The following is a 60948-nucleotide window of genomic DNA, read 5'->3' on the forward strand; positions in this document are numbered from 1 at the left end:
CTCAGTCATTCTTTGTCTTCCATGATCTCAACATTTTTGAAGAGTACAAGCCGGTTATTTTGTATAAATACCCTTCAATTTGGGTTCATGAATCAGTTAAGCATATCTGGCAGAAATACCACTGAAGGGATGCTGTGTCCTTCTCAGGAGGAACATGATGTCAATTTGCCCCATTAATGGTGATGCTCCCTTTGACCAGTTGGTTGATGTGTCTGCTGTGTTTCTTCACTATAAAGTTACCATTTTACCTTTTGTAAGTAATAACTATCTTGTGAGGAGAACTCTAAAACTATGCAAATATCCTGTTTCTTCTCAAAGTTTAATCTCCTACTGATTGAAGCATCTATGAATGAGTCTCTCCTGAAACAATTATTACTATGGTGGCTGCCAAATGGTGAATTTCTAATTCTTACTCTTCTAGATTTATTAGGTGACTTTCTGCTCTTAAAAAGAGATTTCCTTTTCCTTTCTGTCTTTCTGTATTTAAATCCTCTACTCTCTCTTAACCCCACTCCAATCAGGCTTTTGCTCCCACCATTCTCCTTAAACTCTTTCCTATCAAAGCAACAATGCCCTCCACTTTGCTAATTCAGATCCTGATTCTCATCTTCTTCTTTTTTATTTTTAATCCTCACCCGAGGATATTTTTCCTTTGATTTTTAGAAAAGGTGGAAGAGAGAGGGAAAGACAGAGAGAAACACAGATTGATTGCCTCCTGCATGCGCCCCGACCATGGCCCGGGCCGGGGAGAAGCCTGCAACTGAGGTATGTGCCCTTGACCGGAATCAAACTTGGGATCCTTCCACCTGCAGGCCAATGCTCTATCCACTGAGCCAAACTAGCTGGGGCAAGATTCTCATCTTCTTGACCTCTCAGCAGCATTTGACACAGATCACCAGCTCTCCCCCTTTGAGCTGTTTTCCTTACTGGTCCCCAGGACACACCCCTAGCTGCTCTTCCTTGGATTCCTTTGTTTGTTTCTTATCTCTTAATGATGGAGTCTCAGTCCTTGGTCCACTTCGTTTCTCTGTCTATGCTCACTCCCTTGGAGATCTTACCCAGTTGCATGGCTTTAAAAACCATTTCTACAACAAGGACTCCTGTGTTAATCTACTTGGGCTGCCAGAGCAAGATATCACAGACTGGATGGCTTAAAAACAGAAATTTAGCCCTAGCCAGTTTGCTCATTGGTTAGAGCATCAGCCCAAGGACCGAAGGGTCACGGGTTTGATTCCTATTCAAGGGCACATACCTGCGTTGCAGGTTTGATCCCCATCCCCAATCGGGGGGGGGGGGGGGGGAGGTTGGAGGCAACCAATGGATATATCTCTCTCACATAGATGTTTCTCTCTCTCTCCTCTCCCCCGTCCTCCACTTTCTCTGAAAAAAAAAAATCAATGAAAAAAATATCCTCACTCCTTGAGTGAAGACTAAAAAGCCTATCTAATAAAAGAGTAATATGCAAATTAACCATCACTCCGCTACACCCACAAGCCATGCCCACCAGCCAATTAGGAGCGGGTATGCAAAATAACCCAACCAAGATGGCTGCAGCCACGTAGCGAGCAGGAGGCTTGGGTTTCCCTGGCAATGGAGGAAGCCAAGCTTTTTGCACACCCTGGCAGGCCCAGGCCTCCACTCAAGGCTACAAAGTTTCAATTATAGAAGATAAATAAATCCCAACAAAAATGGCAGCAGCCACAGAGCTGGAGAGAGCAGGAGGCTTGAGTTGCCCTTGGCAATGGAGGAAGCCAAGCTCCTGCAGCCCTGGCCTGCCTAGGCCTCCACTCAAGGCTACAAAGTTTCAATTATAGAAGATAAATAAATCCCAGATACCAGGGCCTCCGCTTGGGTCGCTGGGGGGCGTGGCCGGCCTGCAAACCACCACAGGCCCCTCGCCCAGGCTGCCCCACACCCCAAGGGAACCCCCACTTTGATCTAGCACACTCTTCAGGGCAAACCAGCCGGCCCCCACCTGTGCAGCAGGCCTCTATCTTATCTAATAAAAGAGTAATGTGCAAATTGACCGTCACTCCAACACACAAGATGACTGCCCCCATGTGGTCAAAGATGGCTGCCCCCATGTAGACACAAGATGGCCGCCACAAGATGGCCAGCAGGGGAGGGCAGTTGGGAGGGATCAGGCCTGCAAGGGAGGGCAGTTGTGGGCAATCAGGCCAGCAGGGGAAGGCAGTTAGGGGTGACCAGGCCGGCAGAGGAGGGAAGCTGGGGGCGACCGGCCCTGCAGGGAAGGGCAGTTGGGGGGGACCCAGGCCTTCAGGGGAGAGCAGTTGGGGGGGGGACCAGGCCTGCAGGGGAGGGCAGTTAGGGGAAAACAGGCTGGCAGGGGAGCAGTTAGGCATCAATCAAGCTGGCAGGGGAGTGGTTAGGGGGTGATCAGGCTGGCAGGCAGAAGCGGTTAGGGGAAATCAGGAAGGCAGGCAGGCAAGCAGTTGGTAGCCAGCAGCCCTGGATTGTGAGAGGGGTCCCAGATTGGAGAGGGTGAAGGCTGGGCTGAGGGACACACACCCCCGTGCACGAATTTCGTGCACCGGGCCTCTAGTAGTAATAATAATAAAACAAAAAATAATAAATACATTTTAAAAATGCAGTAAAATTGATCCTATGGCACTTCTGAGCCTAGGCCTCAAAAGAGGCCTTGCAGCTTTTCTTCTCTTCCTTTTGGAGGTCATCCTGTAAGGAAGCCTGAGCTAGGTTGCTGAAGAAGCCACATGAAGAAACAAGGCACTCCAGCCACAGACCAGTCAGTGGCCAGATCTTTGAATGAGGCCATATAGGACCAGCCAGCCTGTCAACTTGCTGACCGCAAGGGCAGAAGTAAGCCAAGAGAAGACCATGTGCACCAGAAAAGAGCTATCCTAGTTGAGACATGTCCAAACTGCTAATCCATACAAATAAGCAAATAATGATTGTTGGGTTAAGCCACTCTGTTTTGGGATGCTTGTTAAGCAGCAATAGAAAGCTGATACATCTAGGTTCTCAGTGCAGTGACCCAGGTTGAAATGCAAGTTCCATCTCTGGCATATGATCTTGGGCACGTCCTGTAATCTCACCAAATCTGTTTCCTCATCTGTACAATGGGATACTTTTAGTTTCTACCTCCTCCAGCTAATGTGAGGATTAAATTAGATGATGTACATTCAGTGTATGGCATAGGGCAAGCACTGTCAACATCTTAACTGTGGTTGTTGCTGTTGTTGTTTGAAGGAAGTCTAGCTTGAGACTTGCTATGTAAGGGGTCAGAAAGAGTAAATGTGAAAGATAACTGAGCTTGTCTTTGAATGCTCCATAACTAGTGGACGTTGGAGACTGGGAGCTTCTTGGGACCAGAGACCTATATCAGGCTAGCCTGGGAGATGGCAGGGGTTGGGTCTCAACTGTGTCCTACATAGTACAAAGGGGCTGTATGTGTGTGCCTGGTGAGCCCTATGCATGAGGTCACGGGAAGGCTGGAACTGGGTGGAAGAATGAATAATGCTGTAGGAGGGGCTGAAATCATAGGAAAGGTGTGAGGGCTAAGTCTTGGGAAATACCCGCATTCTGTGAAATTATTTTTTTTTAATATATTTTTTTATTGATTTCAGAGAGGAAGGGAGAAAGAGAGATAGAAATATCAATGATGAGAGAGAATCATTGATCAGCTGCCTCCTGTACACCTCCCACTGGGGACCAAGCCTACAACGCCGGCATGTGCCCTGACCTGGAATTGAACCGTGACACTCAACCACTGAGCCACATTGGCCGGGCTGAAATTACTTTTTTTATTCTTTTGTTTACCTGTGCATAATCTGTTTCTCACTTTAGAAGGTGTTCTCCATAAGGAACTGGTATCGGTCTTGCTCATGCACCTCACACAATGTCTGGTTCATAGCAAGTGATTAATAACTATAAACTGAATAAATGTGAACAAAGGTGGGGAAAAAGGGAGCCACGAGAGCCAAAAAGACATGGTCTGAGAGCTAAGTGGAAGGCTAGTCATTTCCTGAAAGAGGGCTTCACAGAAACATTGGGATCATCTTCTCTAACTTCCTCAGTCCACGGGTGGGGAAGCAGAGGCCCAGAGAGGAGGAATGACCAGCCTGAGGACACCCAGGACTGCAGATTCCCCGCCTATGAGATCAAATGCCACAGACCTGCTGGACAACGAGGCACAGAAAAGTCACGGCCACCTCCCTGTGGCCATCAGCAGCCACCACCACCCCCATCCCATCCCACGGGGAGAAAATTGTCTCTTTGGGAGCAGAGGTGCCAGTAAGCTAAACTGCCAACGGAGGGCTGGAGCGGGCAGGCAGCTCTGGGATAACAGCTGGTAATACCAAAATAACCCGGCCTCCTCACCTTGTTCCAGCCCTCACACCTCTGCCCCCTCAGAGGTGAGAGGAACACGAATTCCTCAGTAACACTTCCACACACCAGCTTTTAGCAGGGCCTGCAGGAGGCGGGGTGGTCATTAGACCCAGCCCTGTCCACTGGGGGCTCACAGTCTGATGATGGAGGAGGCAGGCTGGGCACCAGTCAGGCTGCTAAATTATGGTGCCTACGTCTTTTTAAAAAATATATATTTTATTGATTTTTTACAGAGAGGAAGAGAGAGGGATAGAGAGTTAGAAACATCGATCAGCTGCCTCCTGCACACCTCCTATTGGGGATGTGCCCACAACCAAGGTACATGCCCCAGACCAGAATCGAACCTGGGACCTTTCAGTCCTTTCAGTCCGCAGGCTGACGCTCTATCCACTGAGCCAAACCAGTTAGGGCAGATGGTGCCTAGGTCTTGGGGAGCTCAAGAGAGGGAAGATCCTCTGAGAAAAGGACCCCTGAATTATTTTAATGTATGTTAGCCAGTCCAGGAGGTAACAGTAACCGAAGGAACTGCCAGTGCGAAGGGAGGGGGGCAAAACAGATCAATTTCAGGAAAATTTGCAGTGGGAGGGAGCATCAGGAATTGGGTAGAGGGGCAGAAATGGAGGTAAAAAGGAGGCTGGATGGGTTGTCCAAATGATGTAGGAACATGGATGTCAAGAGGAGAGATTTGCTATTTTTGGTGTACAAAGGAGAGCCTTGGGAGATTTTTAACCCAGAAGACGCCACGATCAGGTCTGCACTGCCGAAAGCGCCCTGTGGCTGCTTTGGGGAGGTTCCCCGGGCAAGAACAGGGGTGGGGTGGGGTGGGGGCGGGGGGTGCAGACCGACCAGAGAAAACACTATTCTGGATGGGCAGCTCCAGATAGGACTCCTATAGGAAGCAGGCATTAGGTCCCAGTCCCTAGAAGGCTAGTATCGCCCCCTCCTCGACTCCTGTGCCACACCACTCCCGGGGTCCAACTTTCGTCCGCTAGTTCCGGACTCGAAGTTTGAGCAGACAAAAATGTACTGCTGGAACCTTAATCCTAGACGAGGGGCCCGAGCAGGAGACTTCAACTTCCAAAATGCTCCGCTCCTCGGCTCCGCAGGTCGCGCATGCTTCTTTTCAAGAAAGGCGGGTCGGCTTGCAGATTGACGGGACCCGTCAGCGGGTGAAGTGCGGGAAACCTAGGGACCGCCATCTTAGCTTGGGTCAAACCAATTGGGTACTTGGGGGGGGGAGGTTCATGTTGTCTCTCTCGTCAGCTCTTAGAGGTACTGAAATCAAACGCGCTGAATTATTGCAAGTCTCTTCATTACGCTTCACCTGGAGAACTTCTTACGTTTTGCACCCTACTCCGGAAATGAACCCCAGGGTACAATAGCACATCCCAGCATGGCGGCACTCGGCGCGATCCCGCTGGGGGCGGGGTCTGAAGCCGTCCCGCCCCATCTCCTGGTAGAGAGGGTTTCCGCTTCCGGCAGTGGCGGGAGCAGCCTCGCTCTGGTCCCTGCGGCTGGCGGCCGAGCCGTGTGTCTCCTCCTCCGCCGCCGCCATATTGTCTGTGTGAGGAGAGGGGAGCGCGGCCGCTAGCGCTGCCGCTTCCACCACAGGTACAGTGGGAGCCGCCAGGCGAGGCTGTTGAGGGGTGGAGGTTGGCCCGGAATAGGGCAGCCGGGCGCGGCCGCCCCTAGTGCTTCCAGCGGACTCCGGAGTGCCCTTCGCCTTCCCCTGCCCCCCCCCTCTACACACACACCGGCCGAGGCGCCTGCAACCCACCGGGGAGGCCCGGGGCCACCCCCCAACCCGGGGCGGGGGGCGGGGGGCGAGACGTGGGAGCCGAGGCTGGTGTGAAGGTGGGAGCTAGCTTTCGGGAGTCCAGCTCGTTCGGGGAAAGAGGACTTCACTGAGGCGGGGACTAGGGGGTAACTTGGGAGGAGGGGGTCACCCAGGGGGAGGGAGCTTGAGGGGTGGGGCCGCAGGGGGATGCTGGGGCCGGTGCCTAGGGGAGTGGTGCCTACTGGGAAGGGCGGGGTGAACCCGCGGCGGAGCAGAGCAGCTGGGGTGGGGGGGCCTTCGCAGGGTCCCTGTGGGCGAGGCTGGGCTTCGCACCTGCAGGCTGGGCTGCAAGGTGGGGGGAACCCCGGGCGCGGTCGCCGAGGAGGAAGCCGGAGAGGACCTCAAAGTGGGGCAGACCGGGTTGGAGCCGGAGTGAAGGGATAGTTGGGAGCCTGGGTGGAAGAGGAGGCAGAAGGAGAGTTAAAGGCTGGCTCAGACTATACCTCTTCGCTGGTGACCTTTTGAAAGAGTAGGACTTTTATTTCGTCCCCGTCTCTCCGCCCCTCTCCTCCCCCGGCGTTGGAACATTTTTAGCCGAGGCAGGTGATGGGTGGAGCTTCTGTAGTTTGTTTTTGGGAAGCAAAGTCAGGGTCAGAAGTTGCTTCTTGGCTATGGCTATTGTGGGAAGGGAAGAGTTCTGAAAAGGAGGTGGCAGATTAAGTTGAGAAGACTTGATTGCCTTTCAGCTGCCGAGTTCTATGAGGAGGGTGTGTGGGAAGAGAGGAGAGGAAAAGAAGGCTAGCAAGGGAAGATTCTTCTTCCTAGTTGGGAGACCTCCTCCCATCCAAGGGGTTGCAGTACAGCCCGTGGTAAGGAACCAGACTGCCTGGGTGCCTGAATCAGTGTGACTGCTGTTTACAGTGCCGCCACCGTTTAGTCGTGTGACCTCACCTCTGTAAACCTCGGCTTTTCTGTCTTTAAATTGGGGTGATAATATTCTCTAGCTCATAAGTTTATGGTGAAGAGTAAACAAGATAATTTGTGTCAAGTGCTTACCACAGTGCCAGTAAGTGCTGGGTAGATCTTACTGTAACTATTATTAAAAGGGACCAGCTGGTATATTTGGTTCCAAGTAAAATTTATAGTCAAGAATCTTAACAGGAGGGAAGGCTTCAGAATATTACCTTTGTAGTTGCTGCAGTGTTTTTGTTTCATTGTCAGTCTTCTGGGTTAACTGGCTGGTTGGACCTTGGGGATGAAAGATCAGGACCAATACTAGTTCTCCCGCAGATCATTTTAAAAAGTTCACCTGCAGCCCAGCCTGCGTGGCTCAGTGGTTGAGCGGCAACCAATGAACCAGGAGGTCACGGTTCGATTCCCCGTCAGGGCACACGCCCGTGTTGCGGGCTCAATCCCCAGTTTGGGGCGTGCATGAGGCAGGCGATCAATGATTCTCTCATCATTGATGTTTCTATCTCTCCCTCTCCCTTCCTCTCTGAAATCAATAATACACACACACACACACACACACACACATATTTCTAAAGTTTACCTGCAGTTTACCACAGAAGGTTTGTCCTTCTGTGACTTTGAAATAGATGAATTTTCATTTCTGTTGGAGGAGGGTGTATGACCTGAAAAAGGAACACAAGGATTGTAAGTTTCCTTAGATTGATTTATTAACCGATTACAAAGTTAGGTCACCCTAGGGCAGTGGTCGGCAAACTCATTAGTCAACAGTACAGCGGTTGAAATTTCTTTTGAGAGCCAAATTTTTTAAACTTCTAACGTCACTTCTTCAAAATAGACTCGCCCAGGCCGTGGTATTTTGTGGAAGAGCCACACTCAAGGGGCCAAAGAGCCGCATGTGGCTCGCGAGCCGCAGTTTGCCGACCACGGCCCTAGGGCAACGTATGCCTGGTTATGTCCTTTTGTACTGAATACAGTAGAGAAGAGAAGCACACATTGGGGAGTGGGGCACACTGTGTTATTTTCTGCATAATGGGTTCATTAATTGCCTTTTATTGGGGATGAAACAGGTGGCACTTTCTTTGGCACAGTGTATTTTTAAGCTTTCCTGTCATCTAGCCACCCTCTTCAGGGTGAGGCTTTGAATTTACTGTTGTCTCTGTCTCTGAACATACACCTTTACATACTCCTTTGGAGAAAGGAGAAATTTTCTTTAGGAACTGAGTTTAAAGCCTTACATAGGGTTTGGGTTTGTAATAGACAGAATGGCCCCTCCCCAAATAAGATGTTCATTCTCTAATCCCCAGCATCTTTACATATGTAACATGGTAAAGGGGACTTTGCAGATGTAATTAGGGCTAAAATAGATTGTCCTGGATTTTGTGGGTAAGCCCAATCTAAAAGCAGAAAACTTTCTGTAGCTGGGAGTTAAAAAAGAGATGGGTCAGAAGCAAAATTGGGAGATCTGAATCATGAGAGGGATTCCCATTTGCTGTTGCTAGAGGGGGCTATTGGTAACCCATGAGAAGGGATGTGGGTGGCCTCTAGTAGCAAAGACCAGCTCTGGCTGACAGCCAGCAAGGAATAGGAAACCTCAGTTGTACAGCCACAAGGAACTGAATTTAACAGTTCTACATGAGCTTTGAAATAGATTCTTCCCCAGAGTTTCGGGCAAGGAATACACCTTGATTTTGGCCTTGTGAGACCCTAACAGGAGACAGCCAAGTTCACTCAACTTCTGACCTACAGAAACTGAGATAATACATTTCTGTTGTTTTAAGCCACTACATTTGTGGTAATTTGTTATGGCAGCAATCGCACACTAGTATAGATTTTGATACCAGGAGTTGGGGTACTGTTACCTAAAAATGTGGAAGGGGCAGTGGAGGCCAGAAATTTTTTTCTTTTTCTTTTTTTGTTTTTGAGAGAGAGGAAGGGAGAGGGAGAGATAGAAACATCAACGATGAGAGAGAATCATTGATTGGCTGCCTCTTGCAGGCCCCCCATTGGGATCGAACCCGCATCCCAGGCATGTGCCCTTGACCAGAATCAAACTTGGGACCCTTCAGTGCGCAGGCTGATGCTCTATCCACTAAGCCAAGCCAGCCAGGGCCAGAACATTTTTGAGGAATATGATAGAAAAGACTTAGAAGAATAGACTGTTGCTAGAAATATGGATGTAATGCCTTTGTTAGTGAGGGCTCGGGTGGAAGTGGGATATGCATTCATTGGAGACTGGAGGAAAAAGGATCCTTGTTACAAAGTGGCAAATATGCTTAAGAATTGTGTCCTGTGGTTATGTGGAAAAGACACCTTAATGTGATAAACATGGATATTTGGTTGAGGAGATTTCCACGGAAAAAAGTCTTGAAAGTGTAGCCTGGTTTGTTTTGTGGATCTGAGTCTGACTAGTGGAGTGAACCTTTGTGAGATTCATGTAAAGCCTTCTAGGTTCTTGAGGATTTATACTAGCAGAAACAGCTTGGCTTGAAAGAGAGAGTAGGAAATTAAAGAGGGCTGTGAACCCCCTAAATGCTACTAGCAGAAAGCAGGCTGGTAAAACTAATCAGGTATAAATGTACTGGTTTTCACACACAAAAAAAAGGGTGGAACCAAGGGCGCAGAGAGCTGAATGCCACTGAGGATTTTTCTCTGGTTTGGGAATGGAATGAATGGAGTTAGCTCAGATTTTAAAACTGCTTTGGACCAATGGATCTGTTTTATATTTTCCCTGTTCGGACTAGAATGTCTAACTGGTGCCCTGTCCCTGACCCCCATTGCATGTTGGGAGCAAATAACTGTTTTTAAGGAATTGTACGCCAGGGATTGTAGTTAATGTATTATACCCAGAGCCTCGTTATACCTAATTTAGATGATAAGTTTTGAGACTTATGAGCTTTAGTTGGGAGGCAAGAGAGTGGGTGTAGTAAATATACTGACACTCCCCTACCCCCAAAGATGTTCGTAACCTCATCCTTGGAATCTGAATTACAGTCACAGTCACATGTGGCAAAGGGACTTTGCAGATAGGAAATTATTCTATTGCAGATTACCCTGGTTTTTCTGGGTGGGGATTATTTTCTAGATAACAAAGGCAGCAATGATAATTATGTAAAGTGATTTGGTCCTGGAAGACTTCACAAAATGATGGGTTGAGTGGAACCTATGCCTGCCTGCCTTCCTTCCTGCCTTCCTTCCTTCCTTTCCTTTTTTCTTTCTTTCTTAATCCTCACCAGAGGATATTTTTCCATTGATTTTTTTTTTTTTTAGAGAGCAGGAAAGACAGAAATTTCAATGTGAGGGAAACACATCAATTGGTTGCCTCCTGCATGTGCCTTGACCAGGGCCCAGGCCAGGGAGGAGTCTGCAACCGAGGTAGTTGTCCTTGACCGAAATCAAACCCAGGACCCTTTGGTCCTCAGGCCAACGGTCTATCCACTGAGCCAAACCGGCTAGGGCTTTATGCTTTTTTCTTAATGTTTAAGTGTCTTGTTACTGGCTTTATATGCAATTTGAAGGGACTACATGACCAGCTTGGTTAAATGTAGATTCTAGAGCTACAGGCCATTTTAGTAGGATTTCTATAAATTGATGATTCTTCCATGCCTATAATAAACTTCTTGGGTAAAGGACACAATTTCTTCATTAATTTTTATTGGCTGAATAAAGCAATGAGTTTATGTGACAACCTTTTAAAGACTTAATTTCCTATTTTTTAGAGGAGATAGAAATGGGTGATTGTTTTTATGAATTGATAGCCACCTATACGTACAGTGGTCTGTCCTTTCACTCCTCCCATCCTAATCCAAAGATGTTGTAAGGTCGTTTCTCCCTGTCATTGTTATTTGAGGTGAAGAGTCAGATTTGGGGATCAATACTTGCAGAATGAACTTCTAGCTTTTAAGAAAAAGTACTGTTTTTTGTTCTTCCAACAGTATCCTAGTGATTAGATTCATAAAATGACTCCTGAAGGAGACTTCAGAGGATGGAGGAATTTTGTTTTCTTTTTTTGAGTTAGTTACCTAATTACAGAGATGATTACAAAATCAGAACATTTCGGGGTATGAGTAACTTTTGAGATTATTTGTTGGACTTTTGACTTTAGAAGAAAGGAAATTGGGCCACATGAAGGTTAAATGGTTCAACCAAGTATCTTAGCCCTCGAGCTGGCCTAGGATCCTGGTCCAGGCAGTGGAGATTCATGGCTTTTGAACTACACCACATCCTTGAATAATGTGTGTGTTTTTTTTTGTTAGAAGCTTGATGCGATGCCATAGGAACTTAACTCTTGTTTATGTTGATTAGCCTGCGGTAAAATTGGTTTCCTTATAGCTATAGACAACATTAAGTGAAGACTTACTATATATCCCTGTGCACCCCTCCCTGCATTGTCCTTTTTCTAGATTTTACCTTGGAAAGGTTATCTTTGTGCCTCAGTTTCCTCGCGTGGTCATTGTGAGTATTGAGATTATGCATGTAACACATCTATATATATATATATATACATATATATAATATATATATATAAAAGCCTAAGCGACCGGTCGACCCATAGCTATGACACACACTGACCACCAGGGGGCGGATGCTAACACACAGGTATGGAAACGTGGAACAGACTGATGAATCTCAGTGGGGAGGGTGGGAAGAGATTAACCAAAGATCTTATATGCATACTAGAGGCCCGGTGCTCGGATTTGTGCACCGGTGGGGTCTCTCGGCGTGGCCTGCAGGGATCGGGCCAAATCCGTGCACCAGGCCTCCGACATCCCCCAAGGGGTCCCAGATTGTGAGAGGGCGCAGGCCAGGCCAAGGGACCCCACCGGTGCCTCTAGTTTAGCATAATACTTAACACAATAAGTGCCAAAAAGATGTTAACTGTTACATTTATGATTATTATTTTGACAACTATATGACATTTGCATAAATTAAAGTACAAGGTGTATAAGTTCAAAAATTGAGAACTGATATGATTTGGCATTGGATTAGGTAAGGGCTTAGAATTTTAAGGTAATAATGCTTATGATACTTGATTTAAAGTGACAAACTGAATTTGATCCTTGGTCTAACATAATTCATTGGGTGACCTGGACCAAGCTCATTTCACAAGAGTATTAGTGTGTTTATACACCTAAATTACTTTGAACTCTTAAGGTGGATAATTTCAAAAGTAGAATATCATTTAATTGTTTCTTAATAGAAATCTAGGCCACCTGGCTTTTCAAATGAAGAAATTCCTCTAGGACAGTGGTCGGCAAACTCATTAGTCAACAGAGCCAAATATCAACAGTACAACGATTGAAATTTCTTTTGAGAGCAAAATTTTTTAAACGTAAACTTCTTCTAACGCCACTTCTTCAAAATAGACTCGCCCAGGCCGTGGTATTTTGTGGAAGAGCCACACTCAAGGGGCCAAAGAGCCGCATGTGGCTTGCGAGCCGCAGTTTGCCGACCACGGCTCTAGGATTATTAAGGAACTGCTGTCATTGTAACAAAGCATATATTTACATTGGGTTATAAGTCATTGGCAGTTTTTCTTAAATATTTGGTGTGCTCCAGGGTAGAGAATCAGCAGACTTAGTTGTTGACCAAACTTTTTTTTTTTCATATTGTAGAAATCAAGGATTAAGTCTTTAAAAGTTTTAGGTAAATGAATTCACAGTGTCATGCTAGGAGTGGCATTTCACTGGTTTCTACAAATTCTGTGTCATAGACATAAGAAACCTACTTAGCAACAGTTACTATGGTGGGCAAGCTTTTTTTACATTAGCAATAATAGTGTTTTCTTGCATAGAAAATAATTGTGTTATCTGAAATGAGTGTTTTAGGGTTCAATACCAGGGTATACTTAGAAATATCTTTAAATACCTTTATATTGGCCACTGTTTTTTCTTTTCACACTTTTTGATTTTGTGGATTTTTCTGACAGGTTTTTATTAGCTGAAACATTTTAATCTGCTTGAAAAAGTGAACACTAAAATTTTTTCTGAATTTATGACTGATACAGTAACAGGCATTTCTGTTTTATTTTTTTTATTTTTATTTTTTTAAAAATATATTTTATTGACTTTTTACAGAGAGGAAGAGAGAGGGATAGAGAGTTAGAAACATCGATGAGAGAGAAACATCGATCAGCTGCCTCTTGCACACCCCCTACTGGGGATGTGCCGGCAACCAAGGTACATGCCCTTGACCGGAATCGAACCCGGGACCTTTCAGTCCGCAGGCCGATGCTCTATCCACTGAGCCAAACCGGTTTCGGCATTTCTCAGTTTTAGTTATTTCATTAATGTTCTACAAAATTTAGGAAAGCAACCCTGTTAAAAATGAATAGTAAATTATTTTTCTAAAGAAATGAACCATAGCATATTATAAAGTACAAAATAGTCATTTTGGGCTATTGAATTTATAACCAGTCAAAAGATGTTACTCATTCAATAGACCCTCAGTGTCTACTACATTTCAGATAGATGCTGTGCTAAGGATCTCTAGATTGTCTCTATCCTCAAGCTTACAACTGAGGACATTTTGTAATGATACATGTATCATTCTACAATTTAGTAGCTTTCTGAGATGTTTTCTTATGAAAATTTCTATTGGCTTTCCTCAGACTTGGGGAAAATTCAATTGTATAGTTTCTGAAACAGCTACAGAAATTTGGGGGTGGGGAGTTCAGACTTTCTCACTCTTTAACATTGCTTGTCGGTGGGGCGGGGGGGGGGGGCGGGGGGGCAAGGGGCAGGGGCAACAGGATTGTTGGAATGAGACAGACCAAGTCTGGGAACCGTTACTTAACATCTCTCAAGCCTAGATTTTTGTCTAAACAATTTAGATAACTACCTTGAACAACTTAATTATTAACCTGTAAAAGGGGGTTAGTAGTACTTGTGAGGATTAATAACTAAAGCAGCAGATAAATTTATCTCAGGGTTACTGTGAGGATTAAAGGAGATAATTTATGAAATTCTGGGCACCTGACTAATATGAGTTCTTTCCCTTTTCTGTCAGTGAAATCAATGTGTTCATTGTCAGTGCTACTACTTTTTATTCTTTATTTTCATTTTCTGCTGCCAGTAGTTCTTATTTTTTAATGAGGCCTTTTGACCTGTACTTCCTGTTTCTGGTCTGGCCTGCTTAATGGGTGAGGTACTAAATTGCTGCTGTTGATAGGTGGGTTTGTATGTAACTCAAGCTCGGTGTAGATGCCTCAGTTACTCATATACAGTGCAAATTGTGAGAGTGGTTCTTGAGTCTTCATGAATATAGGATTCTCTTGCTTCTAGGTAGAGAAGTGAATTCCATCTCAGACTTGGGGAAAATTCAAAGTTTGCTTACCTTATAGACTTGTGAACCTGGATGAGAGGTCTTATTTCTCAGGGTCCTTTGATTTATAGTTTGGGAATTACTTATGCATTGTATGTTAGGGATATGTTTGAAGAACTTTATCCTGCATTGACATCTTCTGTATGCCCTGTTCTCTTAGGTAACGCGCTAATTTGCTTTGTATTCTTAAATAATACACTCCTTAGAGAAGGAACCTGTCTCTATCAGTAGTTTAAAGTAGTTAATATGTTCTGTGTATTTATGACTATGTAGCATGAAAACAAATAGCCATCTGCCTTGCAATTTTTCTTCCTAAACAGAGGGGTTCAGATCTGGCCTCAGCCACTTAGTAGTCCTGTGACTTGGCAGGTTTAACCTCTGGACATGTTTATTTCTAAAATGGGAGTGTGCATCTCATACCAGGCCAGGCTATTAGAGGCATTTAAATGATAGCAATAATTATTACATATATAAATGCTGGGTTATACTTTAAGTTACTCTAGGTCTCAAATGAAGTTTTCTTTTAGTTCCAGAAAGTTGTGGCCATTGGAATAAAGTGTCAGTTGTGACTTTATTTTGTTTTTGTTGCCTGTATAAAAATATATACATGATATCTTTGCCTATCGTCCTATATAATAAACTATATAATAAAAGCCTAATATGCAAATCAACCTAACGGTGGAATGATTGGGGGGCGGGGCCGGCGAGCGGGTGGTGCCAGGCCAGCCAAGGTGGGTGCCAGCAGGCAGAGGGAGGGGACAGTGATTGGGGGGTGGGGCCGGCCTCTTCACTGGCTGGCGACATCCCCCGATTGGCCTGCAGGTAGCCTCCTGCAGAGGGAGGCCAGACTGTGGCTTAGGTCCGCTCCCCGCCGTCATTCGCACATCCCTTGAGGGTTTCCGGTCTGTGAGGGCACAGGCCAGGTTGAGGGACACCCCCTCCTCTCCCCACCCGAGTGCACGAAATACATGCAGGGGTATGGTCCCTAGGCCTGGCCTGCGATCAGGGCCATCTTCCCCAGCAGCTGGCCCTGCCCCTCACCACTACCCAGCCCCGGTTCCCCGATTGCCATTGGGCAATCGGAGCCTGCTGGCCTGGTGGGGAAGGACTGAGGGGTTGCCTGTGCCCGCCCACTTGCCGGCCCCGTCCCCTGCCACAGGTCGCCCTCTGTGTGGGGGGTGATTGGCATGGCAGGGGCCTTGGCCTGGTGCCACCAGAGTCCACCGCTACCCACCCCCAGTTCCCCAGTCGCCATCGGGCAATTGGAGACTGCCCTCCAAGGGAAGGGATCAAGAGGTTGGCCGGTAGACCCCAATCGGGGGCTGCGAGCTGGGGGCAGCTCCTGCATTGAGCGTCTGCCTCCTGGTGGTCAGTGCGCATCATAGCAACCGGTCCTTCCAACATTTGGTCAATTTGCATATTACCCTTTTATTATATAGGACTAGAGGCCTGGTGCACAGATTCGTGCACCGGTGTGGTGCCTCAGCCTGGCCTGTGGGGATTGGCCCAAAACCAGCTCTCCAACATCCCCTGAGGGGTCCTGGATTGTGAGAGGGCGGTTCTTGGGTGATGCACCCCGGAATCGGACTCCCACCTCTCTGGTTCCAGGTGCGTCACCCGAGAACTGCAGCTGCCAAGTCACAGAAGCTCGGCAGCTCCTGTGTTGAGCGTCTGCCCCCTGGTGGTCAGTGCACATCATAGCTACTGGTCAGATGGTCGAACGTTTAGCTGGTCACTTAGGCTTTTATATATATAGATAATTGGAGACATTACTGGACTTTAGACTTTTGTCAAGTGTTTGAGTTAGAACTGTATTAATTCATATCTAACTGCTTGGGTTTCCTTACAATACTTCCCTTCATTGGAAGACTTACCACTGTTTCTATGTTATTTATGTTACATTGGCTCTTTGATCCTTTTCTGGTTTAAAGGTGGAGAAATAAAATTCACAGAGGGCTCAAATGTTATTTGTTACTCTATACATGCTGGTTCATTTTATAGAAATGCTTGAGTGTTTTGCCTCTTAAAATAAGAATGTTGTAAATTTTGTACATGAGAATAAAAACAGAATCCTCAGTGATATGTTAGGATTATAATGTCTTAAAAATCCTGCAATTTTACACAAGCAGTAAATTAATGAGTTACCAGGCCTTACTGTGAATGCTTATATTCTGAATTCAGCTCCTTTGCAGGACCAGAAGAAGGAAAAAACCTATACTCTGGCTTTGAACAGGTTGTTTCTCTGTGCACTTGGTCTTGAGATTTGAAGATCAGAGTGGGTTGGGGAACTGTCAAGGAGCTAATTGTTAACCATTTTTACCTGTTTTCCCCCATTTAAAAAACAAAAACACCACTATTTATATTGCATTAGTTTGATAGATGAAAGAGAATGTTGGCCATGATTACCACCTTAAGTTGAGACAAGAAAAGAGAACCATTATAAAGTGGAGGAAAAAGATAATTTGATTTAATGTTAACATTCATTTTTACCACTAACTTATTCTTTTGGCTTATTCTTCCAAGCTAGGGATAAAAGGTTTAGTTTGTGTTTGTTGTTTTTGTGGGTTTTTTTGTGCCAGTTACCTCCAAATATATGATCTCCCAGAAGAGATGGTTGCTTATTAGTGTCATGTCTGGACTATACTTGAAATAAGGGGAGTTATGAAATAATTTTTTCAACGTGTGTGGGTAATTTGAAACCTGTGTGGGTTTTGACTAGCCTGTGATCTCTCTAGGTGATTTAAACCAGTAATTTTGAGCTAGTGTGCTATATCAGGAAGAATAACAGATGTGTGGAGATACTGGTTCCCTCAGTCTTCTGGCCATTTGTGCGGGATACAGGGCATCTAAGTCAGTGATCTTAGGTCTGAAAGTTTTGATCATTTATCCCAGTGTGCCACACAAATACTATGTTCTCTTTGTATTTTGACTTTTTAAAAGGCTGTAAGCACTAATTTAGAAAGTTCAGTAATGGTATTTTAACAGTTTTAAGATTCAAGAGGTCACTGACCAATCTTAAAATAATTGTGACTTACAAGTTCAAAAAAGACCATTTTAAAGTATCTCTCTGGCCCTCAAGAAATTCTCTTTCCACATATAATTCAAGGGATATACTTAAAAATGTAAGCCCTGGCTGGGTGCTCATTTAGTTAAAGCATCATCCGGATACCGAAAGGTTTCAGGTTCCATCCCTGGTCAGAGCACATACAAGAAGCAACCAATGAGTGCATAAATAAGTGAAACAACAAATCAGTGTTTCTCTTTTTCTCTCATCAATTTAAAAAATGTAAGACACTAAATGATTTAAGTTTGGACACTTAAGAAGAAAATCAAGTTCTTATTTTTTAAGCAGTAATGTAAAGCAAAAATTAAGTTTCCTTGTGTAAACCGATGTCCTCACCTGATTGATTCTGAATGCCACTGTATCTTTTCTGAGGCTGACATTTTGTTAATCATTCATCAAGCTTGGGGCTCATGCTGGAACATAAATTGAAGCCTAGGATACATTGTCATCTTCTCTGCCTTTAGGAAAGAATAGGGTATACTTAGTTTGAGAAATTTAATTGTTTAATATTTGTGTAAATTGTCAAGTTAATCTTTTAAAATAAATATTAAACAGTGTTTAAAATGTACATTTCCTTTTGTCTAACTCAGTGATTCTTAAATCTTTTGTAGTTTACAGATTTCCTCTGAGTCTGTAATAAAAGCTCTCGAGTTTTTCTTCCAAAAAAAAAAATGTACATGCACCTGCTTTTTGGTATATACTTTTCTTTTTTTAATCCTCACCCGAGGATATTTTTCCATTGATTTTTAGGGAGATTGGAAGAGAGAGGGAAAGACAGAGAGAAACATCGATGTGAGAGAAGCACATCGATTGGTAGCCCCCTGCACAAGCCCCAACCAGGGCCCAGGCCAGGGAGGAGCCTGCAACCAAGGTACAAGCCCTTGACTGGAATCGAACCTGGGACCCTTTGGTTCACAGGCCAATGCTCTATCCACTGAGCCAAACTGGCTAGGGCTTGGTATATACTTTGAAGGAGTTCATGGACCTCTGATTTCATTAATGAACTCCATTTTCAGTGTTATAATTTGTATTGTCCAAATAATAGTTTCCCCTCTTAACTTTTTAAATATTGCAACATTTGCTTGATTTATCACTTGTCACAGTGTTATTCTTTCAACAAGTATTTCTGGATCATCTACATGACAGTGGTAGAGACTCCTGGGGATACCGTTTTCTGTCCTTGGAGCTTTGTGTAGCTAGATGGATGTGTAAACAGTACAATGGCAATGCTCAATGGAAGAGGTAAGCAGAGTGCTGTTAGATACAGAGAAGAGGTCTTGACCATTAGAATTTTTCTGTAAATCCATGGTCAGTTCTGTATTTCTTAATTGACAAAAGGCATATTGTAAACTGATCCAAGATGTTTTTTTGAAGTTCTAATTGGACTAGTAATGGAAACTAAATCAAAGAGCAAATAGTCTTAAATTGAGAACTTAAATGTGTTTGCCATTGCATGTGATAATTCTATATTCAGTATAGAGCAGGGATTGCTAACTCAAATAACCACAGGAGTTGGGCCAGTAAGCTAAATTAACAGAGTTGTCCAGATTTACCTCTGTCATCTCCAGTGAATGGGTTTTAGAGCCCATTGCTGGGTACACACACAGTGATATTGTCAGTGCAGGAATGCAGAATTATTGTTACCAGACAAACCTACCTACCTTCTCTTTTTCTTTTGAGAAACTGAAGGTTAAATTTTTTTTAGTGTCAGCAACTAAGTCACGATTAAAAATAATTTATTACAAAACATTTTTTAAGTATTTTTTTTATTGGTTTCAGAGAGAAAGGGAGAGAGAGAGAGATAGAAGCATCAACAATGAGAGAATCATTGATCGGCTGCCTCCTGCATGCCCCACACTGGGAATTGAGCCCACAGCCCAAGCATATGCTCTGACTGGGAATTGAACCGTGACCTCCTGGTTCATAGGTCAACGCTCAGCCACTGAGACACACAGGCCGGGCTATTACAAAACATTTTAGCACAAAATTTAACCTAATAACTGATCCAGGATAGGCAAATTCATAGGATTAGTGGTTGTTGGGAGTGTGAGGAATGACTGCTGTGTGGTATTGGGTTATTTTGGGGGGTGATGGAAATGTTCTGGAATCAGATAGTGGTGGTGATTGCACATTGTGAATATACTAAAAACCACTGAATTGTGCACTTTAAAATGATGAATTTTATGTTATGTGGATTTTACCTCAGTTTTTAAAATTGGAATAAAACGTACTGTTGAGCCAAATAGGACATAAATGTTTGCTGTAGAGCAAAATGAATAGACTGTGAATCTAGACATAATACTTTTAAATCACCTCTCTGTGACATTGTAGCAATTACTCCGATTTGCCTTTTGTGAAATGGGAAGAATATTACCTAGGTCTTGGACTTGTTAGGTTTAAAAGTGATCAATATAAATCCCAAGAAGCAGGGACTGACTCATCATAAGCATTCACATACCTTTATATTTAGAAGCCAGCCAATGTTTGCTGCCCTTGGTTCCAGCCTACTTTTTGTTGGCAAGTCTAGGACAACACGCCCTTTTAGTTATTGCTTATCCATCATCTGCAGAAGTATGGTTGTCTCTTTTGTAATCTACCTCTGGACAGTAAAGGAGGAAATAGGAGAGAGTAGTATTACTTATATTTTGCAGTTTCTTCACTGTAATCAGATGGGTGAAATGACAGATCCAAGGTCATTTGTTGTTAATGGTTCCAAGGTTAATGCCTTTCAGTAACAGTACTGAATTGTTTCTGTAGCTTTATCAAGGATTGTTGGACACTGTGCTCATTACATGGATACATCATACAGCCACATAAAAGGGCAAATGGAGCCATATGGCTTCAAAGAAGCATCTCATACATATTAACTATTTTCACATCTGTTTGGGAAGTGGTAGTATGACTTTTACCTCTGGTGTTAATTATGGATGTGAAAACATTTATATGTAAGACTGAAGAGCATCTTTAACATCAGTTGCAGATCAAGTATCCATTGTACAGCTAAACTTTTCTCTTTTTTAAAATATATTTTTATTGATTTCAGAGAAGAAAGTAGAGGGGAGAGAGAGATAGAAACATCAATGATGAGAGAGAATCATCGATTGACTGCTTCCTGCACGCCCTCTACTGGGTATCGAGCCTGCAACCCAGGCATGTGGCCTTGACTGTAATCAAACCTGGGACCCTTCAGTCCACAGGTCGATGCTCTATCCACTGAGCCATACCAGCTAGGGCTAAACTGCTTTTCTTAATTTTGAACAGGAGGTCTATATGCAAGCAAGGTTAATTTTTGCCAAAATATTGTTTACTACTGTCTTGATAATTCAGTTCTTCAAACATTTATGAAACACCATGCTAGGCATTAGCATAAATACAGGGTGTATATCAAGGGAAATAAGTCAGGGTCCAGGTCCTTGAGTTATCTGCTGAGAGAGAAGTGTATAAATAAATTACATGTGATTATACAATAAATATGTGGAAGTGCTTGACTCATTTTGGAGAGGTGTGCAAAGGCTTCATTTTGGATGTGAAACTAATTCTTGAAGGATGAATAGGAGTTCCCCCAGCAAGCAGTATTGGAGTGCAGTGTAAAGGCATGGGATGGGGTGGAGGAGTATGTTCAATACTCATTTGCTTAACATTTACAAAGTTTGTAACTTTTTGGAAGTGTTAAGCTGTACAGTAAAAAGACATTAGGATAGAACAGGTTATAAAGTGATACCCAGTTACAGTACTGATTGAACTGGGTATGGGACTCTAGGGTTTTCATTTTTTGTGTCAGTTTTGGTAAGTCTTTCCTCTAGAAATTTCAAATTTACTGGCATAAAGTTGTTCATGTTATCCTATTTAAATTTAATTTTTACAATTAATATACAGTAAAATTGATATCTCTTTGTATTTTCAGTTCTATGAAATTTAACACACACATAGATTCAAGTGACCACATCACAACCAGGACACAGAACCCTTGGTAGGTAGTCACACCGAGTCTCCCACCCCTATTTGTCAACATTATTGCCTCCTTCACTCAGCATATTGCTTTTAAGATTCATTAAAGTTGTATCAATGATTAGTTCCTTTTTATTGCTAAACTAGAGGCCTGGTGCATGAAAATTCATGCACTGGAGTGGGGGGGGGGTCCCTCAGCCCAGCCTGCCCCCTCTCACAGTCCGGGAGCCCTCAGGCAGGAGGTGACCCGGCAATCGGGAAGGCGACGCCCCATCACACCTCTGCTGCTGCCACTGCTGGCAGCGCAAGCCTTGGCCGGCCCTGGTTACCTGAACCTCGGGCAGCTGCCATCTGAGGCTTGCCTGCGCCTCGGGCTGGCCCTGGGGGGCTGAGGGGACTGGGGGACTCCGAAGGCAGGCACGCGATGTGCCTGCTGCCCCAGCAATCTTTAAGGGCGTGGCAGTCATTTAGCATATTCCCTCCTTATTGGCTGTGGGCGTTGCCATCTTTGAGGGCGGGGCAGTTAATTAGCATATTCCCTCTATTAGATAGGATAGTATTCCATTGTATAGATGGACCACAATTATCCATTTGCTTAACATTCTTTGAATATGAATAGAGCTTCTATAAATTATCTGTATAGTCTTTTATGAATGTAAGTTTTTGTTTTTCTAGGATAAGTAGCTATAAGTGGGATTGCTAGGTCACATGAAAAATATAATTTTAACTTTATAAGAAACTGCCAAACTGTTTTCTAAGGTGACTTACTATATCATGTTGCATTCCCACCAGGGGTGAATTACGTAATTTATGTTACTCTGAATCCTTCTCAACTTACTGTCAGCTTGCTTTTTTTTTTTAATTTTAGCCATTTTAATTGATCTGTAGTGTATCTTATTTTTATTTTAATTAAACTTCCCTAATGACTAAAAATAATGTGCATCTTTTCATGCTTATTTATATATTTTTTGTTAAGCGTCTTAATATTTTTTGCCCATTGTTTAATTTGTTTTATTGGTACACTTTTTTTTTTATATAAGGTGTGAGGTTTAAGTTGAAGTTCATGATTTTGCAAATGGATGTCCAAATTTTCCAAAACCATTTGTAAAAAAAAGAAAAAGAAAAACTATCCTTTTTCCTTTGTACCGGTGTCAAAAATAAATTGGCTATTATTTGTGTGGATCTATTTCTTTATTCTTCATTCTGTTCTTTTGATCTGTTATCCCTTTGCCAATATCACACTATTTTAATAACTAGCTTTGTAATAATAGTCTTAAAATTAGTGTTATTCCTCCAGCTTTATTTTTATTTTTTAAAACTGTTTTGGTTACTCTAATTCATTTGGATTTCTTTTTTAATCCAGTCTCTGACAGTCTTTGTCTTTTACCTGGATAATTTATTTCATTTATATTTAATATAATTAGCCATATTTCTGTTTAACTTTTCCCTGTGTGTCTTAGGTTCTATAGTTTTTTTCCTACCATTCTTTTGGATTCTTTTTATCACTTCATTCCCCTAAACCCCTTTCTAGTTTGGAAATATATGGTATTTTTGTTCTGTAAGTAAATACCATCATAGATATTATAAGTTAGAGCCATAACATGTCAAAGTCTAATATTCATAGTCAATGTTTATTTGAACATTTCCATAAATTTTTCTCTTTTGTGCTCCTTTTTTCAACTCAAACTTTCTAAGTGGGATTATGTTCTTTCATTACAGATATTTACTGGATATAGAATTTTAATTTGGCAGGTTTCTTTTCTAAGCACTCTGCAGTATTAAACTGTTCTTGGCTTCATTGTTGCTTTTGGAAAAATCAACTACTATTCTCATATTGCTCCTTTGAATGTAATCTGTCTTTTCTGCTTGGTTTTCCAATTTCTCCTTGTCTCTAGTTTTTCTGCTTGCTTATAATTATACCAGACGCCCGATGCACAAAGATTCATGCAGAATGGGCCTTCCTTACCCTGGCTGCCAGCACAGCCTTTGCTCTGGCCTAGAGCCGCCTTTCTGCCTTCGTTCCACCAGGAGCCGCCTTTCCATCTTCCCACGCTGCCCAGAGGCCTGGAGCAGCTGGGGCGGTGCGAAAAGCCTGTGTTGTCACCATGGCGATGACGCAAGCGTCCCGGCCGCTGGGCGCCTGTGCATGCCAATTAACCCACCATCTTTGTTGGGTTAATTTGCATACTCACTCCTGATTGGCTGGTGGGCGTAGCAAAGGAACAGTCAATTTGCATTGTTCTCTTTTATTAGTGTAGATCAGTGGTTCTCAACCTTTCTACTGCCGCGACCCTTTAATACAGTTCCTCATGTTGTGGTGACCCCCAACCATAAAATTATTTTCGTTGCTACTTCATAACTAATTTTGCTACTGTTATGAATCGTAATGTAAATATCTGTGTTTTCCGATGGTCTTAGGCGAACCTGCTAGCGGTTCTCAACCTGTGGGTTGTAAAAAAATCAATAAAATATATTTTAAAAAAAGAAAAAAGAAAGAAAGAACTAGAGGCCCGGTGCACGGATTCATGCACGAATAGGGTCCTTCAGTCTGGCCTGCGTCCTCTTGCAATCTGGGACCCCTCGGGGGATGTAGCAGTGCTGCAGCAGCAGGCGGCCAGTGAGGAGCCCCAGCCGGGCCTGGTGCAGCTCTGCTGCCGCTCATCCTGGCCCCACTGCGCCTGCCACCGCCGCTGCTCGGTAGCACTGCTGCAGAGGCAGAAGAAGCTCCTGCCACCACAGATGCACTCGCCAGCTGTGAGCCCGGCTTCTGGCTGAGCAGGAGTGCACTGACCACCAGGGGGCAGTTCCTGCGTTAAGCGTCTGCCCCATGGTGGTCAGTGCATGTCATAGAAACCCGTCATTCGGTCATAATAGTCGCTTAGACTTTTATATATATACTAGAGGTCCAGTGCATGATTTAATCGTGCACCTGGTGCACCAGCTGGCTGTCTGTCCGCTGGTGCACCAGGCCTTTCAAAAGCCTCCGGCGCAGCAGAGGCTTTTGAAAGGCCTTGTGCCAGAGCGGACAGACAGCCAGCTCCCCCGCTTTGGCTTTCGATCGCGGGGGAGCTGGCTGGCTGTCCGCTGGTGCACCAGGCCTTTAGAAAGCCTCCGGCGCAGCCATGGCGCAGACGCTGAGCAGACGCTGAGCTCGCGGCGCCACTGGCGCCATGAGCTCAGCGTCCTGCTGGCCCAATCAGCCACCCTGAGTCCTGAGTCCCGCCCCCTGCGCCTCCCGCTGGCCCAATCGTGGGCATAGCGGAGTGATGGTAATTTACATATTACCATTTTATTATGTAGGACTAGAGGCCCGTAGCATGGGTGGGGTCCGGCCGGCCCACCCCTATTGGGGGTTGATCAGGCCAGCTGGGGGGAGGGGCCATGGGCAGTTGGCTGACTGGCCCCGTCCCCAATTGGGATGGGGCAGGCCGTGGGCAGTTGGTTGGCCCTGCCCCCTGGTCGAACTTCTGGTTGAGGGGACAATTTGCATATTAGCCTTTTATTATATGGGATAGATAGGTCAAGTAGAGCCATGTAATTGGTTATAGGTGTGGTCTGACTTCAGTAGGGAAAATGTTGACAAGATAATTTTTCATAGTTGATTATAATTGGCTTCTGTTAGGTTAAACATTGAATAAACAGAAGTTAGCTATGTCTTCAGAATTAATCTGGTGGCTTTTTAGATAGAAATAGTGGTATGTTAGATTTTCTTGAGGTATATGGTACATGTGTTATGAACAGTAAGTAGGAGAATTGACCTTCAGAGTATCCAGGACTTAGGCACTTCTCCAAACTTCCAAATAACTATTTAAAAAATTGCTAAAATAAAGTTTCTCCAGTATTCTCTTAATTATTGCAGTGGGGGCAAATTTTAATTGTGGCCGGTTCTTTAGTAGAAGAAGCTATAATATTGGGAGGGAGAGAGAGCAAAGGGAGCAATTTCTCAAGAACCCTTGAGTTGGTCTTTTAGTACCCCCTATCTGTGCACCAGATGATCAGAAGTGTTTGAGGCACCCTGCCTTTCAGAGGCGACTGCATTTTCTTTTTCTTTTTTTAAAAAATATTTTTATGGATTTCAGAGAGGAAGGGAGAGGGAGAGAGATACAAACATCAGTGATGAGAGAGAATCATTGATTGGCTGCCTCCTGCCTGCCCCACACTGGGGATCAAGCCAGCAACCCAGAAATATGCCCTGACTAGGAATCAAACCATGACTTCCTGGCTCATAGGTTGATGCTCAACCACTGAGCCACACCAGCTGGGCGTCATTTTATTATTATTTTTTTGTAATAAATCAAGCCCAGCTGGCTACTGTAAAGTAACTAGGTAAATTAGACATGGATCTTGACTTCAGGGAGCTATGGGTGTAATAGAGAAATTAAGGTTTGAAGACTACTGTATAAAGGGTTTAGAACGTGATAAGTTTTATATAGGCATGAAAAGAATTGAACCTTGGGAGGTAAGCCAACTTGGATTTGCATCCCAACTGCATTTTTACGGGATAGTCTAGGTCATGCTACTGAGCTTACTTAACTGTAGGTTGGGGAAAGAAATGCCTGTCTCATGGAATTGCTGGTGAAGGTTAGATATTTAAAGCTGAGAAGCTTTTTCAGCTCCAGACTTGTAATATCTAAGTTCCAGTTCAGTATCCTTTTTAATGTCTCAAAACCATTTTCACCTTAAGTCCAAAACTTGACTTTGTGAGTTCGCTTCCAGAGTGTTTTCTATTTTCATGAAACATCAGTAGTCTGTCTAGCTAGAAACCTAAAACTCACCTCCCACTCCTTACCCCATTATCCAGTCCGCCCGGAAGTGTTTTGTTGTTGTTGTTTATTTTAGAGGTAGTCAGTGAGGGAAGGAGAGAAAGAGAAGCATCAATGTGAGAGAGAAACGTTGATCTGTTGCCTCCCATACATGCCCCAAACCCACAACCTGGGTATGTGGCCTGATTGGAAATCAAACCCAGGACCCATTGGTGCACTGGACGATGCTCCAACCAACTGAGCCATACCAGCCAGGGCCAGAGATACTGTTTTTACACCATAAATTTTTGTTCCTCGTTAGTCCACGTATCTCCATTGCTACCACCATTGGTCAAGCTTCCATTATCTCTCTCACATAGGTGACTGTTAGCAGCCTCCCTAAATCTGATCTCTGCCTGGCCTGTACCTGGACAGAACAAACTTTAAAAATGTACATGAATCACTTTTTGCCTAAAACTCTGATGAATTTCCATTATCCTTAGTCTGCAGATAAAGGCATATGTATCTCACCCTGTTCTGCCTTGCTCATTATATTTCCAAGGCCAAACATAGTACTTCTTCATAGTAAACTAGTAGCCCATCGCGCGCAGTAGGCCACCCGCCGCCTCCATGGGAGCTGGTGAGAAACAGCGCACCACCGGGAGCCGTGCTGCTTCCGTGGGAGGTGGGCCCACCGTCTCCTCTCCGGGCCTGCGCTCGGCCGCGGAGGCTGTGGGCCAGTCGCCCTGTCCCCCAGAGGCCCTCCGTCACCATGGCGATGAAGCAAGCATTCCACCAGGCCTGCTCTCAGCGGCAGCCCCCCCAGGATTGGGGGACTCCAGCGAGGCTGAGGGGACTGGACTGCCACCATCTTGTGGCTATGGGCGCCGCCATCTTTGTGACGGAATGACAGTTAATTTGCATATTACCCTTTTATTAGATAGGATAGGATGCTCATATATTTAAGGGATGAACAAAGGAAGGGATGTATGAAAGGATCAAAGTTATAATTGAGAAATTTATGCTATCCTTGTATTTCCTTCATGTTAGGCTGCATGTGAATATACATACACTTCTACCGCGATATGAGCAAAATACTATTTGAATAAAATAATGTTTATCTTTGATGACTTTTCTTCCCAGTCTTTTCACATCCCCACTCTATCTCCATCTCATTACCTTCCTTCTTCGCACCATTTTATTTATCTAAAGTTGCTAATTCAAGAACCCTGTTATCTTCTCCCCATATATTTAATGAAGGCCAACCATTGAAATTCATGTGAGTGACTCTTATAAGCAAATTATTTGGTATGCATGACAGTAAAGTGAAGTTTTTTTGGGGGTACTGTAAAACAGATAGTTGCCCTCCCGTTGGAGAGTCAGATCCACTAGTTCATAAATAGGTTCCAGCTAATAATGAGGTACAAAGCTGCAAGGGTCAGTCAAACAAGTACTTGAGAATCTCAAGAGTTTCATTAGTGGATAGTCTTGCTCTGCTCATCACAGAGAATGCCAAGGCTTTAAGAGAGCAGCAGAAGACTGGGTGGTTGTGATACATAGCGCTAGTAAATGGGAGTTGGGGAATATTTTTCATGTGAGTCGGGTGGTTTCTGAAAGGGAGAAATGAAGTCTCATTTTGTAATGTCACCTTCACCCATGAGTTGGCCCTGAGAAGCTGGGAATTAACCACAGCTTCTATAATTTTTGTAAAGAAATGAAAACTGTAGCCTTTTAATTTTATTTATTTTTATTTTTTTTAGAGAGGGAAACATTGATTCGTTGCCTCAGGTATGTGCCCCGATCAGGGATAGAACCTGCAACCTCTTGGTGTACGGGCTGGCGCTCCAAATTGATTAAGCCACCTGGCCAGGGTGAAAACTGTAGGTTTTTAAAGATAGGTTTCTTATTAGTTTTCACTGAGGAGCTATGGCATAGTAGTAATTTAATAATTATTTACATGTGATTGGTGTTCCTGAGCCCTTTCTGGGAGCTATCTCACTTGATCTTCTCTTCAGTCAGCAAGTGCAGTTAGGCAGGTTTTGTAAGTGATGAACCAACGCTGGAAGAAGCCCAGTAGCCAATTAGGGATTTGAAACCAGGACTCTATTGTTTCATCACCCTATTGCATCTAATCCCTGTTACTAAATTTGTGTTGATTTTACAAACTTCTTAAGCTGAGAGCAGAAGTTAAGGCTTTGCGATCCACAGATGCCTATAAAGGAATATGGAGACTGAAGAGAAAGATTGTTTTTATCAGAGAAGATGCTAAGAATTTAATAGTTTAGTATCATTTTGTTGAGTCATAAGTACCTGGGGACAGTATTTCTGTTGGTTTCAGCTATTGTCTATACTGTTTTAGCTGTTTGCAGGTGCGCACACATTTACACCTTTACCCATTTTCCTAGTGTCTCACTGTTGTCAATGCAGTCGTCTAGCCACACAAAAAAGCCAGCACTCCCACAGCACAAAGGACCTTGTTTCTTGGGAAGAACAAAAGTTACAATAAAAGTGTCTGCTTTCTGTTTTGTTTTTGCTAGTATGGAGGATGTGTGTGTTTTTTTCACTTAACCAATATTAGGTAAAGATAGATTACTATAATCTGGTTGTTTTATAAAACCAAAGAAATAAATACTTGGAAATAATTTTTAAAACTGTTTGGTTCACTTTTTAATAATTATTTGAACATTTTGTTGTTTTCTGGCCATTTAAATTTATCCTCATGGGGCTCCAGAATATCACTGGTTGTTTGTCACATTTTCCAGTACAGCATTAATCCCCATCCCAGTCTCTTGCTCATCCTCTGAAAGCTTTAAGCCATTAAACCATGTGCACAAGGAGACATCGTTTCTGGTTTACCTTCTTTGTGTATGCTCGCTAAGCTCCAGCTTAAATACAACATTGGAAAATCATAGTTATCATAAATGGGTCTCTTAGAGCTCTTAAGTAGGCACAGTTGTAAACAGTTGGCATTCATTAACTTACTGAATCCTCACCACAAACCTATGATGTAATTACAGTGATCCCTATTTTACAGTCTGGTTAAATGTCAGTTCCTCCAGCTCTATGTCCTTTGGCAAGTCACTTAAACTTTCTTTACTTGAATTTCCTCATCTGTAAAATGGGGATGATGATAACTTTCTCACCATTTGTGTGGTGAGGATTAAATGAAATCCACATAAAGCACATAGTGAATGCTTGCAGAGTTAGCTATTGTTATCCAATTAGTTTATGTAATTGATGGCAGAGAAATCACTGTCACAAGAATCTAAAGTTTGGTTTCTGGTCCTCGCTCTGCTATTAAGTAGTAGCTACGGGATTATAGGTCAGTTGTCCTCTTTCTAGGCCACAGTTTTCTTATACAGATTTTATTTTAACCTTTTATTTGAAAGTAACTTCAAATTTACAAAAAAGATAGTACAGATATGACACTGAAAGTATAGACAACAAGAGCATACCCAGTCTACCATCTAAATGAAGGTTTTGTCATTTGATCTTCATAGTATTGTTTTGGTTGTTTAAATACATTATTATTGATTTCAGAGGGGAAGGGAGAAGGGAGAGAGAGAGATAGAAACATCAATAATGAGAGAGAATCATTGATCGGTTGCTTCCTGCATGCCCCACATTGGGGATTGAGCCCGCAATCTGGGCATGTGTCCTTGACTGGAATCGAACCTGGGACCCTTCAGTCTACAGGCCGACGTTCTATCCACTGAGCCAAACTGGTTAGGGCTAAATGCATTTTTAATTAAATGCAGAGTAACAGGAATCAACATGCTACAGGAATCTCAGAAAAATCAGGGTAGACATCATAAAGGGGACTTAGTTTACCAGTTTGTATTTCTAAAATTTCACAGATTTTTCTCTCAAATTTTTCATTAGTTCATCCAATATATGTTAATGTTTTCTATCAGTTTTTATTAAGCTTGTACCTGTATTAAGTAAATAAAAGGAATATTATTTTATTTTTAAATTTAATGAAATAAAGTATATACTATATTTTCCAGCATATAAGACGACTTTTTAACCCAGGAAAATCTTCTATACGCCCAGTTGTCTTATACGCCAGAAAATATGGTATTTCAAATGGTGATCAAGGATGTACTGATTATTACATAAGGTTCACCAAATGATTTGGATTAATATAAAATGACATTGAACTTTGATGTGTGAGAACAGTCTATTTCCTTCCTTGTTTCATCAAATATTAGAGTCAGAGTGGTGGTTTATATTGGCTTTGTCACCACTCCAGAGCCTTTTAGCATCCCTACTTGAGCTGTAGAAAGCTGCTGAAAGAAAAGTACTATTCTTGCCAACATTTTCTATAGAATGTATAAATAGTAGTGATACTGATGGGTCTGTCCTCAATGCCATGTTTCCCTTCCAGGCTATCCAAACTTTAGCTGAGGAGGTAACAAACTACTTTGCAGAATAGGATTAGGGCTGATACAGGTGTTTGTTTGTTTGTTTTTTGTTCTGTGTTAAGGGAAACACTGTGACACAGTTGGGATATATTCATTGGTTTAACAGGTAAGAGAGCCAGAACTATATTTAAGGCCATTGTTGTAAGGTAATTTTTATTCCTGTATGCTTCTAAAAAGTAATTCCTTGGCCCTTGTGCATTTTGTTTTTGCAGTTTGAAGAAAACAATTCTGAAACAAAGTCTTAGCCCACCCCACAGCTGCCTCTGAACACAGTGACTGCCAGATCTCCAAACATCAAGTTCAGCTTTGTTCGCCAACCTGTCTGACATGTCGGGACCCGTGCCAAGCAGGGCCAGAGTTTACACAGACGTTAATACGCACAGACCCCGAGAGTACTGGGATTACGAGTCACATGTGGTGGAATGGGGGTAATTGTTTCCTTTTATTTCACTATATTCACCCAAAGGGCTGGCTCATGGATTTGTAGAGTAATTTATGTCACACAACCTCTCTGACTGAGATTTGTAAACCTCAAGATTGAAGTCGATTTGTGTTTTCTTCTGCAATGAAGAACCAAGGTATTGCTTTGACAAATTAACAATTTTGATGAGCTTATCATTGAAGAAACATTTCAGTCTTTTTCTTATTCTTTGATTTATATATTCTGTATACAAAGCTGATGAAGAGTTACCTATCAACTTGCCTCAGCTAAGGGCTTTATGGTTAGGTGAGAATTAAAACTTAAGAGATTTTGAAGACACTAAACTCTTACATAAAGTGTTTTTGAGGTCAGAGAATGTTGTCCCATGATGATTCTGAAGAATGAAACAGTTCTCCAGAAAGGTGTCCTCTTTCTAATGAGAAGCAAAATTAAGCCCTTAAACACTTGCCCTTATAAGACTAGACATGTTTAACATGGAATTCAGCCCAAATTCCATCTTGAACAGTTGCACTCTGCCGGAACAGCAGTATTTGCTCTCCTAATTCTCTGTGCAATCTCATTGGGATGTTTGCATTTCTTGTCCCAACATGGTATGTATTTAATTCATCAGGTCATACTTTTGTGATAAAAAGCTTTTTGACATTCAAATGCAAAAGAAAACTATTTGAAAACTCATAAAGCTACAGCTTCCATATGCTATATTTTATATCTACCCACATGTGATGTCCATAGCCTGTAAGTAGATAAATATAGCCTCCAAAAATTGTGAGTGTATTTAATCTTAACAGTTAAGTCATTGCCTCTGCACAAGGAGACATAGTGTGCTTTAAAGATATACTGTCAAGAACCAGTGGTACAATACCAGTAAATGTTATCATCTATAATAATAAAAGAGTAATATGCTAATTAGACCAGACGTCCTTCCTGACAAAGCCGGGACTGGAGGGAAGCCAACCTGGGTCCCGGGTGCCTGCCTGCGGCTGGAGGAGGGAAGCCTGGGTCCCGGGTGCCAGAGGGAAGCCAGTGCCAGCAGCCGGGGGAAGGAAGGCCTACTCTTCCATGAATTTTCATGCATCAGGCCTCTAGTTATTGATAATCTAACAATTCTCCTTATATCAGGCTTTGGGTTCTTGGGATGCCTCTCCATTTTACAGAAATTCAACTACTCTGTTCACATTTAGTGCTCTGCATTTAGTTCTGCTAAAATAGCACTATTGAGTTTTTGGCATGGTCCTATTCGCATGCTTGCTTTTATTTCCTGTTAAGGGCCAAGTGCACGAATTCGTGCACCTTGAAAGGAACTGTGACCCGCGAGACTGCAGTGGGCCCAGGGGCGGGTCTGGGTCCATCCTCCGCACCCCTACCCAGCCCCTCCCATAGTGGCCCCAGGTCCCCTGTCTGCCTGCACCCCTGCTCCCGCCAGCCCCACTTGCACGCACTGATGGCGCAGAGCACTGACGGCGCAGAGCGATTGGGGCTGGTGCCAGCAGCGGTTGCGAGTGGGGTTGATGCCATCAGCAGGTGCAAGCAGCTGCCCTGATCGCCTGTCAGGAGCAGGGGTAGGTGGAGAAGCCCTCAGGGGCAATCAGGGCCGGCAGCCACCGCTCACACCAGCTGACTGTTGAGTGATCGGGGCCAGTGCCGGGCCCCGGCAGCGGGTGCGAGCATCAGCTCCAGTGCCAGCAGCAGGTGCAAGCGCTGGGAGCAAAGAATTTTTAGTAACCACCAGAGGCTTGCCCCAATGACAGTGACTGGCGCCCCACCTTGGTCTGGCACCCCTGCTCACCTGCTCCACCATCCCACCACAGCTAAGGCCCACCATGTTCCATGCTCTGCCACCTGCTGCCCACGCCCACCATGTTCTGCGCATGCCCCCCTGGTGGTCAGCATACATCATAGTGACCAGTTGGTTGTTCCGCCATTTGGTTGATTTGCATATTAGCCTTTTATTATATAGGCTACCTTCCCACAGGAGGGGATCTCAACCAGAACTAAGAGCACCCTTTCCCTAGACCTGCCATGATTATTATGTTGTTCATTGTCCTTACTACCTTTTGCCTTTTCTGTTCATTCACTTCTTTTTAGTTGCTTGAGGAAAATTAATGGCTGATTTGTTACATGTTAGATTCTTACTGTCTCCAGCAGGAATAAATAGAATTTAGATGTTACTCAAAGGACTATGTCATTCTTTAGTGTAAAGTGTTCTAAATTATAAGCAGGGGCAGAGAGAAAATGTTAGTGTATTTGTTGTTTTTAACTCTGATGTTGTTTAGTGATCATGAAATAAATATGGGTAAAATAGAGGAAGGGACCCCCTAACTATGGTTCATGATCTATAATACAGTTTGCAAAACTCCATTATATGGACTATCCTCGGGGCTTGCCTAGGAGAAAAAGTGAGAGGTCAAGCCTATATATTTGAAAGCCACTTACCTACAAAGAAGCCCATTCAGCCCTAACCGGTTTGGCTCAGTGGATAGAGCGTCGGCTTACGGACTGAAGGGTCCCAGGTTCGATTCCGGTCAAGGGCATGTACCTTGGTTGCGGGCACATCCCCAGTAGGAGGTGTGCAGGAGGCAGCTGATCGATGTTTCTCTCTCATCGATGTTTCTGGCTCTCTATCCCTCTCCCCTCCTCTCTGTAAAAAGGCAATAAAATATATTTTAAAAACAACAACAACAAAAACACAAAGAAGCCCATTCAAAATAGGCTGCTCCCAAAATGTGGCTGAATTGAAATATTCTTATAATGTGTATTTACTTCCTGGTAAGTGCCAACAGTGGGCCAGGCACTAGGAGACAGGAATATATAAAAATTATTCTCCAAGGGAAAGCTCTTTGTTGTTGTAGGTCAAGCATGTATAATGAATCCTAATACAAGCTATCTATGTGTCATATGCCAATATAAATGTAAACCATTTCGGATTTAAAAGAATAATTGAAAGGATTTGGAATGCGCCCATTTTTAATTGGCCCAATTAAAATAAAGAAACTGATTTGGGAATTATTTGAAATTAGAGGCCTGATGCACGAAATTCATGCAAAGGGCTTGGCCCTCACAGCAGCCCCGGCTGCCTCCTTATGAGCCCCCACTCCCCCAAACTGGCCGTTCCCGAAGGTCGTTCCACCATCCGGCCTAATTAGCATATTAACTCTTTATTATATAGGACACCTCATATTTCTTTTACTGGTAATAAATTTTATAAGTTGAATTAGTGCTTGGTAAGTTGAACTTTTAAAATCATTGTGATTTTGACTCTTTGTTTACAGAAATCAAGATGACTACCAACTGGTTCGAAAATTAGGCCGGGGTAAATATAGTGAAGTATTTGAAGCCATCAACATCACAAATAATGAAAAAGTTGTTGTTAAAATTCTCAAGGTGAGTAAAAAAAGAGAGAGATTGTAATTTCAGAGGTTTTTGGAAGTTAGAATTTGTTTTTAACCCTTTGCACTCGCTTGCTTTTTTCTCTATTCCTTTATTCTAATGCTAACCGTGTCGAGTCACACTCAACATCCGAGTGCAAAAGGTTAAGTAATAGTGATGCCGAAAGGGCGTTTGGAGTACTTTAACACCTTTATTTTATTTTGTCATCTGAAATCAATAGAGATTATCTTCATTTGACAGATCAGGAAACTAAAGCAAGAGAAGTGATTGGCTCCAGTCATACAGCTATATTGTGGCAGAGCAAGGGAGTAAAGGTTCAGTCCTCTCTCTAAGCCTAATACTGATTTGATTTCCTCTGTTTTTAATTCTATTTCATGCTTTTGTTTTCAATAAATTGTTATCTCTACGGTGTAAGGATGAGGAGTCACAAATGCAGGCCTTTAGAGGTCAGGCAGATGACATGCAGCTAGTCTGATGTAAATGCCCATGATTAGAGGAGGTGAGTGATGGGTGCTGTAGTAGTGCAAGACCAGCATTGCTTGATACTCCTTTGCAGAAAGAAACTATAAAGATTTATATATGTATATGAATTCTCCTGGTTTTTAAATGTTGGTTCAGTTTTTTTAAAAAAAAACACACTGTACAGATTCAGATTGAGCATATGTATGTGGATCCTGGAAATCTGTGTATTAAAAAAATCCAGGTTATGGATCATTAAAGTTTAATAGCCACTGATCTTGTTAATGAAGAGATTATATATGCTTAAAATAACTTCTGAGAATTGTATGCAGCATGTCAGTAGTGTGAGGTGACTGACCCTGGGAAAGAGCTGCAGGTCAAGTACAGCAGGCACAGGTCACATGTGGCTATTGAGCATTTTAAGTATGGCTGGTCCAAACTGAAATATGCTATAAGGATAAAATATACTAGATTTCAAAGGCTTAGTAAAATAAATATATCTCTACTGTCCATTAGTAATTTTTATATTGATTTACATGTTAAAATAAGATTTTGAATATATTTTGTTAAATAAAAAATTTTATTAAAATTAATTTTGTCTGTTTATTTTTTTTAATGTTTTTATTGCTTTTTAGAGAGAGAGGAAGGGAGAGGGATAGAAACATTGATGAGAGAGAAGCATCATCAATCCTGCACGCATCTCCCCCCCCACACACACACACACACATACACAGGGGATTGAGCCCGCAACCTGGACATGTGCTCTGACCTGCATTCGAACCTGCGGCTTCTTGGTTCCTGGGTCAGTGCTCAACCGCTGAGCTACATCGGCCGGGCTGTTTATCTTTTTTTAACATGGGTCCTCGAACATTGAGAATATATATGTGGCTTGCATTATATTTCTTTTGGACCAGCACTGTTTTAGACTATTTAGGAGGAAGGCTTTGTGGAGATGGTACAGTTGGACCAAAGCCCTCCTCAGAAAAATGAAAAAGATTCTGTCCCAGAGCAGATGTGGAAATGATGAGTGAGGACAAAAGAATATGGAAGTATGTTAAGGGACTCTGCAGAGTGATCTTTTTAGAATAGAGAGATGAGTTCATTTATAGGAATACTGGTAATAAGGCTAGCTAAATACTGTGTCCCAGTAATATTCTGAGATCTCATATATTTCACTTGATTCTTATAACAATCTTATGAGATAAGTACTCTTGTTGATCATTTTTCCCAAATGAAGGCTTAGAGAGGTCATGTAACTTACCCATAGGCATACAGCCAGCAGGTCATGAAAGTAAGATTCACATTAGGGATTTTTTACTCCAAGGCCCACATTTAACCCACAAGTTTATGCTGCGCAAAGATGGTTTGGCTGTCCTTGATGTTGGTCTTGTTCACCTAACCTCTGTTGGGTGTTTATTTATAGACTTAGAGGAAGGAATAGAAAAAGTCTGTGTTTCATTCTAATTGGTAAAAAGATTTTTCAAGATTACCATTTATAGTATTAGTATTACCATTTATAATCCTAGTTTGTATAGTTATAAAGAGTTAACATTTTAAGACTGATGATTGGAATTAAATGCTAATTCTGCAGAGGTCTAATATTTGGAATGGAAACCTTTTTCTTTCAACATTTGCTAAGTAACCTACAGAGTGCCTGGCATAGGGCTAGGAGAAGGGGATTCAGAGATGAATCTGACACATTTCCTTCTTTCAAGGAGCTCATAAATATGTATGTATTACATTACCTGTTGAAATATCCTGAAATACTTTATTTCACTGATGTGCGTACTTTTACTCTTACAGCCAGTAAAGAAGAAGAAAATTAAGCGTGAAATAAAGATTTTGGAGAATTTGCGAGGCGGTCCCAACATCATCACACTGGCAGACATTGTAAAAGACCCTGTGGTAAGTGTAGTATGTGCTGGCAAGGCCCACCAGGGCTGAGGTGGTGTTTGACTCAGAGCACAGCTGGCCTCTCTCTGTTGCCCCCTCTACTGTTAAGTCCTGCTTTAAAAGTGCTTAATCAGTTATAGCATTTAACTAGTTTGGGTCTTTCTTTCAAAGAGACCTCCACCCACAGACTATTTCTTATTCTTCTAGGATAAGAGACTGATAGCACTGGAAACTGAAATGTGTTAATCCATTTTGCAAACTCAGGTCCGATGCCGATGGGCGATGGGCGCATTGTCGGGCTGCCTAGAGCCTGGTGAGACTTCAGCTCCATGTCTTCTGTTTGAAATCCATCCCAAAAATGACCTAAGTGTGGTGATCAGAGTGGGAGGGCTTGTAGCAATAGAGGGATTCCTACTACTGAGGCGAGGACTGCCAAATTCACCACGTAGCATCCGCAAACATTGTGCTCATTAAAGCTGCCAGGGCTTTTGCTAATGTGTGTTTTCTTTTTCTTTTCCCTAGTCACGAACTCCCGCCTTGGTTTTTGAACATGTAAACAACACAGACTTCAAGGTATAATATATAACCAATCATTTCAAGCTGTTGGGTTTTCAGACCACATAGAAAGCCATTTAGGGATATTAATATTAGAAGAACTCCCTTCCAACTTGCTTAAAAGAGCTTTTTATCTTCTCAGTGTTAAATTATAAGATAGAAATACTGCTGTACAAACTGCCACTTTCCACATTTTGGTAGTTTGCATTTTTATTTGTTGTGTGCTCTCTTTAATAACCAAATACATTTACTTCTCACCACCTTTACCATTCACTTAACAGTTTCCCCTGATGTCAAATGTAATGAAAGCAATAACACATGTTAAGTCAAGATCTGTCCGTGGGCATTTTACTTTAAAATGGCAGTGTTCAAGGAGGATTGTATTGTGTATGGAAAGCAAAGTCGTCTTATACCTTAGGATTCCTCTGGGTTAGGGTGGTGTAAATTCTGCTACAACACATACCTCTACAACTGATCTCTGACTTTCTGCCCATCCAGCAGCCTACTTCAAACAATTCTCAATTCTAGTACAAAAGAAAAATATGGACACTCTCGGGTTTCAAGTTGTAAGGGTATTTGACTTGCCTTTGAACCAATTCAGTATGAAGAATTTTAGGTATCAATAAATGGATGAATTCTTTTGCTGAAATAAGAAAAAAAGGAACTTTTAGAATCAGAGCAATAACTTAAAAGAAAACGTCAGATGACATCACTAACCATTTAATGACATGCATGTGTTGTTTTTAAAGACCATAACTCTTTGGAAGCTGTAAAGGATACATAACAGTTGTTCAAAGTTTATTTCAAATTGGGAGAGGAATCTGTTAAATTGGCTTGACAGATTTGGCAGTGAGCCATCTGCACACTCACTGGTGATCTGTAGATGAGGTAGTTTCCTACTAAGGAGGCTGTGTATTTGCCAAAATGCCTTTTATGAGAAAGTCTGGAGGTAAATGAAAAGCAAACTTGATTGCAAATGTATATCAATGCATATTACTTAGATAAACTGGTATATTCCCAACAGTGGATTTTAGCTTCAGAAATACAAGTTAAGTAATTCTTGACTTTTGCATATATAAAGACTCAACGTATCTCTTTAAAGGGAATGTTATGTTGAAGAATTAGAGACTGGTGTAGATATAGATCTTGGAATGATGGCAAATGAGCCAAGTCTTGGTTTGAATTACTACAAATAAGAATGAGAAATTGCCTTCCATCAGCAGTATTTCATGGCTCAAATGTTGCATTTGTCTTTAACAGCAATTATACCAGACGTTAACAGACTATGATATTCGGTTTTACATGTATGAGATTCTGAAGGTAAGGGAACTTTGAATACTAAATACCTTTAGATTGATCTTACCTTTGTTAAATAACTCAAATGACTATAGAAAAGCTAGTGAATTAACTTTTTAAAATATGTTGAAAGAAGGGGCCTTTTCATGTAAGTTTTTAATAAGTTAATAGCATCAGAACTCTTCTGCTAATGTAAGGGTATGGAATAGAGTCTAGTAGGAATATAATTTAGAATGGTTTGGAAAGGGTATTTAGAAGAGAGCTGGGGCCCCATAAATGTTTGTAATCTCCATCTTGATCCTACAAAAGTTAACAGTTAAATTGTTCAAACTTGTAAATATATCCAGATGTGTTGGCTTCTGGTATACTTTTTTTTTGCTTCTGGTATACTTTATTTCACTTAAAATTGAACAAGTAAAACAAAAAACTTCCTCAGCTGTCAAAGGGTCATTGTCCTAAAATTATATAAATCACTGCTTAGAGATTGCTGATTTAGAGTGGACTTTGACTTCTAAAGTGAGATCACCAAATTATCTTCCTCCTAGTAGTCACAAGATCAACTTTATATATGAGAAAATTGCTAAGAGTTGGCTAAAGTTTATTAAATGAGGGTTGATGTAAAGCCTGTATTCGAACCTTAGAAGTACCTTGAAGAGACTATGCCAGTAGAGATATTTGATCTTCCCATTGGCTCATGCAGTCTTATAGCAAGCAGGACTTCATAAAGTTAAGGATATGCTTGCCTAGTCCTAGAAACCATAGGAACTCAAGTTGCCCTTTAAAAAGGACAAGAATTTGGCCAATGACATCAGCTGATCTAAAAGCCAGGATTAGCAAATCCCAAAGGTTGTACCACTCAGTTCACCTTAGTTTGAGTTTGGACATGGTTTTCAAATTGGATTTGATGTCATAAATCAGGAGTTGGCAAGCATCTTTCCAGGAATAAACAGTAAAAATTTTGGCTTTGTGGTCCATAGGATCTTTCTCAAGCTACTTGGCTATGTTGTAGTATGAAAGCGGCTACAGATAACATGCAAATATGTGTGGCTGTGTTCCAATAAAATAAACATTCACAAAAACAGGCATCAGGCAATATATGGACCATGGACCTTTACTGTAAACACTTAGCTGCTAAAGAATTATTGTTCTTTGAAGAACACTTTGTAGTACAGACCAGTTTTCTTCTTTTGAGAGGCCTATGCTTATGAAAATAATCCAGGCTTTATATAAGGGAGAGAAATTGGAAGTGATGCAATTGGTGTCACTTTGGGTCTTTTTGAACAGAAAGGATGTCGTAACAACTGTGTAAGAACAGAACTTGAAGTTCAGAGGCCATGAGTTTGACTTTAGGATCTTGAGCAAGTGTGCAAAATAGCTGTCGGAGTGATTGTCCTAACCCTGACTCCCAGGGATGTTGTGAGACTAGAAAGAAAACTATAGAGGAAAAAGTAAAAAAGCTTTAACTAGAAAATCACTCTTATGCAAGCTAACCTTTTTTTTTTTTTTCCTGTTTCTCTTACAGGCCCTGGATTATTGTCATAGCATGGGAATTATGCACAGAGATGTGAAGCCCCATAATGTCATGATTGATCATGAGCACAGAAAGGTAATGTGATAGACTAATAAATCTTTTCCTGCCTGATAGAGTGAACAGCCCATCTTCAACACTTTATCCCTAGCATCTGTTACAGTTCCTGGTATCTATTAGGCACTTGACACATATTTGATGAATGAATAAATTAATCAGAATGTTTAAACCATTATTCAAATTCCTAATGATATTATCAAGAAGGACGCCCTGGCCAACATGGTCCAGTGGATAGAGCGTCAGCCCCTGCACTGACGGGTCACAGGTTCAATTCCTCGTCAAGGGCACGTTATCTGGGTTGCAGGTTCCATTCCTGACCCCAGTCTGGGAGCATGCGGGAGGCAACCAATTTATGTGTCTCACATTGATGTTTCTCTCCCTCTCCTGTCTCTCTCCCACTGCCTCCCTCCCCCTTCCACTCTCTAAAAAAAAAAATCAATGAAAAAAATATCCTCAGGTGAGGATTAACAACAACAAAAAGAATACTGCCAAGAAGGAAACATTAGAATAGTGGGCAAATCAGTTTTGGGCATGGAACCTGGCTTCTGGTTTTATTTATTGAATAACTAATACCTGGGAAACTCCTTTCTTGTTTGCCTCCTCTCTCTTACCTGTACAACAGGTATAATAATATTGGCTATCCATGCCACTAGGTTATTGTGAGAATTAAGTGTGTACAGTTGTGAAATGGATGAAATATTTAGCAAATACAAGTGCTATTAATGAGAGTTCTACTGAACACATACTTTATAATATTTCAGTTTTGTAAGATAACCAAGCGTACCTTTTATAGGTAGTGATGACTGTTGTAGACTTTGGAGATGTAGAGGATTTATTCAACTAAAATTTTATTTTAGACACACACTATGCATGGTATTGTTCTAGAAGCAGGGGATATATGCTTGAAGCAGATAGTAAAAAATTCTTGTCCGTAAGGAGCTTGCATTTGGGGGGTATGCTGGTAGGCCAGAAAGTTAAAAGTGATGTGGAAGAGAAATAAGTCAGGAATAGGGAAGAGTGGGGGATGTTGCGGTTTTAAACAAGGGGTAAAGGGAAGATGACATATTTAGAGAACACTTGAGGGCATCAGCCTGATGCAACCTTAGGAAGAAATATGTCTCAGATAGAGGATGCAAAGTTCTGAGGCAAAAATGTGCCTGGCTTGTTGGAACAGTGGCAAGGATATACAGTAGGGACAGGGATGTAAACAAACAGCGCCAGCCAGAGTGGGTCAGTTGGTTGAGCATCATCCTGTTCACTGAAGGTCACCAGTTCAATTCTAGGTCAGGGCACATGCCCAGTTTGTGTTTCCAGTCCCCAATGTTTCTCTCTCACATCGATATTTCTCTCTTTCCCTTCCATTCTCTCTAAAATCAATTTTTTAAAAAGACATATCACAAAAAAGCTAAACAAACATGCTTACCAAACAATCCAGCTGTGGCTTTTATTCCAGAGAAACCAAACCTTAGGTCTGCACAAAAACCTGTATATGAATGCAGCTTTATTCCTAATAGTTAAAAATTGGGCCCTAGATGGTTTTGCTCAATGGATAGAGCATCGGCCTGTAGCCCAAAGGGTCCCGTGTTCAAGTCCAGTCAAGGGCACGTACCTTGGTTGCAGGCTCCTCCCGGGCCCTGGTCAGGGCACATGCAGGAGTCAACCAATTGATGTGTTTCTCTCACATCGATGTTTCTCTCTGTCTTACCCTCTTTATTTAATTTAAAAAGACGTTTTTGTGTTGTTGTTTTTTTAAGAAAATTGGGGGGCCAAATGTCCTTCAGTGAGAGAATGGTTAATCAAACAGGTATATCTATACCATGTAGTGTTATTACTGAATAGTATTACTCGGGAATAAAAAGGAATGAACTATCCTACATAATAAAAGGGTAATATGTAAATTACCATCACTCCGCTATGCCCATTATTGGGCCAGCAGGAGGCGCAGGGGGCGGGACTCGGGGTGGCCAGGGTGGCCGATTGGGCCAGCAGGACGCTGAGCTCGCGTCGCCAGTGGTGGTGCGAGATCAGCGTCTGCGCCATGGCTGTGCTACGGCACAGAAGGGGCGTCTGGGGCAGCAAGCACACGTCCTGCTGCGGACCATCAAAAGCGGGGAGCAAAAGCAGGGGAGCTGGCTGTCTGTCCGCTCCGGCACCAGCGGACCCCCTGTCATCAAAAGCTGGGAGCAGGCTGCTAGCAGTCTCCGCGGAGCGTGCTAGGCTTTGCGGGGCAGTGGATATGGCCTGGATTGTAGGTTAGGCCTATGGGACCCTACATGTGCATGATTTAATCATGCACTGGGCCTCTAGTTACTGATAATGCAACAACTTGGTTGGATCTCATGCTGAGTGAAAAAAAAAAGTTGTGCTGATTTTTCCATTTATAATACACTAGGAGCCTGGTGCACAAAATTCGTGCACTGGGGATTGGAGGTCCCTCAGCCCAACCTGCCACCTCTCACATACTGGGAGCCCTCAGGGGATGTCCTACTGACGGCTTAGGCCCGCGTCCCACAGGGAGCGTACCTAAGCCACAGTCTGGCCTCCCTTTGTGGGAGGCAACCGGGCTGGTCAGGGCAAGGCACCAGAACCATCACCCCACTGCTGCAGCCACTGTCAGTCACCGCAGCTACCAAGGTGTTTTCATCAACACGGACTCCAGTCCCTTCACCAAGAAAAAAAGACAACTTTCTTTAGGCATTTTCAAGATGTGTCTTTCATAGGATATGCATTTCTTTCTTTATTTTTTATCCTCACCTGAGGGTATGTTTCCAATGACTTTTAGAGAATGTGGAAGAGAAAGGGAAAGACAGAGAGAAACACTTTGATTGGTTGCCTCCTGCATGAGCCCTGATATGGGCCCCGGCCAGGGAGGAGTCTGAAACCTAGGTACATGCCTTTGATCAGAATCAAACCCAGACCCTGCTGTCTGCAGGCTGAGGCATTATCCACTGAGTCAAACCGGCTAGGGCAGGATATGACATTTCTTAGCCTTCCAGCAGCGGACCTTCATTTTTTTCTCCAGAAGTGTGGTGGAAAAACCCTAGATCACCTTTTTGGATTCTTATTACCCAAGTTACTAAGAATATTACCAGTGGCATACAGGAAGCTTAGCCAATGTGCAGTCAGAAAAGGTGTTTCCTCTATAATTCACACCAATGGAGGGCTGGGCCCTGCCCAGGCCTAAAGCCTCTGGCCAAAGCTTTAGGCCTGGGCAGGCCTCTCCAGCTCCCTCTGATCACCGGCTCAGCCCCTGCCCAGGCCTGCCCAGACCGAAAGCCTCTTGGGCAGGAGCGGACCCCCAGCTCCTTACAATCAATCGCAGGGGGTCCGCTCCTGCCCGGGCCGAAAGCAGACCCCCAGCTCCCTGCCCAGGTGATCAATCGCAGGGGGTCCACTGGTGTACCAGGCCGAAGAAACCCCAGCTCCCTGCAATCGATGGCAGGGGGTCCGCTGGTGCACCAGGCCAAAAACCGCGGGCCGGCGGCTTTTGGCCTGGAGCCGGAGAGGACACCCAGCTCCCAGCTTTCCATGTCAGGGGAGCTGGTGTTCGCTCGTGCACCCGGCCAAAAGCCTCTGGTGCCTCTCAACGGCCGGATAGGCCCGCCCACCGCACCTCTCAACGGCCGGATAGGCCACCCTGATTCCCACCCCGCAGCCTCCCGCCGGCCCAATCGTGGGTGTAGCGGAGTGATGGTTATTTGCATATTACTCTTTTATTAGGTAGGATTCTCGAAGTCATAGAGCTAGAGAATAGAGGTTGCCAGGGGTTAGAAGTGGAAAAATAATAGCAAAAGGGACATCTGTGATGATGGAATAGTTCTGTATCTTATGGTAGGAGTTATCTGAATCTACACATGATAAAATTACGTAGAACTACACACACACACACACACACACACACACACCAGCATGTAAAACTGGTGAATAATAAGGTATGTCTGTGGATTGTGCCAATGTCAATTTCCTGGTTTTGATCTTGTACCATTTGGAAATGTAAAGTTGGGTGAAGGGTACACAGAATTCCCAACTTACTAGCCTATCTAATAAAAGGGTAATATGCAAATTAACCGTCACTCCATCACAAAGCTGGAGGCACCCATAGCCACAAGATGGCAGCACCCAGTCCTCTAAGCCCCGCTGGAGTCCCCCAGTCCCAGTGGGACGGCCACTGAGACCGGGCAGCGTGAGCAGCCCGGCGGAATGCTTGTGTCATCGCCTCGGTGACGAGGCAAGCGTTCCACGCCCGGCCACGGATGGGCCTCTGGGCCGTGGAGAGCCTCTAGACAGCGGGCGCGGAGCATCCAGGCCCTGCAGAGAGCTACTAGCGCATGGATTTCTGCACAGGGCTGCTAGTAAATTTATAATAATTTTAAAAATATAAAGCATTTAGCCCTAACCAGTTTGGCTCAGTGGATAGAGCATCGGCCTGAGGACTCAGGGGTCCCAGGTTCAATTCCGGTCAAGGGGCATGTACCTTGGTTGTGGGCACATCCCCAGTAGGGGGTGTGCAGGAGGCAGCTGATTGATGTTTCTCTCTCATCGATGTTTCTAACTCTCCCTCTCCCTTCCTCTCTGTAAAAAAATCAATAAATATATTTTTTAAAAACATATATATATAAAGCATTTATAAGGGATCATTCTGGTTGCTGTGTAGGAATACAGGGTAAGGGTGAAAACAGCTTGACAAGTTAGGAGAAAGGGCTATTGCAGTAAATCTCACAAGAGATGGTGGTAGCATGAACCAGGGTAGTAGCAGTGGAGGTGAGGATGATGGTCAGAATATGAGCCAACAAGATTTGTTGACAGATTAGATAGATATGGAGTGTAAGGGAAACAAGAGTCCAGGGTGGAGTGTTTTTGGCCTGAACGATAGGGTTAATGGAATTACCTTTAACTGACAAGGTGGAGGCTGTGGGAGAAGGAATAATTAGAGGTTTAGTTCTGAGATGTTTGTTAGGTAATCAAAGAGGCAGAGATGGCTGGTAGAAGACATGGGCTAGAACAGCGGTCGCAAACCTTTCGGACCTCACAGACCACCAGTGGTCCGCGGACCACCGGTTGGCGACCACTGGGCTAGAGAGTATAAGTGAGAAACACTGATATGCTGTATGTGAAGCCGGGGGGCCAGAAATACTCATCTGGGAATACTTGTTGCTAAAAAAAGGAAACTCAGGGATAGCTCTGAAGCACTTTTTTTAAGGGGTTGGAGAAAAAAGACTAAAAAAGTTATACTTTTTTTCCTTTTGTTATAATTCCCTTTGTTCATCAAAACAATGAAGACACTATACCTAGTTAACAGTGACAGACTAGTCACACCCTAGTACCCACAATTCAAATCATGCTTATGTTTTACACAATGGGCAAATAAGGTTGCCTCTTGACTGTACTAGTACTTTTTCCACTTTCGGGATACATTTTGGTAAGGGCCATTTTGTGCGGCTTTTCTTTTCATTCACTCAACAAATACTTTTTGTTTTTCTTGTGTGTACTAGGCATTATGTTGAATTTGAAAGGTGAATAAAACAGTCCCTACCTTCAAGGAGTTTACAGTCCATTTTCAAAAAAAAAAAAGATAGGAAACAAATATACAATAAAGAATTGTGGGTTCACCCTGGCTGAGTAGTTAGAGCATCAACTTCATTGTTTGTGGTTCAGGGAGGGTCTAAAGGCAATGGTTGGTCCTACTTGATAATTAGAAAAGACTTCAGTGAGGGCCTAACTTAACTATCTCAAAAGATGAGATGTTCACCAATAGGAAAAGTCTAGACATTCTATTCAGCTGAGCAGTATAAGAAATTTGCAGCCGAAACCGGTTTGGCTCAGTGGATAGAGCGTCGGCCTGCAGACTGAAAGGTCCCAGGTTCGATTCCGGTCAAGGGCATGTACATTGGTTGCGGGCACATCCCCAGTAGGGGGTGTGCAGGAGGCAGCTGGTCGATGTTTCTCATCGATGTTTCTAGCTCTCTATCCCTCTCCCTTCCTCTCTGTAAAAAATCAATAAAATATATTTAAAAAAAAGAAAGAAAAAAGAAATTTGCAGAAGCACAAAATGAAATTGTCTTTCAGCAGGTTTCCCTAGAGCACAAGAATTAAGTCATGAGAACTTGCTATGTCAAGCTAAACAGGGTTTTCCAAAAAGTTTGATTTTCATCTTAAATACAGGGGTTGGCAAAACTAGGTTTACAGTTGTTGGTACCTGAAACACAGTTTATTCCTGTATTCATTTTTGTATTATATTTTTCCATATGAAAATTGTAAATCTACTTTTGCCCCCCCCTGTATAATAGGTAGTCACTGAAGGGGTTTTAATTTAAAGTGACATGGCTGGTATCCTCCTATATAATAAAAGGCTAGTATGCAAATCGACCAAACGGCATAACGACCCGTTGCTATGATGCACACTGACCCCCAGGGGGCAGACACTCAACGCAGAAGCTGCCCCCTGGTGGTCAGTGCACTCCCACAGGGGGAGTGCGACTCAGCCAGAAGCTGGACTCATGGCTGGCGAGCGCAGCAGCAGTGACGGGATCCTCTCGCGTCTCCACGGCAGCGCTAAGGATGTCCCACTGATGTCATTCAGACATCCCCCGAGGGCTCCCAGACCACAAGAGGGTGCAGGCCGGGCTGAGGGACGACCCTGCCCCCCCCCACGTACACGAATTTTGTGCACAGGGCCTCTAGTCCTATCTAATAATAGAGTAGTATGCAAATCATCACTCCGCTACACTCACAAAGCCACACCCACCAGCCACGCCCAGCCATGCCCACCATCCAATCAGTGTGAGTATGCAATTAAACTGAAAACATGGCGGCAGCCCCGCCCCCCAGCATCTCCCGGTCTCTGGGAGTCGGAGAAGTCAGGCGCCAGCGCCTGAGGCTGGCTGCAGCCACGGAGACCAAGAAGCTGCCTGCCCCGTGATCTCAGGCCTCAGCCAGCTGGAGAAGTGGTTCACCCCATGTCCTGGGGGAGACAAGAAACCAGGTGCCAGTGCCTGAGGCTGGCTGCAGCCCGGGAGATGAAGAAGCTGCCTGCCCTGTGATCCCAGGCTGCAGCCAGCATCAGAAACCTCAGGTCTGCCTGCCCCACCTCCTGGGGGAGACTGAGAAACCGGGCCTCAGTGCCTGAGGCTGGCTGCAACCTGGAAGATGAAGAAGCCGCCTGCCTGGTGATCCCAGCTGGAGAAGCCACCCTCCCCACATCCTGGGGGAGACAAGAAACTGGGTGCCAGCACCTGAGGGTGGATTCGATCTGGGAGACAAAGAAGCCACCTGCCCCGGGATCCCAAGCCGAAGTCAGCTGGAGAAGCCGCCCACCCCATGTCCACCCGCCCCACGTCCTGGGGGAGATGGAGAAACCAGGCCCCAGTACCTGAGGCTGGCTGCAGCCGGGAGATGGAGAAGCCGCCCACCCTGCGGTCCTGGGCACCAGTACCTGCAGCTGGCTGTGGCCTGGGAGACAGAGAAGCCGCCCACCCTGCGGTCTTGGGCACCAGTACCGTTGTGGCCTGGGAGACAGAGAAGCCGCCCACCCTGCAGTCCTGGGCACCAGCACCTGCGGCTGGCTGCAGCCCGGGAGATGGAGAAGCCGCCCACCCTGCGGTCCTGGGCATCAGTAACTGCAGCTGGCTGTGGCCTGGGAGACAGAGAAGCCGCCCACCCTGCGGTCCTGGGCATCAGTAACTGCGGCTGGCTGTGGCCTGGGAGACAGAGAAGCCACCCACCCTGCGGTCCTGGGCGCCAGCACTTGCAGCTGCAGCACAGGCGAAGCCCCCTGTCCACCATCCCCTGAGGCTGCAGCCAGCCTGGGTGCCTATGGCTGACCAAAGGGAGGGAAGCCCAGATCCTGGGTGCCTGTGGTCAGCTGGAGGAGGGAATCCTGGGTACCAGGTGCGGGCCGAGGCAGAGGTGGTTAGGGGCAATCAAGCCAGCAGGGGAGCAGTTAGGGACAATCAGGTTGGTAGGCAGAAGCAATTAGGGGCAATCAGGAAGGCAGGCGAGCGGTTAGGAGCCAGCAGTTCTGAATTGTGAGAGGGATGTCCAACTGCTGGTTATCCCATGAGGGGTCCCAGATTGGAGAGGGTGCAGGCCAGGCTGAGGGACACCCTCCCCGCTGCCCCCGTGCACGAATTTCGTGCACCGGGCCGCTAGTCCTATATAATAAAGAGGGAATATGCAAATTGACCATCACTCTGCCACAAAGAGGGCAGCGCCCACAGCAGAGGGGGAGGTTCCGTAACACAAGATGGCTGCGCCCACAGCAGACACTGAGTTCCCATAAGGAGCCTTAACGAGCAATCAGCAGGAACCTAAGGCTGTGCCCCCCTCCAAGCCCCCATGGGGCTTGACAGGGGACCTCAGGCCACGCCCCCCGCCCAGCAGGGCTTGATGGTGGACCTGAGGCTGCTCCCCCCACCCTGTGACCTCAGGCTGCTCCCCCCACCCAGGGGACCTCAGGATGCGCCCCCACCCCAGCTCCAGGCCAGGGGACCTCAGGCTGTACCCCCAGCCCGGTGGGACTTGACGGGGCACCTCAAGGTGCACCACTCCCGTGCTGGGCCGGGGGACCTCAGGCTGCTCCCCTTGCCCTAGGCCAGGAGGCCTCAGGCCACGCCCCCCGCCTGGTGAGGCTTGACAGGGGACCACAAGGCGTGTCCCCCACCCGGCAGGGCTTGACAGGGGACCTCAGGCCACACCCCCTGCCCGGCGGGGCATGACAAGGGTAGGACCAGCCAGGTGTGGATCTAGCCCAATGGGGGGCCCGGCTGGGTCTGGGTCTCACGCGATTTTGAGGTGCACGTGGGTGGGCGGGGACTTGACTCTGGGTCCCATGTTGCGCCCCAGACTCTGACAGGAGGAAGATTTTTATATATATTTTACTAATTCCCTTTCATTTCTGACACTTCTATTATAGAGAAAGGGCAAATAGTAATATTAAAATATTTCCTCTAATCCCTTTTAATGTGCACGAATTTTGTGCACCGGGCCACTAGTCTATATATATATAAAAGCCTAACCGGCCGTTACGATGGAACAACCGGTCGCAATGACGTGCACTGACCACGAGGGAGCGGACGCTCAATAGAAGGAGCTGCCCCCAGCCCGCAGGCCCTGGGCTGGGACGGGGAGCCAGGGGTTGGTGCGGGGGGATGCGTCCCCTTTCCCAGGGGGGCCTAACACCAGCTCCCTCCTTGGGGCTGGTGGCCAACCTCCCAGGTCCCTGCCCCCAGCCGGCAAGCCCCCATCACCCGATCGGGGCATGGCCCTGGGCTGGGATGGAGAACTTGGGGTGGGTGGCGGCAACAAACTTCTTATGTTGCCAGGACGCGGAGGGCTGTGACCTCTCACTGGCTACCTGGGGGCACGGTTGACGGAGATGGAGGTGTGGTGAGAATGTGGGGTGTCCCCTAAGCTTGCTTGAACTCCCCCTGCTACCCTCCTCCGAGACACCAGGGAAGCGCCCGCACTCAGGTGCCTGGCAACCCAGGTGCTGCTCAGGACCCAAAGGTCAGCTGGGACCTGCCCTTCTATGCCAGACACTTGCGCTTCGATATCCAGCCAGGCCTAGGGACTGCACCTGTGCGTGAATGTCGTGCACCGGGCCTCTAGTTTTTTAAAAGAGTACCCTAAAGGCAATGTATGGAGTAGCTTGGAAGATAAAATTGCTTATGATTTATTCTCTTTTTTCTTGCAGCTACGGCTAATAGACTGGGGTTTAGCTGAATTTTACCATCCTGGCCAAGAATATAATGTCCGAGTTGCTTCTCGATACTTCAAAGGTCCTGAGCTACTTGTAGACTATCAGGTGAGAAGAGAAAGGCAAATAAAATTTCTGTCCTAGCTCTGGCCAGTGTCGCTCAGTGATTAGAGCGTCAGCCCCAAACCAAAGGGTTGCATGTTTGATTCCTGGTCAAGGGCACTTATCTGGATTGCAGGTTTGATCCCTAGCCCAGGTCAAGGCATGTGCAGTAGGCAACTAATCAGTGTGTGTGTGTGTGTGTGTGTGTCTTTTTCTCCAGCCCTCCCTCCCTTCCACTCTCTCTAAAATGGAAAAAAATCCTCAAGTGAGGGTTAACAAACAAAAAAGTTTCTGTTCTATGCTTATTTTGTACATAATTTGTGAAAAATGTCATTTTGAGTAGGTTACTTATACATGTCCATGGCTGTCCCTTTTATATAAATTTAAAATATGAATCACCTCAATTCATCTACTGTAACTTATGTTTTTATTATCATAATGTCAGTAGAATATGAATAGATCTGCATTTGATCCTAACTGAAGAAAAAGTACACCAAAGATAACCTTTTCTATTTAGAAACTCCAGAGCTTAGGAATAACCAACCTAAGGACTAAACTAAAATAATGGTCTCAAGATTTTCACAAATTGTATCTATATATGTAAAAAGCCAACAACTGGAACGCCAGAATGACTGGAACCACTGATAGCTATGATGCCCACTGTGGCCAGCCAACTGGCTTGATCGGGACGGGGCCAGTTGGCCAGCCACCCGCAGCCCTTCCCCTTGGCCAGCCAGACCCCATCTGTGCACAAATTCGTGCACCAGGCCTCTAGTTCTATATATAAATATCTTCCTTTTACTAAAAAAGCCCTCTTCTCACAGAAATAAAATCCTTGGGCGTATCTTTCATGCCCAGTCCTCCAAGATGTTATCAGATACCTTAAATCTTTCTTTAAAAAAAATTACTGCTTTTTTGAGAGAGAAATATTGATTTTTGTTCCACTTATTTATGCACTCAGTGTTTGATTCTTATATGTGCCCTGACTGGGGATTGAACCCACAACCTTGGCGTATCAGGACAATGCTATAACAACTGAGCAACCTGACCAGGGCCAAAAATATTCTTTATGATATTATTTATAATTATTGTATTATTAAACAAAACACTATCCTATTATAGGGAAATTAAAGATTAAATTCTGAAACATTTGTTCAATAAAATAATGTTACACATTAAAAGGTTTCCAGAGGCTCACAACTTGAGATGTTTTTATGTGAGTGAAAAAGGTAATTCAAAATAGTATGTACAGATTGTTTTAAAATGGGGGAAATGCATAGAAGAAAAAACTGAAAAATATATGAAGATGTTATTGGTGTTTGGACATTTTAGTGGAGTGATTTTTTTTTTAATAGTAATTTTTTATTTGGAAAGTACAAGATAATTTATTCTTGTCATTTCATTTATAACTGACTTTTTTTTTAACTTCAATGCAGATGTACGATTATAGTTTGGATATGTGGAGCTTGGGCTGTATGCTGGCAAGTATGATTTTTCGGAAGGAGCCATTTTTTCATGGACATGACAATTATGATCAGGTGATACATGTTGTTCTCATTAGGTAACTTACTGGGCTAACCTAGTGATGATGAGATCTGGCTACTTAGTAGAAAGTGTGGTGGATTTTGCTAAAATATAGATGCCCATCCCAATCATTTAGAGTGAGACCCTAGAATAATTTTCAATTCATGGTTTATTCAGTTAGCCCAACATTGATCCTTATATTGGTGTTTTGGGAGCTACCGTCTAGCCTTCTGAAATCACTGAGTTTTTCCCCTAGTCTTTTGATTTGTTTGCTTGTTTCATTGTAAATTATACATGTAAAATAGGACATTACCTTAGAATCCTTTAATGTGAGTTTTCACTAAAGTTGGGAATATTTTCTTCAACATGTTGGTTTATATATGGTATTTCTATGATCCTTTTGTCTCTTTATATGGATTGAGTTGGTGTATGTCAGTAGAAATATAGATGATGTTTTTTATACTAGCTCCACTTCCCCTTGAAGATCAGTTAAAATCAGCAAATCTTTATGAGGCGCCATGCAGGGTTGGAGAAGACTTCTTTTTTTTTTTCTTTTTTTTTTAAGTTTAGTCTAGCCCTGGCCTGTGTGGCTGAGTGGTTGAGCGTCCATCCAGGCACTAAGAAGTCACTGGTTCAATTTCCAGTCAGGGCACATGCTGGATTTGGGGCTCAATCCAAAACCAGGGGGTTTGCAAGAGGCAGCTGATCAATGATGTTTCTCTCATTGGTGTTTCTATCTCTCTCTCCCTTCCTCTTTCTATAAAAAGTAAAAAAAAAACATATTTTTAAAAGTACTAAGAAAAAAGATTAGTCCAGCCTCTCAAATAGTTCATAGTTTAGTAAGGGAATCAAACATACAAGGAAATAAGTTACAGTTGTAAATGTCAGAATAGAAATGTAGACAAGGTACAAAAGGCAGTTGTGGGAGTGAGTGGTCTGAGTGTACATGGGGAGTTTCCCAAAAAAAGTGACACCCTTAGCTGGGTTGTGAGGGTAAAAACATAAGACTTCATTTGGGAGACGTTTCAAGGGGAAGGAATCAGGTTATATCATTGTTTTTTCTTTTTTTACACCATCACATTGAGTTCTGATTTAGAGAATTTTGTGTGGAAATTATTCCTACAGTACACAGAAATCTGAATAAATTGAGTGTATATTCATACCTGTAGCCACGATGATCCCTTGCTGTTAATCCAGTCATGGCTGTTTGTTGATTTAATCTTGTAACATGATTGTTGTGTGGGTTTTTGTCTTTCTTCAATCCTAGTTGGTGAGGATAGCCAAGGTTCTGGGGACAGAAGATTTATATGACTATATTGACAAATACAACATTGAATTAGATCCACGTTTCAATGATATCTTGGGCAGGTGAGTCAAAACAAAATCTATGCATCTGTGCATTAATCACTTTAAGACACACTGTAAATTGACACTTCGTATCCTCAAAAAATAGTTATGACCCTGGCCAGTGTGGCTCAGTTGGTTTGGTGTCATCCTGTGCACTGAAAGGTTGCCAGTTTGATTACTAGTCAGGGCACATACCAGATTGCAGGCTTGATTCCCTGGTGGGGGGCGTGCAGGAGGCAGCTGATCGATGTTTTGTTCTCACATTGATGTTTCTCTCCCTCTCACTTCTTCTCTCTAAAAACCAATAAAATATATTTCTTTAAAACTATTTTAAGAAATAGTTACATCCTCTTTGCCAGCAGTGCTGAAGCATCACTGGTCCTGTACTGCAGGATGCTGCTTGGGTGACCCTGTGATAAAATCACTGGATTGAATGGCCATTTTCCCAAATTCACTTACAGGATGGGTGTGGAGATTATTGTCAGAGGGTTCCTGTAAAATTAATGAAATGTAGATTCTAATAGAAGTGTTACAGTTGACTTAGCTTCTCCAAATGACAAAACCCTCTAAGAGAAATAAATAGTAATAGGAAATGTATGTTTCAAGACTGATGTGCAGACAGACGATGAACAGACTCTGAATATAGTGGCTAGGCACAATACTAATTCATTCACCACTTACCAGGTGGTGGACTTTCCTGATGCAAAGGCTTTGCTGGCCAAGTGGCAGGGATGCCAGAAATGTGTGAGGGGATGGGAAAGAGGCCTGGTTAGACTAACCACCTGACCCTCCTTGCTGTGCAGAAGTACTCAGTATTGTAAAGGAACATGAATTATGGTTTGTAAAATTGTGAGCACCCAGATTTCTACTTTGTGCAACACTGCTGTTTTCAGTCTCTCCAGTTAGCTTGGTTGTCTCCCTAGTGACAGAGTGCTATAAAACTGCTCTCGTGAGTTTTGATTTCTTTTTGCTAGTGGCTGGGCTCCTAGTCACTAAGGAAAATTTAGGAGGGAAATAAATGTTGGGCTTCTCTACCCCTTGTTTCATTTCTCATTACCCCTTTTGGCTCTGCAGACACTCCCGTAAGCGATGGGAACGCTTTGTCCACAGTGAAAACCAGCACCTTGTCAGCCCTGAGGCCTTGGATTTCCTGGACAAGCTGCTGCGATACGACCACCAGTCACGGCTCACCGCAAGAGAAGCCATGGAACACCCCTATTTCTGTGAGTCCAACTGTTCAATCCACAGAGCCTGTGTAGGCCTGCCCAGCAGACTGTACAAGACAAGGGAAAATACATGCTGTGAGGAAAACTGTGGACCCACGGTCCCACCAGAAGAGAGTTGGAATCCCAGCTCTGCTTATCTTGTGGCAAAGTTATTTCACCCACAGTGAGCCTTGGTTTCTTCAAATGAGGACAGTGATGGCAACTGTCTTACAGAATTATTGGAAGGATTCTGTGTTAGTGACACTTATCAGGCGTTAGCTAGTCTGGAGTGGTTGGATTATTATGAACTAGAGGCCCAGTGCATGGATTCCTGCACTGGTGGGTGGGGTCCCTCTGCCTGGCCTGTGGGGATCGGGCCAAAACCAGCTCTCCAACATCCCCCGAGGGGTACCGGATTGCGAGAGGACAGTTCTCTGGTGATGCACCCCAGAATCAGGCTCCCTCCTCTCTGATTCCAGGTACATCACCTTAGACCCTCAGCTGCCAAGTCACTACAGCTCGGCAGCTCCTGTATTGAGCGTCTGCCTCCTGGTGATCAGGGCACATCATAGCTACTGGTTGGATGGTCAGATGGTCGCTTAGGCTTTTATATATAGACTAGTAGCACATCGTGCACTTGGCCGCCCGCAGCTTATGCAGGAGCCGGTGGGAACCACAGGGCGCCACCAGGAGCCACGCTGCTTCCATGGGAGGCGGGCCTGCCATCTTCTCTCCCGGCCTGCGCTCGGCTGCGGAGGCTGCGAGCCGGCCCCCCTGTCCCCCAGAGGCCCTCTGCGGGGCTGGGGCAGAATGCTTGCCTTGTTGCCGTGGCGATGAAGCAAGCATTCCGCCAGGCCGCTCATGCTGCCCTCTCTCAGCAGCCACACACACACCCCCCCCCCCCCCCCAGGACTGGGGTACTCCGACGGGGCTGAGAGGACTGGGCGCCACCATCTTTGTGACGGAGTGATGGTTAATTTGCATATTACCCTTTTATTAGATAGGATAGCCCTGTATCTGTCCTGTCTCTGGTTATAATTTATTGGAGAGCCAGGGAAACTTGAAAATCTTAACTGTATGAACACCTTGACTTAGGTTTGTGATATAGCTTACTGTGCTATCCTGGGTGAAAATGTCGATTACACCCACTCCATCTCCACTGTGATGTTAGCTTCAACATTGGATTATTTCTTGGAGTGTTGGAGTGATTTTGTAGTGAACTGATTATGTGGTTGCCCAGTCTCCTGTATTTGAAGCAGACTGACCTGAAGTCTATGGTAATAGCACTAATTTGCACAATCTATAAATTTGGATTTGGCCTATTTGGCACCATGCTTAACCAGGTGAGTTGTGGACTGCAATAAGATCATTTCACTCTGATACTATATCACTCTCTAGGCCAGGTTAGATTATATTATCTCATTAAACCCTAACATGATCAGTTTTGTGTTAAATTAGATCTACCATGGATAATTACCTCATCTTCCTACCATTTAGTTTTAGAGGTTGCCTTTACTAGTTTGACAGGAAAGATGATTCTGTTTTCTATTACTTGTCTAATTCATGGTGAAGACAAGGCAGTTGCCACCTTAAGTTCTTCTGGGAATTATATGGAATATAAATAAGATTGAAAGCATGAGCGTGACTGCTTTAAGATCATTAGTTTAATCGTTAAGCCTAACAGAACTTAACATATTTGTCTTTTTCTAGACACTGTTGTGAAGGACCAGGCTCGAATGGGCTCATCTAGCATGCCAGGAGGCAGTACGCCTGTCAGCAGCGCCAATATGATGACAGGTCGGTTCATTAGTGAATTTCTTTTCTTTTTTTCTTAAGCGGTAGAAGTCAATTTATTCTTCCCTGTTTGTGTTTTTGTGGCCTGATTTGGTCCCGGTTGTGACCTGATTTCTTGTGAACCTCCTCTTCTCTCTGTTATGATTACCTTATTGATAATTGATATACTAACCTGTGCAGCTCTCTCCACTAGGCTTCAGGATACTTTTGACTTCAGTGACACTACTTTGAGTAGGCTATCAACAGGCTCTTCTAGGCCAGAATCCCCAAAATGTCTCAGAGGTACATGAATGTCCCCACAAGCCATGAAAAAGAAAAGGTGATCCTTTTATTTCACAGTTTAGAGTGACAGTAGTTGACATGGTCCTCAGAAACAAGATTAAGAAATTGGGGAGAGAAGAGGTGGGGTTTGCACATGGGGTGTATATGAGTAAAAGAATGGTTCTTTGATTTTTTTTTTCCCCCAAAGCAATTAGAGTGTACCTAATAAATTGTAAATATATGAAATTATTTTTTCTTACTGTTGAATCACTACGATTTAGAGCAAGTTTTTGTACAGAGTACACAATTATTCTAAAGAAATTATAGGCCCATATTGTGAGAATTATACATATAGGCAGATCCACGTGGGTACACTTGTAGTGAGGGCCTTTACTCAGACACCCTCAGAGAATTACTGTTAATGAGCTAGCTGCCTTCTAGAATTTATCCCCTGGGACTCTTGCCTATGTGCAAACTGATGCATGTCCGAGGTTGTAGCCTTATTTGTAATAGCAAGATATTGGAAACAGCTCTCAGTAGGGAACTGTTAAATGAATTATGGGACACCCATTCAGTGGAATGCTATGCAGCCAGAGAAAAGAATGAATGTTTCGTATTCTTTTCTAGCTCCAACTCCAGGATAATGTGAAAATAAAATAAGCAAGATGCAGAGCCATGTCCAAGACCAGGAGTGGGCAAAAGTATATAATCACATTTCTATATATGGTATCCATATGAATATTTTGATAAAATTATATTCATGTATATGCATAAAATATTTCTGGAAGGATATACCCTAGAAATGGTGCCATAGTGACAGGGCAGGGGAGATTTATTAACTGTATATTCTTTTGAACTTTCTCAAATACTGTTTTAGCTTAGAGGTGGGAAGTGCTCCTTTAAGTAATTTTGAAATTTTAGCTGGCAGTGTGATATAAGCACATGAGTTTTTACTCTAGCCCTCTGCTGTTCAGTATGATGGTGACTAGACACATGTGGCTATTTAAATTAAGCAAATTTAATAAATGTTAAAAAAAAAGTTTTGTAATTACACTAGCCACATTTCAAGTGCTCAGTAGCTACATGTGGTTAGTGGCCACTAGGATAGCACAGATTATAGAACAGGAAATTTGATTGCACAGTGCCGCCCTAGATTGGCCTGGGTTGGAATCCAAGCATAGTTGCCAACTTTACTAGCTGTTTACCTTTGGTCAAACTGCTTAAACTCTCCAAGCATGGATTTCTTTATTTACCTCCTAAGTTAATTAGAACTTGCCATTTTAATTTGTGAGGATTTAACTTGAAATTAGTTTTATTTGTAAAACCTGGCAAATGATATGCCTTTAATAAAGAGAATTTTTGTGTGCGTGGAATATAATGAACAACATAAACTGATGAACAAAAATAGATCCAGAGACATAGAAGCATCGAACAGACCAAGAGAATTGTGTGTGTGTCACTTTTGAGGTAGGGGCTATGGAAAACTGGTGACTAAGATTTCCATGATTGGTGTCTCTGGCTTATCCTCATCTGTTTTCTTTTAGGGATTTCTTCAGTGCCAACCCCTTCACCCCTCGGACCTCTGGCAGGCTCACCAGTGATTGCTGCTGCCAACCCCCTTGGGATGCCTGTTCCGGCTGCCGCTGGCGCTCAGCAGTAATGGCCCCTTCTGTCTCCTGATGCCTGAGCAGAGGTGGGGGAGTCCACTCTCCTTGATGCAGCTTGCGCCTGGTGGGGAGGGGTGAAATAACTTAAGAAGCACCGTGTCTGAACCGTTGCTTGTGGATTTATAGTAGTTCAGTCATAAAAAAAGAATTATAATAGGCTGATTTTCTTTTTTTTTTCTTTCTTTTTTTTTTTTTTAACTCGAACTTTTCATAACTCAGAGGATTCCCTGAAAAATTACCTGCAAGTGGAATATTTCACGGACAAATTTTTTTCTCCCCTTCCAAATTCAGTTCCTCATCACTAAAGAACAAAGATAAACCAGCCTCAATTCCTGCTGCTGCATTTGGGTGGAGATTTCTTCCCATGCCGACCATTGCTCACCCACCATCCCACACCTTGGGGCCGGGGGCTTGTATCTCATGCTCTTTTCCAGAGATTACAAAAATGTAGCTTCTTCAAGGGAGGTGGGAAGGAAGGAGGGAGGACCCAACCTATAAAAGCAGTGTCCTGCTCGTCATTTACATCACTTTATTCCAAAAGTGCTTCAGTGGGGTTATCCTGGTGACTCTAGTGGAAATATGTCTTAATTATAGTTACATTGAGATGCTGAAAAATCTACCCAAAGTGCTGACAGGTCATGAAAACTTACGTTCAGTCTGAATCATGTCTTATTGACCTGACCCTAAATCCAACTCACTTATAAGTTTAGTTTAAAACTACAATAACCTTCCCTCCCAGGCTCCTTACCTTGGTCCTCTTCCCTCTCGTATCCCAACATACTCTATAGCTGGAAGGAGACTTGGCCATTTTGAATTCAGTTAGCTACTGGGTATAATTTATTGCTTTTTACAAAAGAAAAAAAAACATTGTCTGTATAGGTTTCATGTTAACAACGCTTTAAGAGCTAATGGGAGATGTGGCCACAGTTTCATTTTAAGTTTTCCACCTTCTTTCCCTCCTACCTTCCCCTTTCTTCACATGCCATTCAGTGAGAAGGCCTGCCCCTCAGTCTTGTAAATGTATCTGAGAGGTAGGAGCAGAACCACTGTCTCCAGTGAAACTGAAATGGTAGACCTGTAATTGTGGGAAAACTATAAACTCTCTTGTTACAGCCCTGCCACCCCTTGCTGTGTGTATATATATAATACTTTGTCCTTCATATGTGAAAGATCCAGTGTTGGAATTCTTTGGTGTAAATAAACGTTTGGTTTTATTTATCAAGGTTAGATTTAAGTTCCCTGTGTAAAGGTCTCGCTGGGTGGGTGTCTCACGTTCACATCTGAGGGGCCTGCAGCCCTGTACCGTGGAGGCTTCCTAAGGCCACCATTTTTATACACCCCTCATTTGACCCATGGTACCGGGCAGGGCAGAGAGGCCTTAAAAAAGCACCACAAGCCAAAGCGTCTCTGGGGATTAAGGATCCTTTGCCATAAAATTCATTTTGTGTCTCAGCAGTGCAGGGATTGGGGATGGAAAAGTCGCCAGTTTTGTGTGTTTGTGTGTATGTAAAGTGGATTTTCCACTGTAATCCAACCACCTAAGTTTATCAGGTGCTTCACTGAGGAAGCCTAGTTTTTTAAGCACAATAGCAAAACCATCAGCTCTGTATTTTCTCCTGTTAATTTAATTACAGTAGCTGCTTGTGGGGACTAGGAAAAATTCTTCCAACATATTTTAAGGCCTAAAATCTTAGTTCCCCATTCTCCTACCTTTATAGATTCATAAGCCTTTCTCATCTGGGCGTCATAGATAAATGTAATTATTTGAGGAGTTGAATCTAATGAACTTACCTAACTTTGTAACCCAAATTGGCTCTAGTAACTTACTTTATCAAGATGATGGCTTTAGTGAGTATAATGGTGAACTTTAGAGAAAGCTAAAGCCTCCTTTTATAATGCTTCTCAACCATAGGGAGAACATTCTGTGTGGCAGGTGGTTTTCTTTCTTGTCGCCACTTACAGTGGATATTTATTGTTCTTGACCCTTTTATGCCCTAGAATGCTGTGTGGGTTACCATGTTGAATTTGTGCAGAAGCTAAAAGCACCGGATGTGCCAGAGATGCAATTTGTGATTACGTTTGCACTGGATTGTGATTTGAACAGGACACGATGACTAATGAATTCTTTCTTTTTAGGTGGGGAGGAGGGTTGTTGTAAATCAAGACTTCACATCTTACCCTTGTAGCTCAGAGAATCTAGGTGTAGCAGAGGCTGATGTGAGGAGCTGCAGACAGCTGAACCTCCTAACACGCATCAGACCTTTCAAGAAACTGAAGGTAAATGCAGAGGACTCTGAAATGCCACCCAAGAGCCTTTTAAAAGAAACAAACTTTTTTAAAATGCTAATTAAGGAGTCACTGCAAAAGCATGAAATAAAGACCCAGTTGGGTGGGTGGGGGGCAAGGGTTTACAGAGTAACAACTTCTTTGTTGTAAATTACCTCATCTGTATACCTTGTATTGGGACACTTTATTTCTCAGCACTACCTGTGTCTGCATTGATCAGATTGCAGGAGATGGAATGCCAATATAAGACAATTGTGTTGGCAATTACTCTGAAAGGTTTTTTAGTATTTTTAAACTTTGTTTGAAGTGGGCTCCCCCTCTCCCCATTTTTTTTTAAGTTTGAAGTCAGAAGTTCCCCCTCTCCCCCTTGATTTATTGGTTGTAATTGTATTGTAATTGGTATAACTAAAACATAACTGTGCTGGGAAGAAGTTGTGCCATGAAGGTCTTTAAATTTTTTTTTTAATAAAAACATTTAAACAAATGAAATGTCCCTACAGCCTGAGCAGTAACTTGCTTCTCCAACCGACACCGTATGTGATAGATGGCTTAGTTCTCACGTACTTTAAATTTAATATTGAGTTTATAGGGATGTGAAGAGGGATGACTTAAGATTGGTTGAAGAGCTCTGAAGTCTGGGAGTTTTTGACATTGAGATACAGTGAAAGAGAGCATGATGTTGCTAAACAGGACTGGTTTCATTCCTGCCCTTGTCACGTACTTGGCAAATGGCAAATTAACTTCTGAATCGGTTTCATCATCTATAAAATGGGGCCACTGCTTCCTTGGAAATGAATCAGTGTAAATGTCAAGTATTATGCACCTTTTAAGCC

The 60948-nt window shown here is 43.6% G+C and overlaps 1 protein-coding gene across 1 annotated transcript; it reads left to right on the forward strand.

Moving 5' to 3' along the window:
- Positions 1-5843: 5843 nt before the first annotated feature.
- On the forward strand, positions 5844-60604 carry CSNK2A1 (casein kinase 2 alpha 1). Its single transcript, XM_079784143.1, has 13 exons — positions 5844-5979; positions 30828-31043; positions 34327-34438; positions 36707-36808; positions 37319-37369; positions 38612-38671; positions 40170-40253; positions 49927-50037; positions 51468-51569; positions 52823-52923; positions 53977-54125; positions 55818-55904; positions 57707-60604. Exons 2-13 carry the CDS (start codon positions 30943-30945, stop codon positions 57820-57822), a joined length of 1176 nt encoding a protein of 391 aa, XP_079640269.1. The 5' UTR covers positions 5844-5979; positions 30828-30942; the 3' UTR covers positions 57823-60604.
- The last annotated feature ends 344 nt before the right edge of the window (positions 60605-60948 follow it).

This window comes from Cnephaeus nilssonii (assembly GCF_951640355.1).
Source record: "Cnephaeus nilssonii genome assembly, chromosome: 11".
NCBI lineage: Eukaryota > Metazoa > Chordata > Mammalia > Chiroptera > Vespertilionidae > Cnephaeus > Cnephaeus nilssonii.

Bases quoted from the DNA above. Each gene is read 5' to 3' on its own strand.
- CSNK2A1 (XM_079784143.1), top strand. From the start codon at position 30,943: ATGTCGGGACCCGTGCCAAGCAGGGCCAGAGTTTACACAGACGTTAAT. The intron at 40,254-49,926 runs GTAATGTGATAG...TTTTTCTTGCAG, and splicing joins TTGATCATGAGCACAGAAAG to CTACGGCTAATAGACTGGGG. The intron at 54,126-55,817 runs GTGAGTCCAACT...GTCTTTTTCTAG, and splicing joins CATGGAACACCCCTATTTCT to ACACTGTTGTGAAGGACCAG.